The sequence below is a fragment of the Micropterus salmoides genome, unplaced genomic scaffold (genome assembly GCF_014851395.1).
Source record: "Micropterus salmoides isolate LMB-PRFRI ecotype aquatic unplaced genomic scaffold, ASM1485139v1 Ms_hic_scaffold_15, whole genome shotgun sequence".
Lineage (NCBI taxonomy): Eukaryota > Metazoa > Chordata > Actinopteri > Centrarchiformes > Centrarchidae > Micropterus > Micropterus salmoides.
The window spans coordinates 28,992,414-29,064,502 of NW_024040596.1; the positions used below are offsets into that span (position 1 = coordinate 28,992,414).

Consider the following 72,089-nt stretch of genomic DNA (forward strand, 5'->3'; position numbering starts at 1 on the left):
AAATCCTCACGCTGAAGGTGTCAGTTATAATGCATTGAGATGAAATGTGTTGTATATACATACTAACCTTGCGCATACATAAATACTGACTTCGCAGATACATACTTACAAATGACAGTATGTATGTATGTGCAAGTGAATATGTATGTATGTGCATGACAGTATGTATGTGCATGACTGTATGTATGTGCAAGCGAAGTATTCAATATTGGCCTAGGCAGCTTCTCATACGGATGTCTTCACTTACATGGTCGAAGGTTATCCCTCAGTAGGACGGGTTCAAAAAACAGTAAAAGCTAAATATTTATTTCTTTAGATTGTATTATTTTAAAAAGTTGGATACAAATCACATACACCTTTATGTTTGGCTAGATGTTTAACTTTGAGTTTTGCATTCCTTCAATGGGAAAAAATTTTTTCTCGAAAGTCATCCAAAAGCAAATATTCTAGCAGGTAAGTTTAGTGACCCATTAGAGCATTGGCCACTTTAACTTATGCTAGGTTTAAAATCACCTTTGATTATTCATTCACAGTCCCCTACAAAATAAATAATTCATTACATGAACACATTTACATTACTGATAGGATTAGCAGTGCAGCACAACTATAATTTTAACATCTGTTAAAGTCAGAGCCTGCATTAAGGACTTTTTAGAAAAAAGCAGTGTACTTCATTTTTGAGATTCTTTACTGTATACATAAATCATACACTTAGGAAATATAAGGTGATTTCGAACACAGCTCTGGCATTTTGCAGTAATTAAATGGCTTTTCTTGGAGAGTCCCAACAACATCTTGCTTTACTAGTTATTTGATATTATCCCCACCCATAGATCATCTGATCAATTGATTATTCAGATTTCTGAATGTTTGAACAGTCATTGATTGAGCTTTTTGCTCTTTAGAATAAATCATAAAATGTAAGATTCAAAAATGTTGTGAGTGATTCATTTGAGCTTACTGATGTGTATATAAGTGTATATAAACAACAGTTTATATTCATATTAAATGTGTGTGTAGCACAAAGTATTGATCATTGGCAAGTGGATCTAAAATTTACATGGATTTTGATACAAGTCATTTTGTACATGAATACTGTTCCATTTTCTCCTCCTACAGGCTTTACCCACCTCCCCGGTCACATTTACAGGGATAGGAAATAGGAATTATAATCCCATTGTTTAGTTTTCAGATTCGACCAACTAGTAATTATTTACATATATTGTTTATATACTATTTAAAGAGAGAGTATAAAGACATTTCCATTCACTTGGATTTTGAATTAATTGAAAACCTTTTGTAGAGCAGATCTAATCTCAGTCCCACCACCGCTTCTCTACAGTATGTTGGTCTCACAGGAGCCAGACTGCAGAATCTGAAGAGTAACAATGAGTTTAACAGATTTTCTATACCAGGGATAGAACATGGCATAAATCACAGGGTTTAGACATGAATTAAAATAAAACAGATAGATAGCAAAGGTTAAAAAATAAGTACTGAGCAAGCTGTCCTCTGCAAGAGTCACACCATAATATGGGAAGAAACATATTAGAAACACAACTACAAGAACACCAAGAGTCCTGGCTGCTTTCAGCTCTGATTTCTTTGTTGTTAGTGTCACTGAACTTTGGAGTGTGACAGCTGTAATGTGAGAGCGCATGGCACGAGCCTGAGACACAGCCACTACAAACACTCTCATATACAGAACGATGATGACAGTAACTGTAACAACAAAGGTCAAAGCAAGGTCAGCTGCTTCTGCGATATGGTCAACTAAAACAACACACTCTCCGTAGCAGGAATTATACCTGTCTGGTTGAGTCACACCATATTTTACAAAGAGACTGCTGTAGAAAACCGAACAGAACCAACACAGACAAACACAGAGTTTAACTCTTCTCTCAGTGATTCTGGTGGTATAATGCAGAGGGTGACAAATAGCAACATATCGGTCAACTGATATGAGCACCATGACTCCTACTGAGGCACAGGGAATGATGTATGATACATACATAAACAGAGAACACACGCCATCACCAAGAAACCAGCAGGATGTTATTCTGAGGATTACTAACGGCATCAACAGGAGGCCCACAATCAAGTCTGAGACAGCCAGAGAGAAGAGGAGGATGTTGGTGGGTGTGTGGAGCTGCCTGGAGGGAAAGAGGAAAGTACAAATTACCACAGAAACACTAGCTAAAAGTACATGTCTCATATTTTCTAAAACTTTGCTGAGAAACTGATCTCTGCCTGAAGTGGGAGACTGAGATGATGACAAGCAGGTTGAGAGCCACAGTGAGCAGAGAGATGGAGGACAGAAGAGTGTTCAGAAATACAGCTTCGGACCGAGGAAGTGTCGGCTTCCTGCAGGAGGTGTTGAGGAGTTGTGGAAAGCAGAGTTCTGCTCCGTCATCAACCTCCATCAGACAGTGAGAGGAGGAAAGGAGGAGCTGCAGCTCTGACCAGAACACTTTATCATACAGTTGATTTATCTCTTTCTGACATTCAGTTTGTCCCTCCTCTCCTCTTGCTCGGTCTCTGTTGGACACTTATGTCCCTCCTCACTTCTTCACATTACAATGTCATCATCTTCATCACTTTCTCTCCAATCCGCCACGTGTTCGACTCCCCTTCTGTTCACAATATAGTAGTTTAGGTTTGGTCAAATATAAAATATATATATTAATAAATACTAAAGTTATTAATAATACTAAAAGTATTAGTAAAGATGAATAAAAAGGGGATCAGGAACAATAACCAAAATGTGAAAGTCTTAAAAGTTTATCCACAGAGAAATGTCAATACGACAATAATATTATCATACATTAATAAGGTGGAAAATGATGGGTGAATCTGAACATGGACTGTAACAACCAGCTGTTTTTACAGCACATACACAAATAACCAAAGGCAACTGCTCTTTAAGGTACAATAGGGCTGGAACTCATTTTGGCACTCGGTATACCTCCTGGATAACCAAAATGGGCAAAAAAGTGGGGCGTAGGTGGAGCTAAGGTGCCTGCTTGCTGAAACATTGCCCACTTTGTTCAACACTACCAAGCTAGCTAAGTCTAACATTTTGGTTGGTACCCAGTTGTCATCCCAGCTTTGCATTTGCCGTAAGTTAACCTATTCAACAAAACTAGATATAATGAATCATCTGTTATTGAGATTATACACAAGGTTTAAAATGCTTCAGCGTTTTTAAAAATGATATAATTGTGGTAATTTGCAACACTGGATTTTTTCAGGACTTGCAGATGTGTGGCCAGTGTTACCATGAATCAGCGTAACATTTATTAATACATGTCTAAAGAACTATTTTAAGCAAATCACTTAACCTGAATATTAATATATATAATATTAAAATTATTACATAATTTTAGTTTAGTTAATTATAATGTTACTTCTAATACGTTAATGTTACTAAGCTACAAGACATGATCGTGTTAGCTTGCATTAGCTTTATTAGTCCATTAAGGAATTAAGAAGCGTTACATCGCCTACAGCCTTTCTACTAACAAGTGTTATGTCGTCAAACACATCGGTAGAATCAATTAATTGAAAGTTAATAAGTTAAAGTTCCGCCTGTTGACATTTTGTTTTTGTAAAACACTACCAGGTGGAACAGTAAAAGTTAAGACAGCTTAACAGTTATCTTAAAGTTAAGAGAGTTGCACTACCCATGCTGTCTGATCAGCATCTTGATATGCCACACCTGTGAGGTGGATGGATTACCTCGGCAAAGGAGAAGTGCTCACTAACACAGATTTTGACAGATTTGTGAACAATATTTGAGAGAAATAGGCCTTTTGTGCACATAGAGAAAGTCTTAGATCTTTGACTTCAGCTCATGATGAATGGGGGCAAAAACAAAAGTGTTGCGTTTAGAATTTTGTTCAGTGTATATTCGTAAACAGTCCAACATACAGCCAATAACAATATGCCATGTCATCATACAAACTTACAGCCAATCACGTTATGTCACGTTACCAGCAGGCGCAGGCCCCTGAACACATCTGACCATCCGAGCACATCTGGTACCTACACTGTGACAAGCAGAGCGCATAAGCCCGTCCCCACCACAGTAGAGGTACCACACGATCGTCATCTGCCACTGGTCCATCAGCCGCTGAGAGTCCACTTTCCGCTGCCAAAATCCTTAAATCAACAGCGAAATCAGCTACTGACTGAATACCCTGATGAAGAGAGAGTAATCTATCTCCTGCCTCTCTTCCCCTAACTGGAAGATCGAATACTTTCTTTAATCTCATCCACAAAAGAGGGTAAATGGTGGCAAATGGGAGAATTACTTGAACATAATGCTGTGGCCCATTGAGCCGCTCTACAAGGCGTGAGCTTATCATGAAGGCTAACGCCGGTCATCTGTATCCTCCAGCCCATTTGAGCAAATTATTCTGTTATGATTTGTGTGTGGCAGACTCAAAGTGCGGACACAGAACACTCAAGACATCAAGTAAACAAAACAATTATCCAAAAGGTGAGTAGTGTGGGAGCAAGTGGCAGGCAGGTGGTTCATTTACACATAGCTTACCTTTCTTCATAAGTTCTTTTTAATTGGTAGTAAAAGGTTAACATGGTCCAAGGCAGCTCTATAAGCTTTGTACTGCAGTATTTAGAAATAGCTGTGTCTTTTTATATGAAAGTTGTTTTTACAGATTTATTATGTATATGGTTTAGGCTGCCAAATTTTACATAGAATTATTAAGATTTTGCTGATGAATTCTCCTGTTTCCAGACAGCCCCAGCTTCTCCTGTTTCCCCCATTCACTTTCTTTGAGTGCCTGTGAAGCGGTGCGAGGCAATTTATTTTATTTTAATAACCACACAATCAACCTGGTGGTTTTACGTGTAAAGCATGTGAGAGTACGGTTACAACAGCCACCATGTATACAACTGTAGATGGTCTTCTACTTAGTATAGGCTTTGTCCTCTATGGCTATTGTTGGGTTTGCCATTATGCACGCATGAGAAAAGCTTGTCCACACCCACCAGCAGCGTGGGCCGCTCCTACGTCCGTACCTTGTATATATGCAACAGTGAGACCTAGCCATCAGCTCACATTTTTCTTCAGCACTGAGCTGTCTAAAGAGCAGAAGATTATCAGCAAGAAGAGAAGACACATGTACGACAACACTGTCTTCTCCAGCCCTCTTCCCTTGACGATCGAGTGGTGCGGCGATGAGCCCACTGTTGAGAATTATTGTGAGCCAGCTGTCAGGTGTGAAGAAGTTTCGGAGACTGATGAAGACTTAACATAGCCTGGTGCCAGCATACAACATGTGAACACGTCAAATGCCAACACCAAATCTGAAGGATAACATCTTGTGGTCCCTTTTATGTTTCTGTCTTCTCCCTAGTGCCTGTAGGTTTCTCTATTAGGTCACCTTCACCTAGAACACCTAATCTATCTGATGTTTAGTTTCCAATGCTTCGTCATTTTGGAATCTCTCACTATCCAAGAGTTGTACTCTAATCTGTGGAGCCAGTTAGTTCTTGTAAACATTCTTGTATGGCTCAACCTTGTAAGATTCGCTGATAAGCGCTGTGAGATAACTGTTGTTGTGATTTGGCGCTATATAAATAAAATTGAATTGAATTGAAGATTCCCAGAGAACACAGATATCTGCTAGCCTGACGTCTGAGCTACTAGCTCTCTAGCTAATCAGTCTATTGTTGTCTTTTTGACGAGGACAAGTACGTGTGAGAAATACCTAAAGCTATAATGTCAAACACTTATGGGGTCAGCTAAATTACTCTAAGCTAGACCTGTCTTACCTTTCCCTGTTACATCAATTAAGACATCTAAGAATTACTCTCACACCCATGAGTGTGGCTACGCTACCTCGTATGTACCCCCTGGCAACACTGTCTGCCCCTGGCCCCCTCCCCTCACCAGGGGAGCGACACGGTAATGAGACCACGGGTGTGGACCCCCTGGCGACTGTGTCTACCTCTGTCTCCTTCCCCGTACTAGGGGATCAGCATAACACGGACTGGCTGCAGCTGGCCGGATGGCCTTCATGCAGCCTGGCTCCGATGTCACAAACTGAGCATTTCCTCCTCAGCCTATCTGGTGGGGGGTACGGAGGCTTTGCACCCCCCTGACTGTTTGAGAAGGTCTTTCACAATGTGGCCTGTGCCCCCCTAAGCGGCGGAGCACAGAGTATTGACTCATCTCCTCTAGTGGCCATGCCTTGCCATTGGCTGTTTTCCTGCTCGATGGGCAGATGGATGCACAGCTTAAACCACCGGGGTCACAGGCTGCAGTTCACATCCCCCCTTCACCGGGATAGTGAAGTCCGTGCTCTCCCCAGCTCAGAACGCCTCCCTCCAGGCGGAGCTTGAGGAGCTCCTGGAAAACCATGCTATCTCCAGGGTTCCTCTGGGGCAGGAGAATCAGGGGTTCTATTCCTGTTACTTCCTGGTCAAGAAGAAGATGGGGCATGAGGCCCATCCTTGATCTGTCACTGTTCAACAAAGTGATTATAGAGAGACCTTTTCGAATGCTTACAGTAAAACAGGTGTTGAAGGGTGTATCTCTGGCTCCCCTCCATTGACCTTAAGGACACGTACTTTCACGTTCATGTCATCCCAGAACAAAGAAAGTTCTTGTAGTTCTCTTTGCGATGGGCCCAGTACAAGTACAAGTGCCTGCCATTCCGTTACTCTCTGTAACCGAACGGCCATCCCGACACTTTCTCCAAGCGTGTCGAGATGGGTCTGGAGCTGGTGCAGCAAGTGGGCATCAGGGTCCTGTTTTATCTGGACGACCTGCTGCTGCTGGCACTGTCTCTGTGCAGCTGTCCCACCTGGGTTTTGCGGTGAACTGGAAGAAGATTGATCATCTCCCCTCCTAGAGGCTCACCTACCTGGGTGTGGTGTTGTACTCCTCTTACTCGAGAGTGTGGCTCTTTCAGGAGAGGGAAAACGCTCTGATGGAGCTGCTCTGCTGTGTTGTTCCATGGGCGGTGGTGACGGCTCTGACGATGATGAGGCTTCTGGGTCCCATGTCAGTGGGTCACGAGGTGGTCCCCCTGGCCCTCCTGCACATGAGGAGGTTACAGTGGGGGTTCATCCGGTGAGACAGAGGCAGCGCCTGATCTGGGCCACCAGATCAGGGTGGAGGCACCTCTCGTCCGGGCGAGGGCCCCCACTCGACATGTTGTCCGCATCTCTGATCAACACGCCAGGGATATACTCCGCTCTGATGGAGAGCAGATGAGTGTGCGCCTACAGGAGAAGCCTCCTGGCTAAGCACAGCAGCTGCGCCAAGCGCACCCCACCTTGGCGGTTTATGTAGGCCCCTGCAGCCTTGTTGTCGTGGGGCTCACTGGACCTTGGTTCTCAGAGCTGAAGAAAAGGCACTATGGGAGTCGATGGCTAAGTCTCACCATTGTGTATATTTACAAGGTACAGACATAGGAGAGGCCCAGGTTGTGATTGGGCGTTACCAAGCTTTTGTCAGTGGCGCATGCGCGCGTAGGGTTAAATCCAATAGCGATAGCCTTAAACCTCGAATATACTCAGGAGCGGAAGTGGACATGGAAAGCTGCGGACCCCGTGGACGCGGATCACTTCTGATAATACTACTTCAGTCAGCTTGGCAGACATGTTCCACACATGCGCAGTAGATTGGTTGATGCCCTGGTAGCGCTAGTCGCTGTGCTGTCACAAAAAACAGGAGGCACGCGTACCCCCTCTGATGACGATTTTTTCGGCACACGGACCCTAGCGGACCCTCGCAGACGCGGAAACTATAATCCTTGCCTTAAAGGGCTGCGCCTATACTCATAGAATCTGGAGTTACAGTGCATAACTACCGATCTTCCTTGTGATACAGGTAACGTGACTTGTTGGCCACCACTGCCTCACCTCCACGCCAGGCAAAGCAGACGCAGCGTGAAGGCTCAGGTAACAAGTAACTTCAACAAGATTTGCTAGCGGACATCTCAGTGATTCTGGAGGAGGACAAAGATTATGTTAAGTGCTCTGCATGTATGTTACAACTTGTTTGGGCAATCAGTGCAAAGATCTCTCTCAGCATGTAGAAGTAGAGCAGAATTGAATTAAAGCAGAAATGGAAAGTTTGTTAGCAGGTTTGTGATTTGTATTGTGGCATACACCATTTTCTCATCTCTAAATGTGCACATAATGTGGATTCACAACCTGCACCAGTTAAACAGGCCAAAATTGTACATGTCTGTTGTATTTATAGTGCTCTCTGTAATCTGGTGTCTCTACGCAGCCAAAGATTGTGAGTCTGTTAGTGAGGGAGGAAGCTCCACTGTAGACACCACATTACAACCCGAGTGTTTCCATAGTTCCCACAACTTCAACTACCAGATCGCTAGCAGACTGCATGTCTACTTCAGTTGTCACATTCTCCCAGTGTACTATATGAATAATTTAAGCTTATAAACGTAATATTTTTGAATCAGGACTTTAATTATATGGGTGAAATAACTTATGAAAAATAAGGTGTGTTAGATGAAGAAGGTTACAGCTGTTATTTCAATGTGTCAGATAGACAGTTAATCAACATGTAAGTAAAAAAAAGTATCAGATAAGTCTCAAATATTAGGATCAGGGCCAACAAAAACTTGATTGATACCATAGTAGCTAGGTGTTGATTTTACTAGCTTGCTAATAAGCTTTTATATGTTAATGACAATACCAGATGTCTTTACTTGGAAGGATGCAAACCAGTTGGAGGAGTAAAATATTTTCTTTAAATATTTGTACTGTCCCCTCCAAAAGTATGTTTTTTTGTTGTTGTTCACTTAAAACATTTATGTTTAGGATCAAAAGATGAGTATGAAACAAGAGTTCAGAATTTCTGCTCTCATTTCCTGGTATTCACATCTAGATGTGCTAAACAACTCAGTACATATCACTCTTTGTGTGAACCCACCCATTTTTCAAGTGAGCAAAACTAATGGAACATGTGACTGACCAATGTTTCTTGTTGCCCAGGTGTTGCCTTTTAGGTTGATTGTCCAAATATTAAATAGCTCTGCATGACTAGTCTAAGTTTTCATCCTTGGTTCAAACCTATAAAGACTGCATTTCCTGTTGAACCAACATGAAGACCAGAGAGCTCTCTATGGGAGAAAAGCAAGCCATTGTCAAGCAACTCAGAGAGCAGAAATATAGAGGCCACACCACAAGATGCAAACCACTCATCAGCAGTAAGAATCGGAAGGCCACATTGAAATTTGCAATGAAGTAAAGATGAGAGTAGATGAGACACAAAAGTTCTGGAACCCAATCTTATGGACTGATGAGACCAAGATTAATCTCTAGCAAAGTGATGGAAAGGCCAAAGTGTGGAGAAAGAAAGGAACTGCTTATGATCCGAAGCATACAAGCTCATATGTGAAGCACGGTGGAGGTAATGTCATGGCTTGGGCGTGCATGGCTGCTTCTGGATCAGGCTCATTAATATTTATTGATGAAGTAACTGATGATGGTAGCAGCAGAATGAATTCAGAAGTGGACAGAAACATTTTGTCTGCCAATTTACGGATGGAAGGAAGTTTAGGGGAGGAAATTTATCATGCAGCAGCACAATGAGCCAAAGCACACTGCCAACAAGACAAAGGACTTCATCAGGGGAAAAAAGTGGAAGGTTTTAGACTGGCCAAGTCAATCAGCTGACGTTAACCCAACAGAGTGTGCATTTCACCTCCTTAAGAGGAGACTGAAGGGAGAAACACCCCGAAACAAACAAGAACTGAAAGAAGCTGCGGTAAAAGCCTGGAATAGCATCACAAATGAAGAATGTAACAGTTTGGTGATGTCGATGGGTCGCAGGCTTGAGGCAGTTATTGCAAGCAAGGGTTATGGCACCAAATATTAAATGTTATTTACTTTAAGATCATTTCTTCCATTACTTTAGCTCAGCTAAGAATGCTGTGTTCTAATACAAACGGTGATATCTCCTAAGTTGTTTAACACATCTAGATGTGAATACCAGGAAATAAAAGCTGAAATTCTGAACTCTTGTGTCATACTCATCTTTTGATCTCAAACCCAAATGTCTTCAGTGAACAACAAAAACCTTACCGTTCCAATACTTTTGGAGTGGACTGTATTACCTTTAAGTAAAACATACAGTCATGTTTAAATTGTGGTTTTGAAGACAAATCACATTCATTTATGTTTTATATTTCAGTTAGATTGATTTTTGTATTTCTTCAATGGGAAAAATCTTCTTGATGGTCAGCCAACAGCAAATATGCTAGCAGGTAAGCTTATTGCTTCTCATTAGCACATTGGCCACTTTAACCTATGCTAAACTAAATCACCTTTGATCGTCATTCACCATCCCCTACAAAATAAATGTTTACTATAACTATAAAAATATACTATTTATATATTATTTAAAAAGACAGAAGAAAGAAATTTTACTTCCACTTTTCGGATTTTGAATTCAGTGAAAACATTTGTAGAGCAGATCTCATTTCAGTCATGCCACCTCCTCTCTACAGTATGTTGGCCTCACAGGAGCCAGGCTGCAGAATCTGCAGAGTAACAATGAGTTTAACTGATTTTCTAAACCAGGGGTAGAACATGGCATAAATCACAGGGTTTAGACACGAGTTCAAACTAAACAGATAAATCACAAAGGTTCCAGAAGAAGTATTGAGCAAACTGTCATCTGCAAGAGACACACAGTAATATGGGCAGAAACATATTAGGAACACAACTACAAGAACACCAAGAGTCCTGGCTGCTTTCAGCTCAGATTTCTTTGTTGTTAGAGTCACTGAAAGCTGGAGTGTGACAGCTGTAATGTGAGAGCGCATGGCACGAGCCTGAGACACAGCCACTACAAACACTCTCATATACAGAACTATGATGACAGTAACTGGAACAATAAAGGTCAAAACAAGGTTAACAGCTTCTGTGATACGGTCAACTACAATCACACACTCTCCGTAGCAGGAATAATACCTTTCTGGTTGAGTCAGGTCATCTTTTACAAAGAGACTGCAGTAGAAAACAGAACAGAACCAACACAGACAAACACAGAGTTTAACTCTTCTCTCAGTGATTCTAGTGGTATAATGCAGAGGGTGACAAATAGCAACATATCGGTCAACTGATATGAGCACCATGTCTCCTACAGAAACAGAGGGAATGATGTACGCTACATACTTAAATAGAGAACACATGAGGTCACCAAGAAACCAGCATGATGTTTTTCTAAGGATTTCTACTGGCATCAGCAGGAGGCCCATGAGAAAGTCTGAGACAGCCAGAGAGAGGAGGAGGATGTTGGTGGGTGTGTGGAGCTGCCTGGAGGGAAAGAGAAAAGTATCATTACACATAGCATCAGACAATAGTGGAAATGGAAAAAGTAGTATCACATTTCTCATATTTCTAAAACTTATTAAGTGAAGGCTCTGCTGAGAAATTGATCTCTGCCTGAAGTGGGAGACTGAGATGATGACAAGCAGGTTGAGAGCCACAGTGAGCAGAGAGATGGACGACAGAAGAGTGTTCAGAAATACATCTTTAGACCCAGGAAGTGTCGGCTTCCTGCAGGAGGTGTTGAGGAGTTGTGGAAAGCAGAGCTCTGCTCCGTCATCAACCTCCATCAGACAGTGAGAGGAGGAAAAGAGGAGCTGCAGCTCTGGCAGCTTCTGACCAGAACTTTATCATACAGTTGATTTATCTCTTTCTGACACTGAGTTTGGCCCTCCTCTCCTCTCTCTCTCTCAGTCTCTGTTGGACACTGATGCTCATCCCCTCTTGTTCTTGTTCATATCATACCATTCAGCGGCGTAGTTAGCCCTATAGCCCCGGATGTTTTTTGAAAAGCCCCGGATCTCAGAGGGGTTTTTAAAAATCAAACAACAAAAGGCCGAAAATTGAACTTTACTCGCTTAACTAACGTTACGTGCACGGGAGCCAGCGAGAGAGAGATAGATTATTGTTATAATTCATTCTCCTGTAAATTAGCGAGAATAAGATGATCCAGCTGTAGCTCTGTGTCTGTCCTGCTCCACCTGAAGCTGTGAGCTGCACTTTTGCAGAGGCGCTGAAATTAACTGTAGATTTGTGGTGAGGTTAATCACCTGATAGGCAGAGGAGGCATTATACATATTTCATTTCAAAATCTATGTCTTGCCCCCCCCTCTTTTCCTAATGTAAGCCTTCCTGGCTCCGGTGATTTTGGAGCTGGCTCATATAGGAGGTGGTTTACTAAGTGACCAGTCAATCACTCACACGCTCCACTCAGTCGCAGACAAAATGTATAGAAATGTTGAGGGAGAACAAAAAAGTTGCTCAAGGTCGGTGCAGCTTCTTCTTTTGTGTTGCTGTTACTTCTAGCTGAAGGCAGCAGTGATGATGTCTTCAGCAGGGGTGGGTACATCTAATGTAGGACTACTCTTAATTTCGCTACATTTTCCATTCATACCTTTTATAACTTAATCAGTCTGTAATCTGCATTTTGCTTCATTAAAAGAAATGAGCTGTCATCCAGGCTGTGCGCGCAGTTACGCAGTAAATCGCTGGTCGGGCACTTGTCACAGTCACAGAGCTGGGCGGATGCAAACATTTAGAAAATCAGGCAAATATCTTTTCAGTTAAGGCTTTATTGTTCTACTAATACAACTGAAATCTAGTGAGCGCACACCATGGCACTGGTGGCCTGTTGGAAAGCAGCCTGCGTCGCTCTTTCACGAGCCGGCAAGTGAAATACTTTCACTTTCCATAAACGGCGCATTAAAAGCCTTTAGTCTCTGCAGAGCAAATGTAGACTTCACACTGTAACATCTATGTCAAACAATCACTGGATTGATTCAGATATATTAAAAGTGTCCTGTTGTTGATCAGAGCATTGCTTTGGACATAAGCCTGTTTCTTTTCTTTAATACACATTGGTTACTATTTGTTTTATAGTGATGTCAAGCAGGGAGTCCATAAACAGAATGTCACCGGTGAAACTAATCTTTCACTCAGCAGCTACCAGCTGTTATTTATTTTTCAGATGCACAGAGAGAGAGAGAGAGAGAGAGAGAGAGAGAGAGAGAGAGAGAGAGAAAAGAATATGGTGGATAAAACAGTCCTGTTTTACTCATGACGCACAGCTTCCTCTGTATGTAGGTTTACCTGCTTCAACAAGGAGCTGCTCTGGTGTTTCCGCCACAATTATTCCTTGCATTGTTGTAACATTATTTAGATCCTTCAGGAATAATGAGTGTATTGGGAGCCTGTGCTACTGCAAAACAAGTGGTTTGGTTGCCTACATCTCCCTAATAAAAGGCACAGTTAACAAAAGTTGGCTCGGCAGCAAAAGTTATATTTTAAAGTGATCTTATAAACACCTTCATGGAGATTTATAAAGGAAAATAATTGTAGAAATAGCTAAATTACAGATAATCAGCTTCTTCACTGCATTTGAAGGAATATTTTAATGGGCTACTTAAAAAAACAAACTCATCAAGTTGCCTAGTCTATTGCAATAGACAGTCCATTTTAACTCTGATAGCCTATCTTGACCTTTCCTCATGTGGAAACATAGGGGCTGTGATCCTGCACAACAAAACATCCCCACACTACCATGGAGAGTAGTGGTGCAAGGGGTTGCAGAATCCGTGGTATGGATCCCTTCCCCACGGTGCGGCACGCAGGTGGACCGCGATTGATTGCAAAGTTTATGATTTATGCTGTTTGACCTCTCAAAATTTGACATTTGACACCCCTGGACAACCTGAAGCTCCATTTTCCCATTGAAGGAAAAAGCACCCCAAATCACGATGGAGCCTCCTCCACTGTGCCGCGTAGAAAACATCTCCGGTGGGATCTCCTTGTCATGCCAGTAACGTTGGAAGCCATCAGGACCGTCCAGGTAAAAATTTTTCTCGTCAGAGAATAAAACTTTCTTCCAACTTTAAATGTCCCATGTTTGGTGCTCCCTTGCAAATTCCAAACAGGCAAGTTTGTGGCGTGGGAGGAGACGCGGCCTTTGAAGACGTTTTTTGTTCTTGAAGCCCTTCTCTCGCAGATGATGTCTTATGGTTATTGGGCTACAGTCAGCATCAGTAAGTGCCTTAATTTGGGTTGAGGATCGACCTGTGTCTTCACAGACAACCCGTCGGATCCTGTGGCTCAGTGCAGGTGAACTTTTTTTGGGTCTACCACTTGACTTTTTTATCCCATAACTCAGGATCTTTTAAGAAATGTAAAATTACTGTCTTACTGCGTCCAACCTTGGCAGCGATGGCGCGTTGCGAGAGGCCTTGCTTGTGCAGCTCAACAATCCTGCCACATTCAATGAGAGAAAGCCTTTTTGCCTTTGCTATCAGGAGATCATGACAGTGTGACTGCCTGAAGATCAATGACACGAAAGCCATATTTTTGTGCAGATTTTACCTTTTTATGCCTATGGTCTTAAACTTTTGATCAGCTGATGAACAGCCTGTTTGAGTTTAAATGCAGTTTTCAATAAATTGCCTACTCTCTATTTTTTTGTCTCTTGCTCCTGTTTCTTCTTTTGGCATTTTGAAGCAGAACTTACAACCTGGTTATGATCCACCAGCGCAAAATACGAGTACTTGCAATGTTTCTCCTGGTCTTAAGATTTTGTTCAAGAGTGTATTATTATTATTAGACACATGACATTACAATTTAGCAACATCAAAATGAGACAGTTAATAGTGTTGTTCTGAGTTTAGTTGTGCCGTATAAGTAGAGGATGTTTACTGTTGCTTTACTGCTTTACAGACTTAATTTTGGGGTGGGGTGGAGGTCAATTATTATGTGAAGGTATTAAGTTTTATGGGCTGGGCTAAGCCCCCAATGTTTCAAGATCCTAAAAACACCCCTGCATACCATCATCATCTTCATGACTTTCTCTCCACTCCAATTTCAATTGATGAAATTGTATCTGTCGTGATGGAGAATTGAACAAACAAATAAATTACAACCATAGACTGTATATAAGCATATAATTAGAATATCATCAAAAAGTTGATTTATTTCAGTAACTCCATTCAAAAAGTGAAACTTGTATAATGTATACATTCGTTCCACACAGACTGATAAATTTCAAGTGTTCATTCCTTTTAATTTTGATGATTATAACTGACAACTAATGAAAACCCCAAAATCAGTATCTCAGAAAATTACAATATTGTGAAAAGGTTCAATATTGAAGACACCTGGTGCCACACTCTAATCAGCTAATTAACTCAAAACACCTGCAAAGGCCTTTAAATGGTCTCTCAGTCTAGTTCTGTAGGCTACACAATCATGGGGAAGACTGCTGACTTGACAGCTGTCCAAAAGACGACCATTGACACCTTGCACAAGGAGGGCAAGACACAAAAGGTCATTGCTAAAGAGGCTGGCTGTTCACAGAGCTCTGTGTCCAAGCACATTAATAGAGAGGTGAAGGGAAGGAAAAGATGTGGTAGAAAAAAAGTGTACAAGCAATAGGGATAACCACACCCTGGAGAGGATTGTGAAACAAAACCAATTCAAAAATGTGGGGGAGATTCACAAAGAGTGGACTGCAGCTGGAGTCAAGAACCACCACGCACAGACGTATGCAAGACATGGGTTTCAGCTGTCGCATTCCTTGTGTCAAGTGTGTTCTTGAACAAGACAAAGCCTCAGAAGCATCTCGCCTGGGCTAAAGACAAAAAGGACTGGACTGCTGCTGAGTGGTCCAAAGTTATGTTCTCTGATGAAAGTAAATTTTGCATTTCCTTTGGAAATCAAGGTCTCAGAGTCTGGAGGAAGAGAGGAGAGGCACAGAATCCACATTGCTTGAAGTTTCCACAGTCAGTGATGGTTTGGGGTGCCATGTCATCTGCTGGTGTTGGTCCACTGTGTTTTCTGAGGTCCAAGGTCAACGCAGCCGTCTACCAGGAAGTTTTAGAGCACTTCATGCTTCCTGCTGCTGACCAACTTTATGGAGATGCAGATTTCATTTTCCAACAGGCTACCAGTACCTGGTTTAAGGACAACGGTATCCGTGTTCTTAATTGGCCAGCAAACTGGCCTGACCTTAACCCTATAGAAAATCTATGGGGTATTGTGAAGAGGAAGATGCGATACGCCAGACCCAACAATGCAGAAGAGCTGAAGGCCACTATCAGAGCAACCTGGGCTCTCATAACACCCGAGCAGTGCCACAGACTGATCGACTCCATGCCACGCCGCAAGTATTGAGCGCTGTACATGCTCATACTTTTCATGTACATACTTTTCAGTTGGCCAACATTTCTAAAAATCCTTTTTTTGTATTGGTCTTAAGTAATATTCTAATTTTCGGAGACACTGAATTTGGGTCAGTTGTCAGTTTTAATCATCACAATTAAATGAAATAAACATTTGAAATGTATCAGTCTGTGTGTAATGTTTCACTTTTTGAATGGAATTACTGAAATAAATCAACTTTGATGATATTCTAATTAAATAACCAGCACCTGTACTAATATCGGTGACAATGCTGCAGCTCTATTACAGGTCCAGTGGAATAAATATAGGAATGCTGCTTTTCTGCTGCATTCATGTAGACTGGCAATGCAGTATAAACAACGAGTCTCACTTACTTATAAATGAGCTTTTGGTATGTCACAACTCCATTTACAGCTAAAGCCAAATGCTCTGTGTAATTTATTTCCCTCTTCACTTAATAAAAATTATCCAATTGTTTTGCACTTTTTGTAGCCATTGCTACAAGATGAACCAGCTTGTTAGCTCTGCTAGGATGTTGTTAATTGGCTAACTTGAGCAGCAAGAGACATGTATGGAACTGTAAATAGATATCTTTTATTGCGCAATAGTGTTTCCTTTATGGTGCAGAATGTGGCAAGGTGCAGTGTAAATATGTAAATGCCAGTGTTTGTAGCATATGGACAACAATAAGTGAGTGTTTGTGTAAAGCAGGACTCTTAAGCTTATTTTACATGGGTCAGAGCTAATGCTGCAAAAGCATAATAAGCATTGCTGACCATTGTTTAACACAGTTAACCCCTCTGTAAATACGTGTTGCAGCAGTTTGGACCCAATACTACAGTCTAACTGCCTAGAAATGAAATACATAGTTTTATATAACAAGATAGATTCAAGAGTAACTACTGTGGGTGGGTCATGAAATGTTGTTCTGTCATTTTGGAATCACCTTGACATTAGTTCTGTGATCACCACATACACACTGTTAAATACATGCTTCTCCTAATTCAAGACTAAATGTATCTGTAGGTAAACATGACTGACCCAATGAAACATAACAGTATAATGTTCAAATAACAGTGACTGCCATGTTTTACAGATCATCTAAGTGACATGGTGAAGCCCGTGTTTCATGAGATGTTCCTGGACCTCCCACACTCAGGAGGACTCAGGAGGACGATATTACTGGGCAGACATCATGCTTCCGTCAAGCACCTGAAGTGAAGACAACACAGCGACCAGCAGCAGTAGAAAGTCTTTGTATCCGCAGGAAATCGCCTCAGGATGACCACTGTGACCTGAGAGCTCCGTTACCAGCCATCACATCTTCAGAATACAAGAAACCCTCGATTTGTGTTTCCATTTCATTGGCTATGAATAAAGTGATATTTTTATAGGGTTTTGGTCTTTTTAAATTTAGTATTAAGGGAGCTGGGGTTTTAGAAAAATAATTCTTCACAAACCTTTTCTGGATAACATTTAAATTCATGCATATAAAAGGCTTGAAAAACCTGGTCCATCTCACATCTTTACCAAGTTTTAAATAGTGACTCATTAAGCCAGACATCTCTCTCATTTCACAAACTTTATTATGGTTGATAAAGTATTTAAAACATGGCAATGATTGTCTGATGGTTCAGTAGCTGCAGATACTTTGATTACTGACCTACTTTTCAAGTAAATAGTACACAGTAGCACATTACTTTGTAAGATCAGTAATTCAGTTATGTCAGTTCCATGCATGTTTCTGCCTCATGGTAAGTGTAACTGGTGTAAAGTAACAAATGTGTACATAGAGGAACAGATATTGGGTTGTTACAGTAATCATTACTCTATCACTTTGTTAACTTTGCTCATTTATGGGGTATCTTTTTACTGAAAATATCACATCTATAAATTTCATATTGGACATCCTACTCTGACAATTACTGTCAGCCTCAGTGTTGACATTACACAAACTACTGTGATACATGTAAGATTACATGCACACAACACATTACCTCTGTCTCTTCCAAACAAATGCTTTCTACTCTACTCTCTGGAGGTCAATGCTCACAAAATCAGGCTACCTGTAAAGACAAATGTAAGACAGAGTGTATGTTGGTTTAGAGAGTTTATGCATAAATACTAAGCTAACATTATGTGACAGTGACATTTCAATAGTAATATATACCCAAAGTTAATAGCTAGAAATAGTTTGAAGTAGTCCTCATATATTATACTCGAAACGAGGGGTGGGAATCTCTGGGCACCTCACAATTCAATTACGATTCAGAGGGCTGCGATGCGATTATAAAACTATTATTGATGCATCTTGATACATAATTCTTTTCTATACAGGATTTCTGGATAATTACTAAGCATTTAATTTGTGCATTAAAATGTAAAAGAAACATCTCATAATTAGCTTAAAATTAATAGTTTGCATCCCTACTTTACTTCATTAACCTCATCTCCACGGCCCTTCATTTCTTCAACATCCAGTTGTCAGACTTCTCTAAAATTTGAAATATAATTATCAGGATGTACAGTATGTGTACAGGACAGAGCTGTACACCAGTTTAGTCTAAGCTTGTGCCTGATGTTCTCAACCCTTGACAAGTATCAGGAGGAAATTCATAATCTTGCTGAGTTGTGTACAGAGAACAACCTACTGCTCAACGTCAGCAAAACCAAGGAGCTGATCATTGATTTCAGGAAGAAGGAGATAAAGACACACACTCCTGTCTACATCAGTGGTGCTGAGGTGGAGCAGGTGTTTCAAGTTCCTGGGAATCAGCATCACAGAGAACCTGACATAGTCGTCTCACATCTCTACGCTGGTGAAGAAAGCTCAGAAACGACTGTATTTAATGAGGAAGCTAAGAAGGCCAGAGGGCTCGGCAGCAGGTGATTAAAACCCCTAAGATCATTGGTACCCATCTCCCGAGCATCAGTGATATCGGTGAGGTGAGGTGCCTGTGCAGAGCCCTAAGGATACTAAAGGACACTACCCACCCAGCCACAGCCCGTTCACCCTGCTGCCTTCTGGGAAGAGATATAGAAGTTTCTGCTGCCGCACCACCAGACTGCAGAGCAGCTTTTTCCCTCAAGCTATCGGACTTTTAAACTCTAATTCATCCTCAGCACTGCTCCAGTGATGATAGTTTATTTCTGTTACCATTTTTCATAATTGATTCTGTCGGGAGTTACAAAACTCAATTTCACTCTACAACTTCACGTATTGTGACAATAAAACCTACCTACCTAATGTTAGTACTAATACCTGAACGTTATAAATGGCCATAAAACGTGCTGGAAAGATACAGTTGGGGAAACTACAGACTTTAATTAACAGACACAGTGACCTACACTGCACGTTCACTACCAGGCTGAAACTTACTGCTAATATTTTTCTCTGCTAACTTTCACCGTGATGTTCTCATTCGCTCGACCACATTTACATTTCCAATTATTCATTTAGCTGACCAAAGCGACTTACATGTCAGCCTCTGGAGAAATGATGGGTTAAGTGTCTTGCTCTTGCCCAAGTGTCTTGGGAGATTGAACCTGGGTCTCTCACACCAAAGACATGTGTCTTATCCATTGCACCATCACCACCCTACAGGATACAGGATACGCAAGGAGCTCGCCAAGCGTTGAGTGAGCATCTTCCACTGCTATCCTGGTGGTATGTCTCTGTCTGGTATGGCAACAGCTACAAAAAGTCCAAAACAATTAGAAGTAAGTTAATGTATCATGCTACAAACACTGGCATTTACATATTTACACTGCACCTTGCCACATTCTGCACCATAAAGGAAACACTATTGCGCAATAAAAGATATCTATTTACAGTTCCATACATGTCTCTTGCTGCTCAGTTAGTCAATTAATAACATCCTAGCAGAGCTAACAAGCTGGTTCATCTTGTAGCAATGGCTACAAAAAGTGCAAAACAATTGTATAATTTTTATCAAGTGAAGAGGGAAATAAATTACACAGAGCATTTGGCTTTAGCTGTAAATGGAGTTGTGACGTACCAAGAGCTAATTTATAAGTAAGTGAGACTCAGACTGTTTATACTGCATTGCTACATGAATGCAGCAGAAGAGCAGCATTCCTATATTTATTACACTAGTCCTATTATTGTTATTATAATCATTAACATTACGATTGTTATCATTAACACAACAATAAATATCTGTACCATTTTTCATTTAGTCTATAGCAACATCACCTTTACTGTCTTTGTCTGTTACCTCTGTGTCTATATTGTGTAGGCTGCCTCCCTCCCCCCTCTCTCTCTCCTTCCATCCCTCACTTTTCTCTCTCTCTCTCTCTCTCCCTCTCTCTCTCCTTCACCCCCATCCGGTCGAGGCAGATGGCCGCCCACCCTGAGCCATGGTTGTGCTCGAGGTTTCTGCCTCTTAAAAGGAAGTTTTTCCTTGCCTCTGTCGCCTATTGCTGCTCTTGGTGGGAATTGTTGGGCTTCTGTAAATAGCATCATAGAGTACGGTCTAGACCTGCTCTTTTATGAAAAGCACTGTGAGATAACTGTTGTTGTGATTTGGCGCTATATAAATAGAATTGAATTGAATTGAACTGTAACAGAGCTGCAGCATTGTCACCGATACTATTATAGCAGCAAGTTAACGTTATAAGTAAATCTGAATTATAATATTTTAGTCTCTGCCTGACTTTAAACACACTGCCCAAAGATTCTCTAACATAAAAGCTTTTGGGTATGAGCAAGTTTGCAGCTTGATGTTACAGTTAAACCAAAAAAAGTAACCATTTGTTTTTCACATGTGTACCACAGGGTCTATCAGGTACATATGCATATCACAACAACAGCAGACCCACGTAACTTTACCAGCGAACATCAAGAGCAGAACACAGCTTAATAAGCAGAGATAACATTAGCGTTACAGTAGTTACACAAAAAGTAACTCACCACATGCCACCGATTACTGTGCTGTTTTCATGGTCTTCAGGCTTAATGCTAACGTTAGCCGCGGAGCTAACGTTAGCTTTGCAGTAGAGTCCCACTAAAGCAACTTAATACCTGCTACTGTGTTTATTTACTGTCTCTCAGTATGAAATGACGTTACTCCACTAACACTGCTCAGTGTGTGGAACAGACGCTAGCCACATTAGCCACGCAGCATGCTAGTGGCAAGTTCACCCGGTTAACATACTGTATAACAGTAAAACTACACATACAGTATAGTCCACAACTTACATGTTCCAAGTTTGAAGTACAGAACTTCAAGGGTTAATTTAAACAGGTGGGTTCACCCCCCAAAATTCACCCCCCTCACAGTTGTCAAGAAGGGCAAAATTAGCAATATACACAAATTTTGTACCAGGGCATTTTAACATCATGGATCAATGGGGATTGACTCCCTTTTGGAGCCAGCCTCAAGCCGACACTCAATGAATTGCAGGTTTTCGGTCTTCCGGGAAAGCTTCAGCTCGGAGACCGGAAGGTTGCCACTTGATTGCAACAAACAGTTGACTTTTGGTATTTATTAAAGGAAGAAAGAAACAAGGAAATACTCAAGGCCGGGAGAGGATCTTCTTTTCCCAAAACAATAGAAACCTAGACTGTGTAAATGATTATGCATCCCTTTGCTCGGGGCCAGACGTTAGTTACTGCCCTAGGAGACAGAACCTCTGGCCCAGCTAATTAACATACTTCTCTGTCAATCTCTTTTTATTATTACATTCTTCAAAGACAATGGTTGGTTCTTACTTAGTTATTTGCTTATTCTCTTACCAGCAACAATTTCCACGATTGCACAAGCTTTGTGGTGTGCTGCTCAACACTTAAATTACAGCCCAACCAGACATTAAGATTTTTAGCAACAGGCTTGATGTGATTCACCAGGGAACCAGCGGATCTGCTTTGCCATTTGCTGGGATCCAATGACCAGGATCTCTGTTTTGTCTGTGTTCTGCTGGAGGAAATTATTTGTCATTGAATTTTTGACATCACAGAGGCGAACTGAGCATTCCAGGGTCTGTGGCTCTGACGAAGTACATCTGTGTGTCATCAGCATAAACATGAAAAGAGACACCATGTTTGTGGATAATGTGTCCAAGGGGAGGCAAATACAAGGAAAATAAAATGGATCCTTAGAACGAACCCTGAGGCACACCATATTTAACCGAACAGAATGAAGAGACATAGTTATTCACAGAGACGCAGAACCTTCTGTTTGACAGTACGATGAAAACCATTCTAAAGCAGTATCAGATATCTCCTCCCAGTGCGTCTAACATGATATTGTGATCAATGGTGTCAAATGCAGCGCTAATGCAGGTCTAGGAGTACTAGGACTGAGCACACGCCATGGGGAGAGGGTCAAAAAGAGACAAAGGCAAGCTGGTGTGTTTTCAGTAGTGATCGAAAAAATTATTATTTTTGCTGAATTGGGTCTTTAAATCTTGCTCAGTAAAATTAACTAATCTTTTCCGAGTCATATCATTCATTTCGTTCATTTGAACTAGGCCGGTTATTGCGGCGCTGCAGCCCTCTAATGGGTGATGTAATAAACAGCGCATTTCTCAAACACAAGAGGGTACCTGGTTTGCTTCAGTTGACAAAGTATAATGCACAAATTCACTTCTTGATCATTCCCTTTCATCTTTCTATAAAGCCCCATGAGGCCACAACCAAATTCCAACCATGTAAAAACCACAGAATAATGTTGTCAATATTCAATCGCCACTGCTCCAGCTAAATCTGTCCATTTTCACAATCTGCTCATATTTAAAATTAGGAAATCATGAGTATACAACCTGACCAGTCATATATATATAATTATAATTACTATTATTTTATCTCTAAAGTGTTCATTTATATAGTTGCCTAACATCTCTATCCATGAGTAAAATCTATATAACATCACATTTGCTGTGAATATATTGAAGCTTGACACACTACATGAATAAAACTCAACCAATTTAATAACAATCTGGATAAAGCCATCAAGTTTTTAAAAAAACTAAAGCACTGAAAAAAAAACAAAGAAAAAAACACACTATATAAATGCAGCAGTTTGGCAGGTCTGGACGCAGAATGTGCCTCATCTGATCCGGATCTGCAGACAGAGAGAAACAAACATGAGCACATCACTCTCAAACCAGGTTGTTCACCAGTCAGGAGCTGTGAAACAACAGCAGGACTCTGTTGATAAACAAAAAGGAAAAGTTACGTTGCGTTCTCTGGCAGACCCGGACCTGGATCAGCTATTAGCTGTAAACATACAACAGGGCTAACACCGCACGTGTTTCAATGTTTTAATTACTGGGTCTGTTTTGTTTTGGACAGTAGACAACCTCAGAGATAATTTGGCTCCCAGGTTCTGAAGTGGAGTGGACTCAGAATAACCCTAACCCCCTGCCTTTGTTATACCACTGCCACATCCTGTGCCTATTGAAACGCAGCCGTCACCGGCCACAGAACATGGATCTCTTGTGTCCCCGCACAACCTCTTGACTCTGCTGAGTTGCAACTGCCCCTGTCTTGGAACTAAAGCAGTTGTTGCCCAGCCACTGGCCTCCTGCCTATGCTCTGCAGGCCTGGCCTCTGACCATAAACTTTAAAGACTGTTTCTGTCTTCCTTAGGTAATGGGCAAGAGAGTGTATTAGATCAAGTGTAGACAGTTATGTTCATGTGTAGGGCCAGTAACAAACTGAGTTAGATTAAATGAGTTCTATAAATCTAACGCAGCTGGATAGAAGGTGAGTGGTGCCATAGATTGTGGATGGGGTGGCTGGGTTTTATGATCAGTTTTGGTAGCAGCTGGAGACAGGGAGGGCCCAGGCACTTACACGCGGGGGCTCTGTCCTGGAGCCCACAGCGTTGATATGGTTTTAGCAGAGGTGATCCACAGACAGGACATTAAACATTACATAGTAAAACACCTACCATGCCTTACAGGTACGGGTACAGCAAGTGGGCCTGCTGTGGAGATAAGGTGACCATGAGCTGTAGGGTATTCAGTCAGTTTAGCTGTTACTTTAAATTGTACAGTGTCATACCAGGAACATTCAAACTCAGCTAACAAGGTGAGGTTGCAGAAGACAGTTTACTGTAAAAAGTCATACACCATGGCAAGACTGAGCACAGTAACAAGACACAAGGTAGTTATACTGGATCAGCTAGGTCCCTTCCAGGTAGACATTTTAAAAGCAGAAGCACAAAGAAATGTGCAACATTGATGACCAGCTGATGATGCTAACCTTGCAACCCCCCTCAGATGGGGGGGGGGGGGGGGGCATGGCCACAAATCAAGCTTCACTCCGGCTGGCTCACTCTCTCCCAGACAACTCCCTTATGTAATTATAATAAGTAGAACAATTTTGCAAAACCTTTAATTTTAATAGTTCAGATTTTCTTACTTTCAGCTACGTCACCAGAACCTCCCAATTTCCTCAAATCCCACCTCCAAGCGGTATAGACTTAATTCTTGGGGCTAACTCTCTTATTTAAGGGCCAGGACTCTAATTTTTACAAGCCGCTCTTTCCATATATTCACTCTCTTCTTAGCAAAATAATTCAGTTCAATTCAATTTTATTTATATAGCTGTAGTGAACAACAGTGTGGATTTGTGCATTTTACATTGAATAAATTTGGAGCTACCCTAAATTCCTTTCCGCTCCCCAGAGAAGAAGGGGAGGGGTCAAAGTTGCTTTCTCTAAGTGCTATCCCTGACCATAAAACTGGCACCTTTTTGATTCCGAAGCTGATAACGCGGGGCCTGACTGTTAAACTGACAAAGGGACACGAACCAGCCATTGGCATCTCCCTGAACAGCTTATCAAAACTGGCCCCCCACACACGTTTCCGTGGCAACTGACCTTATTCTTTGTTTTATTACCACATCAAAAGGAAAACCCCTGTCTCACCCAAGTGTGACATGGTCCAGACGCCAAACTTTGGATGACAAAGGACTGCAGTCTCCAAAGACTCAAAGCATTTAATTAAGTTTAATTAAATCTTTAGTTACCCAATTACGTTTGCCTCTATTTGAGTAGTTATGTTAACTGTTGTTGCTATCTGTTGTTGATATTAGTGCTGAAAAGAAGTTACTTGTGCAGTGTTTTTATTTTCAGCAAGACACTCCTTCATCTGATGTAATCAATGCTTGTTCATAATACTTTCCTACAAACCTCCTTTAGAAATGATGACAAAGGAATGTTTTACTATACTCTTAACCGCCAGCTTGAATTTAAGGATGAATCAACAAATTCCCCAGTTCCTAAGGAGAGACGATCTTTGATTTAATCCAAGCTTTCCTCATGTAACCTGAGCTCCCCCAAGTGGGCGAAATAAGTATTACATGCCCTCATCGGAAAATAATGTGACAATTGTTTCCTGTTACCAAATGCCTAGAACAGTATAACCGTTTGACCATTGAGGTTCGATTGTGGAAAATATTTGATTATAATACGCGCAAATAGATTTCTTTTAGACATTAAGTTTAGAAAGGCAGTCCCTTGGGAAACCTGAGACGCCCCCTGGGGAACCACGCCCCAGGCAACAAAAGAGCAACACGCGACCTCGCTTCAGCTCTTCTCTTCGCTGTTGGCTCTCTGCTCCGCTCTCTGGACGCTTCGACACGTGTTTGGCGTGCCTCGCCAGGCAACGCCCAGACTCGGCCAGCGAAACAAACAAGCCTTTTGTTCGCCTGAAGCTACACACCTGAAGTGCCGCAACATCGATCTGCCTTCAGTTTGTTTTATTTTCTTTATTTCTTTTGTTTGTTAAAGTTATCAGTCCGTTAAGTTACACTGGACTAATTCAGGAACGACCAAGTTCCATTTTAAGCCTTTTTCGTCGAGCCAACTTCACCGAGGTCAGACCAAGCCACGTGGTCTCGCCAGCAGCAACGAAGGAAACCTGAATGTTTATGTTCCCTGTATCCAACCATCTTTTTATCACCTTAGTTAGAGAATAAATTCACTGTAATATAATCAAGAGCTGTGTGTGTTGCCTATTTCTAGTTCCTGCCAAGAGAATTGACCCTTTAGATATGAGACTGACTGACTGATTTAAGATAATTGAGCGATTATTAACTAACTGATCACTAGTAATAATTGTATAATTATTCAAAACTACCTAGAGGTCCGGAGACTCTAGGATTATAACAACTCCGGTGGTGCCCTTAACGAGGAAAATTTTGATTTTATGAATCTTCAATTATGAATTCATAATTAGGTATCAATTCTCATAAATTTATTAAAATGCATAACTAAAAATGTTTAGGTCTGCTACATAGCGCCAAATCACAACAACAGTTATCTCACAGCGCTTTTCATGAAAGAGCAGGTCTAGACCGTACTCTGTGATGTTATTTACAGAAGCCCAACAGTTCCCACCAAGAGCAGCACTAGCCGACAGAGCCAAGGAAAAACTTCCTTTTAAGAGGCAGAAACCTCGAGCAGAACCATGGCTCAGGGTGGGCAGCCATCTGCCTCGACCGGTTGGGGTGAAGGAGAGAGAGAGAGCGAGAGAGAGAGAGGGCAGGAGAGGAACAGAGAGAAAAAGAGAGGGATAGAAGGAGAGAGAGAGGGGAGGGAGGCAGCCAACACAATATACACACACAGAGGTACAGACAGTAAAGGTGATGTTGCTATAGACTAAATGAAAAATGGTACAGATATTTATAGTAGTGTTAATGGTAACAGTCGTAATGTTAAAAAATAAGGGCCACTTAGGAGAATGAATTGCAGATTACCCTGTCAGATGACTTTTGAGAAAAAGTGCTGCAAGCAGTGAATTCTTTCTTCGGCTGCATATCACATAGGATTCACTATGATAAAGTCAGGCTTGCCAAGATCTATCTGGGTAGATCGGAAGAGGGATGCAGTAGATGTTCCCAGACCCCTTGTAACTTGACCCACATGTTGTGGTCAGGCCCCAAACTCTCCAACGTCTGGCAGCTATTCTTTGATACAATCTCAAAGTTTTTGGAGATCTGTCTGAAATTATGGCCATGTTGACTCAAGTCAATGTGATTGCGTTACCTCTGTTCACCTGTCAGAAGATCTTGAGTCTTTCGAAGTCACCCTCACTACCATAATTTATAGCTAATTAAAATATATACATTTATGTCTTATTGTATAATTTAATTACTGCCAATTTATGTTTTTGCTGTATTTCTTTATTGAGCATTTATTTATTTCTGAATATATAAATCTGCCAGAATCTTTCCTCCTAAGGAGGGCACGGGGATGTAATAGGATATTTGTTTGGGGATACTGTTCCTTATGAATTTAAAAATGGAAATGGAGACAGTTACTGTGTTACTGTATTTGGATTGTAAGCTGACCACTCTGTTCAATAAAAATATGACAAAGTGAAAAATAAAGAATGACCTGCACACTGAGTAGTTATTATGCCCCTAAGCAGTATCACAGGTACTGTAAGGCTTATGATGTGAGGCAAAATGAAACAATCAGCTGATTGAATGCACCTGTGACAAATAGGTGCACTCTATCAGCCGAATGTGTGTTTTCTTTCCTTTTGCCTCGCTAAATTCCCATAAGACCTTCTCAGATATCACAGAAAATGGCACCTCCTAGGGTCTTCAAAAAGTGTGCAGATGTTTTTTGTTCGAAATAGAGGATAACTTCTCAGTGAATGTTCTACATTTCACCGGCCTTTTCTGTGCTGCAATAGATGTCTGTGCCTGAAATGCAACATTCCTAACTCCCCAAGCTACAGCTAACCCCTGTTTGTGTTGAGCAGCTGTCCTGTCCTGTTCTTGTTGAGCTGCAACCTTGTGACTCTGCTGGGCTACAACAGTCCCCTGCCTGAGTTGAACTGTCGCAGTCCGCTAAACCTGCTGAGTTACAGTTAAGTTTGTCCCTGCTTAACAACTATTGACTTCGGCTGCTATGGTGCAGCAATGTTTCTTTCTAGAATAACTGCATTTCCTACTCACAGAGCTGCAATTATCTCTGGTATCCCTCCAGGCTGCTGCAACAACCTCCTGACTCTGCTGAGTTGTTCCCCAGTCTCACAGAGAATAAGTTGTCCAGAGTTCCAGAGACTCTGCTGATCTGGGCTCCTGAAACTCTATCAGGACCCCAGTGACTTTGATATCTAGCTCACAAGAAACTCTGCTGATTAGCAGTCCTTTGACTTTTCACATTAAGTAGACTATGTAGATTTGTCTTTGAATTTTGTTAATTAATAAATATTATCTATTAATATGTCTAGTTTTGAAAGCATTCTTGCATAGAATTTTTCCATGCCCGCCTAAAAGTTACAGTACTTCATACATTGTATACTGTGAAGTATTACTTGACTTTCTATATTATATACTGGATATTGTACTGTATATCACTGTGTGAAATTTAATGAAAAACATCAAAATAATGTGTCCAAAAATCATTTCATGATGCTTATTTGATTAAATCTGGTGGAATTGAATATATGTAAAGCAGCGAGTTTCAAAATACAGCCACATTTAACTAGCAAAACACTCAAACTCTAACTCAATATTGATTACAATCATCTTGACATAAACACAATGAACACATTCTTTCCAGGTTATGTGAAGCTGAAATTGAGCAGAGTTACACATAAGATGCGTGCATAGTACACATGAGGTCACCAAGAACCCGGCAGGCTGTTTTTTGGAGGATTTCTACCTGCATCAGCAGGAGGCCCACGAGACAGTCAGGGATAGGAGGAGGATGTTGTCTTAAACTCTGAACTCTCTTTAACATTTGGCCTATTCTATGTGACCTCCTTCTGATAACTAATGTAATATATTTTTTACTTACATTCACTGAGCCTCCCCTCAGTCTGCAACAGACAATTCTAGATTCTAGGCTTAGGCAAAAACGTCTTAGGCCACAAGTCCAACTCAAACTTGAAAAGCTTCTTTCCTCTGGCCATCAGGATGGTTAACTCTGCCTGTTCACTCACGTTGCCTTTGGGTATTTAATAATAATATATCTTTTAACATGTCTATTAAGCATTACAGCATTTTTCAACACCAGCTTAAGACTTTTTTGCAGTACAGGACATTTATATACTATTTAAAGAGAGAGAAGACAGACATTTCACTTCCACTTTTGGATTTTGAATTCAGTGAAAAGCACCTTTGTAAAGCTAAAAAGCTGTAAATCTAATTTCAGTCACTTCACAGCCTCCTACAGCATGTTGGCCTCACAGGAGCCAGGCTGCAGAATCTGAAGAGTAACAATAAGTTTAACTGATTTTCTAAACCAGGGGTAGAACATGGCATAAATCACAGGGTTTAGACACGAGTTAAAATAATACAGATAGAGCCCAATGATAACAGGAGAAGTATCAAGCAAGCTGTCTCCTGCAAGAGACACACAGTAATATGGGCAGAAACATATTAGGAACACAACTACAAGAACACCAAGAGTCCTGGCTGCTTTCAGCTCAGATTTCTTTGCTGTTAGAGTCACTGAACGTTGGAGTGTGACAGCTGTAATGTGAGAGCGCATGGCACGAGCCTGAGACACAGCCACTACAAACACTCTCATATACAGAACGATGATGAGAGAAACTGGAACAATAAAGGTCAAAACAAGGTTAATAGTATCTGTGATATGGTCAACTACAATCACACACTCTCCGTAGCAGGAATTATACCTCCCTGGTTGAGTCAGGTCATCTTTTACAAAGAGACTACTGTAGAAAACAGAACAGAACCAACACAGACAAACACAGAGTTTAACTCTTCTCTCAGTGATTCTGGTGGTATAATGTAGAGGGTCACAAATAGCAACATATCGGTCAACTGATATGAGCACCATGACTCCTACTGAGGAAACAGGAATAATGTACCCTACATAAATATACAGAGAACACATGAGGTCACCAAGAAACCAGCAGGTTATGTTTCTAAGGATTTCTCCCGGCATCAGCAGGAGGCCCACGAGAAAGTCTGAGACAGCCAGAGAGAGGAGGAGGATGTTGGTGGGTGTGTGGAGCTGCCTGGAGGGAAAGAGGAAAGTATCATCACACATAGCATCACACAATAGTGGAAAATGGAAAAAGTACTAGTTAGAAGTACATTTCTCATGTAAAACATAATAGGTGAAGGTTCTGCTGAGAAATTGATCTCTGCCTGAAGTGGGAGACTGAGATGATGACAAGCAGGTTGAGAGCCACAGTGAGCAGAGAGATGGAGGACAGAAGAGTGTTCAGAAATACATCTTTAGACCCAGGAAGTGTCGACTTCCTGCAGGAGGTGTTGAGAAATTGTGGAAAGCAGAGCTCTGCTCCGTCATCAGCCTCCATCAGACAGTGAGATGAGGAAAAGAGGAGCTGCAGCTCTGGCAGCTTCTGACCAGAACGCTTTATCATACAGTTGATTTATCTCTTTCTGACACTCAGTTTGTCCCTCCTCTCCTCTCTCTCTCAGTTTCTGTTGGACACCAATGTCCCACCATCATCATCTTTATCACTTTCTCTACAATACATGTGTATAACTCTCTTGCTGTTGGCAATCTGGGACCAATAACCAAAACATGATAACACACATTACATTATTGAAGTGGACAGTGAAGGGTGAATCTCAGCACTGACCATCACAACCAGCTGTTTCTACAAAACATACATAAATAACTCAGCCACCGACCAACAATAAACAATATTATCTACTCTAATAACACCCTAAAACAATTGGCAAGCATGTGGTGCTGGCTTGTATGTGGGCGATCATAGACTGTATATAAAAAACTATGTATGGTTGGCAGTCTAATGTTTTGGTTGGCCCTAGTCGTCATCCCAGCTTTGCAGTTAACTATGAAACTATAAAACAAAACTTACGGTGTAATAAATAATGGTGTATCTCTTACTGAGACTATACTACACATGATTTTAAATGCTTCAACATTTCTTTAAAATATATAATTGTGCTAATTTATAAATGAGTAACATTTACTTAATACTTGTCTAAAGAACTCAAATACCCTGAACTTTGATTTTCACTATCCATAATCTCATTCATTCATTTATTCTTTTCTTCATGACACTTAGGTACATTGTCCATAACACAGCTGATGTTCAACAAAACCACCTATTGATCCATCTCATACAATTACATCCATTTCACCTCCACTTGTAAATAAGACTGTCAGATACTTGAACTCTTTCACTTAATTCAAAACGTCATTTCCAACCCAAAGGTCACATGCCAATGAAGCCAGCAGAAACACAGTAGCAGTAGAGAAACAATCCTCACCAAACTAGACTCTCTCCACTTCTTGGAAACAGCTTGAGATTCTATCCAGGAAAATCACAACATTGGCAACATAGCCCTCTCCAGACTCCCCTGTTTATCCAGAATGCTGCGGCATGTGTACTTTAAGAGATCATATTTCTCCTGTATTAGCTTGTTTGCATTGGCTCCCGAACAAAAATTAGAATGCTTCAGCTCACCTACAAAGCCGTTTATGGTCAGCCACCATCACATCTTAAAAAAGCTCAAAGTTTAGCTCTTGCATACAAACATGAAAGAGATGAGGGATGTGTCTTTGTATCGGGGGCAGTTAGTATAGGTTTCTGTGCAACATGCATGAATTTAAGGACATGTGTTTAGTCTGATTTTTGTTATTGTAGGAAACAAAAATTTAGGCATCAATGAGACAGTGTGGGAAATGTGCAATCAGGCATTAAAGGGGATTGTGCTCTTTGTTACTTGACTAAGTGAATGTGCAATCAGGCATTAAAGGGGATTGTGCTCTTTGTTACTTGACTAAGTGAATGTGCAATCTGTAAATATAGTATCATGCGATATCTACCATTTTGGCTGTTCAATTCAATTTTCAATTCAATTTTATTTATATAGCGCCAAATCACAACAACAGTTATCTCACAGCGCTTTTCATAAAAGAGCAGGTCTAGACCGTACTCTGTGATGTTATTTACAGAAGCCCAACAGTTCCCACCAAGAGCAAGCACTAGGCGACAGAGGCAAGGAAAAACTTCCTTTTAAGAGGCAGAAACCTCGAGCAGAACCATGGCTCAGGGTGGGCGGCCATCTGCCTCGACCGGTTGGAGAGAGAGAGAGAGAGAGAGAGAGAGAGAGAGAGAGACAGCCTACACAATATACACACAGAGGTACAGACAGTGAAGGTAATGTTGCTATAGACTAAATGAAAAATGGTACAGATATTTATAATAGTGTTAATGGTAACCATCGTAATGTTAATGATTATAATAACAATAATAACAATAAGACTAGCAACAATAGTCGTTGCAGCAGAGGTTGTCGAGCAGGAACACGGGGGCAGCAGGTGACCCGCAGCCACAGCTCCAGACTCCACAGCTCCAGAGCCAGAAAACCTGCAGGAAGTGATAGGAGAGAGACGAGAAAGCACAAGACTACCAGAAAGGGGAGAAGTTGTGTTAGTAACATGCAATAATGGGATAAGATTGCATACAGAGGGAGAGAAAGTAGAGGAGAGAGGAGCTCAGTGCATCATGGGAAATCCCCCGGCAGTCTAGGCCTATAGCAGCATAACTAAGGGATGGTTCAGGACTACCTGAGCCAGCCCTAACTATAAGCTTTATCAAAGAGGAAAGTCTTAAGCCTACTCTTAAATGTGGAGATGGTGTCTGCCTCCTGAACCCAAACTGGAACCTGGTTCCACAGGAGAGGAGCTTGATAGCTGAACGCTCTGGCTCCTAGTCTACTTTTGGAGACTCTAGGAACCACAAGTAACCCTGCATTCTGGGAGCGCAGTGCTCTGGTGGGTAGTAAGGTACTATGAGCTCTTTAAGATAAGATGGTGACCTGACCATTAAGAGCTTTGTAGGTAAGAAGAATGATTTTAAATTCTATTCTGGATTTTACTGGAAGCCAATGCAAAGAAGCTAAAACAGGAGAAATGTGATCTCTTTTCCTGGTTCCTGTCAGAACACATGCTGCAGCATTCTGGATCAGCTGAAGAGTCTTAATGGACTTTTTCGAGCAGCCTGATAATAAGGAATTGCAGTAATCCAGCCTAGAAGTAACAAATGCATGAACTAGTTTTTCTGCATCATTTTTAGACAGGATGTTCCTGATTTTCGCAATATTACGTAGGTGAAAAAAGGCGCTCCTTGAAATTTGCTTAATGTGAGACTTAAACGACATGTCCTGATCAAAGATAACTCCAAGATTCCTCACAGTGGTGCTGGAGGCCAAGGCGATGCCATCCAGGGAAACTATATCTTTAGATAATGCGTCACGGAGGTGCTTACGCCCCAGAGCAATAACTTCAGTTTTATCTGAGTTTAACATGAGAAAATTACAGGTCATCCAGGTTTTAACATCCTGAAGGCACATTTGAAGTTTAGCTAACTGATGAGTTTCATCTGGCTTGATCGATAGATATAACTGAGTATCATCTGCATAACAATGAAAGCTTATGGAATGTTTCCTGATAATATTGCCTAAAGGAAGCATATATAAAGTGAAGAGGATTGGTCCAAGGACAGATCCTTGAGGAACTCCATGAGTAACTTTGGCGTGCATGGAGGACTCATCGTTAACATGTACAAACTGAAATCGATCTGATAAATAGGACTTAAACCAGCTTAGAGCGGTTCCTTTAATGCCAATGAAATATTCCAGTCTCTGCAATAGGATCTGATGGTCAATGGTATCAAATGCAGCACTAAGATCTATTGTGGGTGAATGTGTAATCGCTGGGTATTGTAAGTGTTAAAGTGATCCCACTATGATTGTATGTACAGATGGATTTTAAATGTTATTACTCTGGTATGTGTTGTGTGACTGTATTGTAATCTGTTAAATGTTAGCGTTAGTGCAGTTGTTGTGATGGCTGAGTGATAGCTGAGTGATGGCTGAGGGATGGCAGACGCTGCGGTCTCATGAATGCCAAGACAAATTTCTCCCAAGGGAGACAATAAGGGCTAATCTTATCTTATCTTATGTAGGAACCAGAACAATATGCAGGGATACTTGTGGTTCCTAGAGTCTCCACATTTGAGAATAGGCTTAAGACTTTCTTCTTTTATAAAGTTTTATGGTTAGGGCTGGCTCAGGTGAGTCCGCAACCATCCCTTAGTTATGTTGCTATAGACTGCGCATGATACACTCAGCTCCTCTCTCCTCTTAGAATCAGAAGGAACTTTATTGCCAAGTAGTGTTTTACACATCCGAGGCATCACATGCTTTGGTGATGATTTGCTACATGTAGACAAACATACAGTTGACATAAATAAATGTAGAAATATATAAATATGAAATAGATAATGCAAGTTATATAAGAATAATAAAAAAAAATAGAGAAAAAATACAACTATTTGCAGAGAAAGAACAACGTCGCAGATATTTACATGTGCATTATTCTGGGTTTGTGTTGTCCAGACGTATTGCAACGGAAGAGAATATTGTGTACATAAATATATAAACTGACAATATAAAAACATACAACAAAGATTAACAATTAACAACAAATATGCAATGTACCAGGTTTGTGCATGATATGAAATGAAATATTATTTACATGTGCAGAGACATTTGTATTGTTTGTAAGGGGGGAGTGTCAGTGGGGGGCCCGGGCCTTGTTAATGAGGCTAGCTGCAGACTGAAAAGAAGCTGTTTTTGTGGTGAGAGGTTTTGGTCCTGATTGACCGCAGTCTCTTGCCAGAGGGGAGAGTCTGAAACAGTTTGTGACCGGGATGGGAGGCGTCAGCTGCAATCTCTTCCTCTCCTTCCCCATATGTATGTAATATAATTCCATTAATGCATGTATCAAATTGTACATCTTCCCTCTCCTGTAGTTTTGTGCTTTCTCGTCACTCTTCTCTCTCCTTCTGGTCCTTTTCTGCAAGTGTTTCTGGCTCAGGAGCTACAGAGTCTGGATCTGTGATTGCAGGCTTCTTGCTGCTCCCTGTGGCTGTTGAAGACAACTTGAAACAAGCGATTAGACCATTAACTCACTATGAAATTGTTAACTGAGTGAGGAAATCAGTTGAGAAGTACGGTCATTTTGCCATTATTTCTTCTTTTTTTTGATCAAGGTCTCTTTTATTTTCAAATATAACAAACAAAGGGAATACAATTCACACACGAGATAGTCAAATCTAGTTCCTGTCCATACGAACAAACCACCCCAGTACCCCCCACCCAAAAGCACTGGACCCCCAGTAAACTTCCATACATCCCGGCAGATTCATACATATACATTAAAATAAGTAGGTAAACAAAAGAAAGAGACAACATCAGTAAGTAGCAACAAACGCACAAACCAACTGACAAGAGAAGGAAAAAAAATAAATAAATAAATAAAATAAAAATAATAAAAAAAATATGCACACATAGTTGGGTTACATAGATATGTTAGTAGCTGCCATGCCTTCTACGAAGGAAATAAATGGCTGCCAAATGACAAAGAATTTTCTAGTGGACCCTCTTACGTGAACATAGCTCATGACCTCCCTAATCCATTGGCCATATGTTGGGGGGAAAGCATCTTTCCATTTAAACAGGATAAGCCTCCTAGCCAACAAAGAGCAGAAGGCCATCATGCTCAATTGACACCCAGAAAAGGTGGCATCCACCGGAGCCACGCCAAACAGTGAAATCAGAGGAGATGGGTGTATTATTCTCCCACATATTCCAGAGAATGCCTTAAAGATGGACTGCCAAAAATTGTGTAGCTTAGGGCACAGCCAAAACATGTGCAGCTGTGTGGCCGGAGCCTGCCTACACCGATCACAAGTAGGGTCAATACCTGTCTTAATCTTAGACAATCTATCCTTGGTCCAATGGAGACGGTGATGACACAGCGTGTCTGAGGCATATAGAGGAAGAGTAGATTCGCTGTATAATTTTCTGCCATATTTCTTCCGGAATCGTTTCATCTAGGTCTGTTTCCCATTTGGTTCTAAGGCTATCGAGACTATTCATGTTATGTGTATTGAGCAATGTGTAAATTCTGCCTATTACCTGTTTTATGTCAACTTTACATTTCAAAATTGTTTCAAGCAGGGTTTCAGAAGGACTCCACAGGAAACAGTCAGAATTAGAAGCCACAAAACCTCTAAGCTGTAAATACCTGAAGAAATGTGATTTCTGAAGACCATATTTCTGTTGCAATTGTGTAAAAGAGGCAAACCTATTATCAATGTAGAGGTCAGATAGTGTACCTATTCTGTTTCTTGCCCAAACATTAAAAGCTTCATCCATCATTGATGGAACAAACGATGATATGATTCTTTATCAATGGTGTAACAAGCGAGAGATCAGTGAGATTAAATGTCCTTCTAAACTGGTTCCAGATTTTGATTGAATGGATAACAACTGGATTAGTGGTGAAGGCTGAAATAGGCTGTTTGAAAGGCAATTTGGAACATAATAAAGTCGCAGGAGAGGTAGATCCAATGGATGCCCTCTCTAACACCATCCATTCAGTACTATTGACATCCGTGTAGTCATTTCTCAACCAATACAGTAGTGCTCTTATATTTGCGGCCCAGTGGTAATACATAAAATTGGGAAGTGCCATACCTCCCATTTCGCGGGGCCTCTGTAATATATTTTTATTAATCCTGAGCTGCCTTTTATGCCATATAAAGTATGAAATCTGACTGTTAAATTTGGAAAAAAAGGATTTTGTTAGATAGATAGGAAGACATTGAAATAAATAGAAATTTAGGGAGAATATTCATCTTAATTGTATTGATCCTCCCTCCTAAGGAGAGAGGCAGAGGGTCCCAGCGCTCCAGGTCTTGTTTAAGGTTGCTTAAGAGGGGATAATAATTAGCCTTAAAAAGGTCCTTGTGGTTACGTGTGACCCATATACCCAAATATTTAATTTTTTTAGGACTAAATTTAAAAGGGATTGACCCAAAATATGATCTGTCTACAGGAGAGATAGGCATAAGTTCACTTTTCTGAAAGTTAACTTTATAACCAGATATTCTTCCGAACTTTGTGAGTAGAATAGATAATTCAGGAAGACTTGAGAGGGGGTCAGATATAAATAATAACATGTCATCCGCATAAAGTGACACTTTATGTTCCGAACCCGCCCGGTGTATCCCTTTAATGGTGGGGCACTGCTTCAGGGCTAATGCTAGTGGTTCAAGTGCAACGGCAAACAAAAGTGGCGAAAGAGGACACCCCTGCCTTGTACCCCGCCTCAGCTCAAAGTAGGAGGATAAGTTATTGTTGGTGCGTACCGCAGCTACTGGGAGCGTGTATAGGAGTCTGATCCAGGAGATGAATTTAGGGCCGAAATTAAACGCTTCTAATGTCTTGAAAAGATAGTCCCACTCCACCCTGTCAAACGCTTTTTCAGCGTCGAGTGACAGCATCACCTCGATATTTCCAGGATCGGGCGGTGTAGAACAATAAAGGATATTAAGTAGACGCCTGATATTGAAAAATGAATAACGATTTTTTATAAATCCTGTCTGGTCAGATGAAATAATAGAGGGGATAATATTTTCAAGACGACGCGCCAAAATCTTGGCTAGAATCTTTGCATCTGTATTCAGCAATGAAATAGGGCGGTAAGAACTGCAATTAAGGGGTTTTTTATCTCTTTTAAGTAATAAAGAGACGACTGCTTGACGCATGGTTGGGGGCAAAGAATTGGTGACTAGAGATTCTTCAAATACTAACAATAATAAAGGAGATAACTGGTCAGAAAACTTTTTGAAAAATTCGGTTGAGAAGCCATCTGGCCCTGGGGATTTGCCACTTTGCATGGCATCAATTGCTGACACTATCTCCTTAACTGAGAAATCCCTTTCCAGTTCAGCCGAGAGTTCTACCCCTACGGAAGGCATTGTCAGGGATTTAAAAAAGTCATCTAGGACAGCAGGGTTGGTGGGCCCATCTGAAGTATATAATAGCTGGTAGAATTTCTTGAAACAAGAATTGATTTTCTCATTGTCAGTGCATTTTAAACCACATTCATCGTTAATTTCAGGGATGGTTTGATTAGCAGTTCTTTGGCGCAGCTGGTGAGCAAGCGCACGGCCAGACTTTTCCCCATGTTCATAATGACCATGTTTTGATTTGGAAATAAGGTATTCAGCATGTCGGGTGGACAGGAGATGAAACTCTGTCTGTAACAACAAGCGCTTCTTAACTACATCTACTGATGGGAGCGGCCATGCAGCCTATCCAACTCTAATATCTCATCTGCTAATTTGCTAATACGCTCAGCACTGGCCCTTTTTTTATTTGCACAGTATGAAATAATTTGACCCCTTAAATATGCCTTTAGCGACTCCCAAACAGTAGATGGCGACATCCCTGGGGTTTGATTGATGTCGAGAAACATTGTAATTTCAGACGATATGAACTTGAAGAATTGGTGAAGAATGTAGAGTCATCCCAGTTCGGGGCATAAACACAGGCTAAAATAACTGGGAGCGTGTACAATTTCCCTACCACAATGACATATCGCCCAGTAGAGTCAGTTTGCACGTGAGATGGTGTGAACTGTACATTTTTGCATCTCATAATAGCGACACCCCTAGCCTTTGAGCAGAAATTGGATTGATACACCTGGCCAGGCCATCCCCTGACCAGGCGAGAGCTATCACAAGAACGTATACGGGTCTCTTGTAAGAATGCAATATCTGCACTGAGCTGCTTTAGGTGCGAGAATACTTTTTTAAATTTCGCTGGATGATTTAGTGATTTAACATTCCAACTTATGAAGTTAGCAGGGCAACCGTCATAACCTCTAGTATTATTTATATTGGCCATATTGTGTATACAGAGAGGCGAGCACCATGAATGAAACCCAAAGACACAAAAACCCCAAAAAACAAACAAATATAAATAAAGTGAGTCTGGCAGAGTAGTATCAGTTCGTAGATAGGTCCAGTAATTACCCACCCCCTATCACCCATATGAACAAGGTGATTACAACAACCCTCGGAAAAAAATCCACACATGAAGTGTTTGTGGTTGGGAATTATAAAGCCAAGCACTCGGGCTCCCGTCGAGCCTCCAACAGAAAATAAGGATTAGTAAAGTGTAAAGTAATACAATTCTAGATATGATGCACAGTAAACTTAAGTTATAATTCTTGGGAGAAAATACATTGATTGTGCCAAGTATCAAGACTATATAGCATTGACTTCCTCCACATTGTGTCAAGTGTAAGGGCTCTTACAAATAGCCAATTCTTGCCGACCCAGTCAACCCATAATGATTAATCAGGAACTGAAACGGCGTTACTTTGATTTTAACTCAGGATATCCTTCAAGCAAAAACAGCAAACCAATACTTTAGTAGTAACTGTAGGCTGGACATGAAATAGTATGTCAGCCTATATACACATAGTTCAAGCTGGTCATCCTGATCAATAAGAAAGTGGAACAGTTATAGTATATAGAAAATGTAAACATTGTGCTATGAATTTGTACCTGATGTCAACTGGCACAATGATATACACACGCTCACCATACCCGTAGGTCGACAGAGGTATTGTGTTCAGTTGAGATGATCAGTCTCATGTACATTCTGCGGCCTCCGTTGATGTGAGAATATTGTTCTTGACATAGGTCATAGCTTTGTCCGGGTCAGTGAAGTCCCTGTCCTCCCCTCTGTACGTGACCCGAAAACGCGCTGGAAACAGAATCCCGTACCGGACTCCCTGTCGGTCGCGGAGCAGCTTCCTCACCTCTGTGAATGCAGCCCGAGCTTTAGCCACAGTTGCCGTGTAGTCCGGGAAGATGGTAATTGGTTCCCCGTTGAAACGGAGCGGACCACGAGTGCGGGCGCGTCGCAGTATCTGGACGCAATCTTGGTAATAATGAAGCTTAGCAACGATGGCGCAAGGTTTTCCGCCCGGCTTCTTTGGTCCAAGGCTCCGGTGCGAGCGGTCGATCAACGGCTCTTCAGAGGTTGTAGTGCTGGAGTCGGGAGTCTCGGGTACTCCAATGATTCTTATGTTACATCTCCTCATCCGCCCTTCCATATCCTCACACTTCGTTTTAAGTTCTGCCATTTCTGCCTTCATCTCACTCACAGTTTTTTGTAACGTAGCCACTTCATCTGACCATGCCGATAGCCCCCCCTCAACCTCTTTGATGTTAACTTTCACCTGGTCAATCTCGGACTTCAGCGCCGCGGTGTTGTTTGTGATCTCTGTTTTCACCGCCTTCAGCTCGTTCTTGAGCATTTCGAAGTCATCAGCGAGGGCATTTTTCAGCTCTGACTTTATCACCGATGAGATGTCCGCTTTCAAAGAAAGAAGGATTTCTGATTTCAAGCCCACCACGTCCATCTCTCCCGAAGCAGGTGAGGGCGGGGTCGCTTTAGCTGGGCTCTTGGCAGTACTCTGGTCCGAGGAGGTATTGGGCCTTGTTTTGGAGGATCCAGTGTACTTAAATTTCTTCAGCCTTGTGTCCATCAGGGCACCACCGTGGACTTGTCCCACTATCCGACGAAGTTTAGCAATAGTTTACTGTTGCATGGAAAGTATTACACTTTACGCTTTTCGGTTGAAATAGAGGCTTACCGGGAGCACATGTCGAACACAGCTTACTCCATTGCCAAGCTCCTCCCCCTCAGCGTTTTGCCATTATTTCTAATGGAACTGGACTTCTTTTGGCAACCAGAGGAGACACTCCCCGCTGTTCATTAGAAAGAAGGCAGGTTTAAGTTAGGGGAAACCATGGTTGTAACATGAGGAGAGTTGTAACAACACCAATTTGTCCAATTAGAGATAAGATTCGAGTCATGTGATAATTTCAGTATTTGCCGTCTTCCTTCCGATCAGGCGTGGTGGTTATCGGGCACATTTACAATATACTGAGAAAAAACTGATAAATGTAAGAAAGTACATTTTTTGACCAAGACTATATTTTGTTTAGTATGTATACTATTGCAGATAAAATTGTATGACTTACATTAAATTAAAATGTAGTTTCTTAGGCCACATGTATTGCATTTTCCCTGCTAATTTCAAACCACTATGCTAATAAAGCTAGCTAAACAATGGCTGACAGGTGTCTGGTGGATTTTGACACTTAATTCAAATTTGTTACAGCCATCATCCAAACATACAACTAGGGACTCTTTTAAAATTTTTTGAGCGCACTGTGCAGTCTCTCGGCCCACCAAGCCTTATCTCCATGGTTACCAGCATTCATTTGTCACCACTGTGACCAGTACCCCCCATAGATATGTTGTTCACATGTTGGTGTATGTATCGCCCGCCTTGCAGGCAGAAAAGAGTATGGGCAGTATAATAGGTATAATGAAGAAGTACCAGTCTTGTGGCCCTCTTTAAGCACTAACTGTGACTCTGATTAAGAATATACACAAATTGACACACAGATGTTTTTTTTGTAAGACCTTAGGATGCACAAAGATTTTCTTTAATTAGGTACACTGTAGTAGTGTTTATTAAGAATACAGTTAACTAAGTACGTTCTGGTAGACAAATTTACACACATACACACAATTTATCAGACACAGTCGTTACAGAGTGAGAGAAACATTGTTCTTTTACTTCACTATACCTGTTTTTGAAAGAAAACATCTGTTTTTGCTTCTTTGGTCTAACCTTAACAACTCACCCCAGCATATGTTACAACGGGGTCGGTTGTAACAGAGAACACCATGTATTTGACATTAACTCATGAGGACGGAATTCGTGCCATTTGTAGTTAACAAATGTGGGTACTTTGTATAAAAGTTTTAGAAGTCTAGCTAAAAAAAATCAGTGAGTTATACTTGCCGAAGCAAAAATTTCTAACCGTACCCGGTCTCCCCTACTTCTGCATTGACTTCACAAGTGAGAGCCGGAGGTTGCCGCTCAACTGCACGCTAGTATTTTTGTAACTAAAGCCTAAAAGGTAACCCTGCATTTCACTACATGAGATTGTATGTGAGTGTAATAAAACTTCTGAACCAGTAAAATTCATTGTATTTCAGAGTTTCTGATTAGTTTGCGCTGTTTTGTTGAGCTTACCTTATCAGTGTGTGTTATGTATTTTTTGTTTTCCCCTGTCTAAAGTCTAAATAATGTTTTAAATGATTGATTAAAGGACATATACAGTGTATAAAGTATTATTTGACTTTATATATTCTATAGAGCATATTCTAGTGTATATCACTGTGAAATTTAATGAATAACATCAAAATAATGTGCCCCTAAACAATTTCATAATGCTTATTTAATTCAGTGTCCTTCATTTTAATAATCTCACAGTCAGCCTGGTGGAATTTCATACATGTAAAGCTTGTGAGTTTTGTTACAACAGCCACAATAAAAATAACAGTAGACCTGCTGTTGCTGTGTTGCACTGTAGTGTTTGTTTAGTGTTACAAAAAAAAAAGTTTTCCTGAGAGAAAAGTCTATTAATATGTGCATCATGTTTGTCTATTCAAAGATTACTACATGAAACTGGATGACCTGAACAGAGAAACAGTGCATGGTGCTTATGATATAGTTAATATCATTCTTTCCTATAGATAAAGAGCATGATCCACAATGTGATTATTAAGATTTCTGAATGTTTGAATTTGAATGGTTGTTGACAGTCAACCAGTCAACAGCGCTTAATGCTTTTCTATTTTCTTCTCCTAGCCACCTCTACTCTCACATTTGTGAGATATATGGTATAGGAAGTATAGTCCCATTGTTTTCTGTTTCTACCAACTAGTAATACTGTTTATATACTATTTAAAGACAGAGAAGAAATAAATTTTACTTCCATTCTGGATTTTGAATTCAGTGAAAGTGCAGTAGAGCAGATCTCATTTCAGTCACACCACCGCCTCTCTACAGTATGTTGGCCTCACAGGAGCCAGGCTGCAGAATCCGAAGAGTAACAATGAGTTTAACTGCTCTTCGAAACCAGGGGTAGAACATGGCATAAATCACAGGGTTTAGACACGAGTTAAAATAAAACAAAAACAGCACAAAGGATGCAGATGAAGTATTGAGCAAGCTGTCCCCTGCAAGAGACGCACAGTAATATGGGCAGAAACATATTAGGAACACAAAAATAAGAACACCAAGAGTCCTGGCTGCTTTCAGCTCTGATTTCTTTGCTGTTAGAGTCACTGAACGTTGGAGTGTGACAGCTGTAATGTGAGAGCGCATGGCACGAGCCTGAGACACAGCCACTACAAACACTCTCATATACAGAAGTATGATGAGAGAAACTGGAACAACAAAGGTCAAAACAAGGTCAATTGCTCCTGTGATATAGTCAACTACAATCACACACTCTCCAAAACAGGATTTATACCTTTCTGCTTGAGTCAGTTCATCTTTTACAAAGAGACAGTTGTAGAAAACAGAACATAACCAACACAGACAAACACAGAGTTTAACTCTTCTCACAGTGATTCTGGTGGTATAATGCAGAGGGTGACAAATAGTAACATATCGGTCAACTGATATGAGCACCATGTCTCCTACTGAGGCGGAGGCAATAATGTACGATACATACATAAACAGAGAACACATAAGGTCACCAAGAAACCAGCAGGATGTTTTTCGGAGGATTTCTCCCGGCATCAGCAGGAGGCCCACGAGAAAGTCTGAGACAGCCAGAGAGAGGAGGAGGATATTGGTGGGTGTGTGGAGCTGCCTGGAGGGAAAGTGAGAACTATTACACATAGCATCACCAACTGTGGAAAATGGAAAAAGTACAAGTACATTTTCAAAAACTTATTAAGTGAAGGCTCTGCTGAGAAATTGATCTCTGCCTGAAGTGGGAGACTGAGATGATGACAAGCAGGTTGAGAGCCACAGTGAGCAGAGAGATGGAGAACACAAGACTGTTCAGAAATACAGCTTCGGACCGAGGAAGTGTCGGCTTCCTGCAGGAGGTGTTGAGGAGTTGTGGAAAGCAGAGCTCTGCTCCGTCATCAACCTCCATCAGACAGTGAGAGGAGGAAAAGAGGAGCTGCAGCTCTGGCAGCTTCTGACCAGAACGTTTTATCATACAGTTGATTTATCTCTTTCTGACACTCAGTTTGTCCCTCCTCTCCTCTCTCTCTCAGTCTCTGTTGGACACCAATGTCCCACCATCATCATCTTCATCACTTTCTCTCCAATCCAATTGGTAAAATTGTGTCTTTCTGGTTGAAGAACTGAACAAACAAATAAATTACATCCAACAGTTGTCTTTTGGTATTTTATAAATGAAGAAACAAACAAGAAGTACTCAGAAAGATTCAGCTGGTTTAGATGTCTTCCACTTAGGGCAGTATTACACATCCTGCACCAAGCTGAGGACGAATTTAACATTTAAAGCACGGAGACTGCTCCCTCACACAGTGGCCTTAAAAACTCTACTTCCAACGGGAAGACAAAACAATTTCACAGATGTTCATACACACACACAAACCCTGGCATGGCCTAGTGGACAGTATCATACCAGAGAAAGTGACTACAAGTACATAATGGTAGATATATGTGATTATTAGCATGCATATAAGATAGATAAATTTTCTGCCACTACATTTATCACCCTATTATGCTCCACTGTTGTTTATTTTACTTTGTCCCAGTTCAATCTCCTTCCTTCTTTTTCCTTTGACTGACTATATAAATTGTTTTCTACACGTCTGCCTCTTCTGCTAATTTAGGCCAGATGAGATACACAGTCCATTTGTTTACATCAGACAGTGTTCATGCAGAAAACAAGAGGGAATGTCCACTTACGTGAGCGCCAGAAGGGCTGCGTGATGCTTCCGCCCCTCAGACAGGGAACAGCCTACGATCACAAGTAACATCTCCTGTCTCTGCTTTTCCTGTACAAAACAGGTTAGGAATGTGTAATATTTTGCTGCAATATATTCTAAGGACTTTTAAAGCCTTCATCATGTTGTTCTGACAACGTTTTATGTGTAAAACAGGGGTTCCCCTTCGAGGGAACTCAAACTGCGTCGGTTACGACACTATGGGAACGCCTCTAGGCGAAGCAGGTCTGAACGTGAATGAAATCACTCCAATCCTATTGGCTTGTTGCTAGAACGGTAAGGTGTGACGGAATAACCGGAGGAGTATAAAGCACACCTGTACACACTCATCATTAGCTTTTTTTTATTCAGCAGGCGCTCTGTATGTTGTTTGAAGAAAGCTCCAGTCCTACAAGCAGTGTGTCTTACCTGAAGAAGAAGTCTACCAGCATGTCCGGCAACCAGATGTACAGAAGGTGTGTTTTTCTTGCCCTCGGTACATCACGGATGGAGATTCTCATGAGATGTGTGTCTCATGTTTGGGGATGGAGCACGCCCGGGCAGCTCTCGAGGAGGCTGCCTGCGCCCGTTGCGAAGCCCTTTCCGTGCGGGTACTGAGGTACAGCATGGCTCTCTTTCCGAGGATGGCCGGATGTGTTTTCCCTGTGGCGTGGGCCCTGCGGCCGCTAAGGCGGCCCGGCGGCTTCACTCATGGGTTCACAGCGTGATCTGTCGGAGGATTTCAGGACAGCTGAGGCTTTTTCCCGACCTTCATCCGCTGGCTCCGACGCTTCCTTTCCTCGTTCGGGAGCCCGTTCTCGGCTTCTCCCGCTCGCGGTTTGGATCCGGAGACGCAGCAGCAATCCGACTCCGAGGAGGCGGACGTGCTCAGCGCAGTGGACGATGACTTCCGGGTGTCGGGGCGGCGTCATCTGGCCGCGCCCGACTATGACGTGCTGCTGGAGGTGGTGACTAGAGCCGTGGCTAAGCTCAACATCAACTGGCCACGGGAGGAGCAGACACCACAGGCTAGTGGTAGCTTGATGAAAGGTTTCTTAAGCACCACACGCCACCTCCACGCCGGTCTCTGCCATTCTTTCCTGAAAAGAAAGTACATGATGAACTGAGTAATCATGGGGCAGACCCTTCTCTACATGGCTTTCCACACCCCGATCACTGAACTACAGTAATGTGATGGGGGTTAGGGACCGTGGTTATGAGAGGATGCCTCGGGTGGAGGATGAGCTTGCGAGCTATCTCTCCCCTCGACTTGCGTCCTCCCTGGAGAAGCCGGCGTTACCATCCAAACCATGTCGCACCACATCCACGCTCGTGGGGAAGGCGTACATGCCTTGGGCCAGGCAGGTGCGAGCTTGCACACCACGGTGCTTCAAGCCTACCAAGCCAACCTGCTACAGGAGATGGTTCAGAGGGGGGGTCCCTCCGAGGAAGATCTGGCGGAGCTTCGCAGAACCACGAAGCGTTAGACGCAGTGCGAAGCGTTCCGCCAGTACCTCCCTCGCCGGTCTGGACCCAAGGCAGCTGAGGCTGCCAGGCGTAGGTCCCTTCCCTCTACGAGCTCCTATGGAGAGGAGAGGAAGCAGAGTGTCGCTTCTCGGGGGCCCCCCCGAGGAGCTGGGGCAGCGAGACAGCGCTCTCACCCTCAGCCGTCTGAGAGACGCGATCTGAGGACCGTCATCCAGTCCCGACGGAGCTCAGGGAAGACCGGGGTAGGGGAGTCTTTCTCCCCTCCCGCACGGCGGCTCCCCCCTGCCGTTCTGGGGCTTCAGGGGTCCACCAGAAGATCACACGAGACACCGACCACCAGCCCCTGGTTCCGTTGGCAGACTTTGCAGACGCTTGGCGGAGCCTGACGAACATTTCTCCACGGGTCCTGCGCACTGCCATAGATGGGTATCGACTACAGTTCAAAACCCGCCCTCCAAATTCAACAGAAGAGAGGGGGTGGTTTGGACTGTGGTCCGCCCGGAGCAAGGTCCGGTGTTGGGACAGGAAGTTTGTACTCTGCTGAGGAAAGGCGCCGTGGAACGTGTCTCCCCCCCAGACAGAGACGCCGGCTCTACAGCCGGTACTTCATAGTCCCCAAGAAGGACGGAGGGCTGTGTGCCCTATTTTGGATCTGCGGGTTCTAACCGGTCTCTGAGGAGATTCAGGTTAAAGATGCTCATCATCCCCGCCACCGTGACGCACATCCAATCTGAGGATTGGTTCATCACGATAGATCTAAAGGATGCCTATTTCCAGGTCTCCATCCATCCTTCTCACAGGAAGTTCCTGAGGTTTGCCTTCGGGGGTGTGGCTTACCAGTATCGGGTTCTTCCATTCGGCCTGGCACTTTCCCCTCGCACATTCACCAAGTGTATGGGGCATCCGGATTTCAACTTCATCATAGCCCAGTCTCGAGAGTTGGCGGTTCGGCATCGAGATGTCGTTCTGGCTCGTCTGCGGCGTTTAGGGCTGAGGCTCAACGCAAAGAAGAGCGTGCTGGCGCCCACCCTACGGGCTACGTTCCTAGGGGTTGCATGGGATTCGACAACGATGCGGGCACAATTGTCTCCGGCACGTGTCGACACCATATTGGCTGCCGTGAAAGGGGTGAAGTTAGGCCATCACTATGAAACACTTTCAACGAGTGTTGGGTCTCCTGGCGGCTGCGTCCAGCGTAATACCATCTGGACTGCTGCACATGAGACCCCTGCAGTGGTGGCTAAGGAACGAGGGTTTTTCCCCAAGGGGAATCCTCTCCGTCTGGTTTGGTTTACGCGCAAGTGTCTTCGTTTGGAAGGAAACTTGGTTCTTGGGTCTTGTCGCCGGCTGGTTCTTTCGACAGACGCCTCCCTCACGGGCTGGGGCGCGGTCATGGACGGCCGCTTTGCAAGGGGATCCTGGCAGGTGCATCGATCCGAGTGGCATATCAACTGTCTCGAGATGTTGGTGGTGTTCCAGGCTCTAAGGAGTTTCCTGCCCGATCTCCAAGGCCACCACGTCCTGGTTCGTTCCGAGGAGAACAACACAGCGGTGGTGGCCTATCTGAATCACCAGGGCGGTCTGCGCTCGCGCCCTCTGGACAGACTGGCGCGTCAGATCCTCCTGTGGTCCCAGCAGAGGTTACTATCGCTCAGGGCGATGTATCTCCTGGGGACGCAGAATCAGGGAGCAGACCTGCTGTCGAGGCAGGGGCTGAGGCCCGGGGAATGGAGACTTCACCCCGAAGTGGTGGAGCTCTTGTGCGAAGAGTTCGGCCCCATAGACGTGGATCTGTTTGTGTCTCAAGAGACTACGCACTGCCCGCTATGGTTTCTCTCGTTCCTCCAGCCCCGTTGGGTCTGGACGCCATGGTACATTCGTGGCCGAGGCTACGTCTGTACGCTTTTCCCCCAGTCGCTCTGCTCCCGGGGTTCTGGAGCGGGTCCGCCAGGACTATGTCGGCCTACTGCTCGTAGCCCCGTTCTGGCCAACCCGGGTGTGGTTCTCGGACATCATGTCGCTCCTGGACGGCCCGCCGTGGCGGGTCCCTCTGAGGAGAGACCTGCTGTCCCAGGCGCAGGGCACCCACGACTGTGGGTCTGGCCCCTGAGGGGGCACAGTACCTAGAGGCGGGTCTAACAGCCGGAGCAGTCGAGACCCTCCTGAGCCCCGTCCACACGGAGGATGTACGGCCTGAAGTGGAGTGTTTTCTCCACTTGGTGTAGGGAGCGGTCGGTGGACCCTGTTACCTGCCCGGTGGTTCAGGTACTTGAGTTCCTCCAGGACCGGTTCTCTGCTGGTCTTTCCCCTTCCACCCTCAAGGTGTACGTGGCAGCTATTTCATCTTTCCACACCCCTCTGAGGGAGGGGTTCTTGGGGAAACTTCCCTTGGTTGTACGTTTCCTCCGTGGTGCCCGGAGGATGAGACCTGCGACTCGGTCCAAGGTTCCCACTTGGGATCTGGCAGTGGTTCTTGGGGCGTTGGCTGAGGCCCCCTTCAAACCCCTGGAGTCAGCTGAGGCTAAGCACTTGACCCTCAAGATGGCCTTTCTCCTTGCTATCACCTCTCTGAGGAGGGTGGGGGAGCTCCAAGCGCTTTTGGTCTTTCCCCGCAAAGCCTGGAGTTTTCCCCGGGGAATATTAGGGCTATCCTGCACCCTCGTTCAGGATACATCCCTAAAGTGCCTTCTTGTGCGGCAGGGTCCACAGTGCTGCAGGCATTTCATCCTCCACCTCATGTGACGGCGGAGGACGGGAGACTTCATCTGCTCTGCCCTGTCAGAGCACTGAGTATTTACACTCTGAGGTCCTCCCGTTGGAGGAAGGCTGACCAGCTGCTAGTGTGTTTTGGGTCTCCCAGGGCCGGGCTCCCTGCATCCAAACATACTATTAGCAACTGGATTGTTCAGACTATTTCCCTGGCCTATCAGGTGCGCGGTTTGCCTTCACCTGTGGCTGTGAGGGCTCATTCTACCAGAAGCAAGGCGGCCTCTCGAGCCTTCCTTTCCAGGGCCTCTTGCAGGATGTTGTTTAGCGGCTGGCTGGGCCACTCCGCACACATTCATTCGGTTTTACAGTCTTGACCTTCCTCCGGCACCTGGCACTCGTGCGCTCTCCTCTTAGTCGTGCCACTTTATTGCACACAGGGGCAGGCGGGGTTTTCGGCACGGTTTAGTGGGTATCTCGTTCCCATAGTGTCATAACCGACGCAGTTCGAGTTCCCTCGAAGGGGAACGAGAGACTGCGTCGGCCCGCCGCACCTCTCTCCCCGCCTGAAGCGCCTGCTTCATAGTTTAAGCTAATGATGAGTGTGTACAGGTGTGCTTTATACTCCTCCGGTTATTCCGTCACACCTTACCGTTCTAGCAACAAGCCAATAGGATTGGAGTGATTTCATTCACGTTCAGACCTGCTTCGCCTAGAGGCGTTCCCATAGTGTCGTAACCGACGCAGTCTCTCGTTCCCCTTCTCGGGGAACCAGGGTTACATACGTAACCCGAGACGTTTGTTCAGTTGAGAGACTCTGAATTAAAGTTTAGCTAGCTCCCGTGTATGTAACTATGTAAATGTAACTAACATGGCGACTTTCCGACGCTGATGTTTGTTTTATTTATGGTCATTGATCCTAAACATGTGCACCTTTCTTTGTATTTGCTAAAGCTAAAGTTTGAAGTACGGTTATTTAAAAGTTGTTGAGTTGAGAATGTGTCAAGTCATTCATCCAAGTCATGTCACTGTGATAATACTGAATATAGTATGGCATATATAACATGTTGGTAAGGTTGAAAAGACATGTATTTTGTATAATGTAGGCCTCTGTATTGTTTTCATATTTTGTATTTAAGAAAGTTGTAAAAGTAGGCTTAGCTAGTAAATAGCAGTAAGTCTGAGTCAATGGACATAAAGTTGTTACTGTGATGTAGAGACAGAGTTCAGTTAAAACTTTATGGACTAAAGATACATTTGTTACAGATTAATAACTCACCACTCTGAAACTCTTGCTCCAGTCTATGTTTCTAAATTGGTAAGGGGAACATATACACTGAACCGAAGCCCTGTTAATCGGCTTTTCAAGGCCTTCTGTGCTTCTGATTGGCTAGTAGTCATTAACTAGGAACTGTGCATGTGCTGTGCTGTGCGACTCCCAACAAAGATCTTTTACAAGCGAGAATCATTACTCCAAAGCTAAAAGGGTTCAATACACAGGGTGAAAGGTAAGCTGCAGCAATGTGCAGTGTGACAAATAATATGGTGTTTTTTGAAAATGAAACCATGTAAACCTGTTCTGGTACAACCCCTAAATAATGTTATGAACCTGTAAATGAGGATAATATGACCTCTATAACATTTCTGCCATAACACAAACATGTTTATACCAGCTTAGAAATATATCAAAAATACGATCAATGTTTACTTTGAAGGACACTGAAACCATCTTACATGCCTTCATATCATCATGCCTGGATTACTGCAACAGCCTTTTTACTTGCTTGACCAGGCTTTTAACCAGTACAAAGAAATATGACCACATCACCCCTGTTTTAGCTGCATTTAGAATAGACTTTAGAAATAATATATCATACATCATAATGATGTGCGGCACAGTGATTAGCACTGTCGCCTCGCAGCTAGAAGGTCATGGGTTCAAACCCCGGTTTCCCCAGCCTTTCTGTGTGGAGTTTGCATGTTCTCTGCGTGGGTTCTCTCTGGGTCCTCCGGCTTCCTCGCACCATCCAAAGATATGCAGGCTAGGTTAATTGGTGACCCTAAATTGAGGCAATTAATGTTATGTAAATGAGAGTATACAGACTGAGTGACATTATTACATCTAGTGGCCGTATTTGCTGGCTTGTTAAAGAGCGACGCAGGCTGCTTTCCAACGGGCCACCAGTGCCTTGTGTGCGCTGGATTTCAGTTATATTATTAGAACAATAAAGCCTTAAATTGAAAAACCATTTGCCTGATTTTCTAAATGTTTGTATCTGCCCAGCTCTGTGACTGCGATAAGCGCCCAACCAGCGCTTTCTTGTGTAACTGCGTGCACACAGCCTGGATCATTTCGGTTAATGAAGCAAATGCAGATTACAGAAGTTATGAAGGTATGAATGGAAAATGTAGTGTTCTAAAAAAAAGTAGATTAGTAGAAAAGGTATATTACTGGCCTACAGAAAATATTGGAGTAAAGTACAGTAAAAGTACAGTTTTAAAAAAGGAACGTGAAAATGTGCCAATTGCGTTTTTTGTATTTATTTTGCAAATTTGTATAACTTGTAACAAGTTCCTACCCACCCTGCAGCAGGAGTCCTCACTGCTGTCTTCAGGTAGGCTATAAGTAACAGCAGCACAAAAGACACGTTATATTGAGACACTTTGCTGCACATGCCTGGAGCGAACTCTTTTTTTTCCCCCCTTAACTTTTCAGCACCACCTTTACCTTGCCTACATGATTTTTGTCCGCGTTTCAACCGTTTGATCTTGTCTGATGCTTGATTGATTAATGATTCAAACCACCTCGGCTATGGGGCAACTCCGAAATCGCCAGGAAAAAGTGGGGGGAACAAAACATAGATTTTGAAATGTGGGGGGGACATGGCTCCTACGCGTATGGATTTCGTAAGATATGGCCAAGAGGAAGTAGATAGATGATGAACAGAAAGGGCCCAAGGACAGAGCCCTAGGGAACACCGGTAGTGACAGGAGAGAACGGTGATTTGAAATGTCTGAGTTGGACAAACTGAGTGCGGCCAGAGAGGTGACAGGTGAAGGCTCTGCTGAGAAATTGATCTCTGCCTGAAGTGGGAGACTGAGATGATGACAGTGGTCGTTCCCCTCTGGCTGGATAAAGTCTGATGTTCCTGATTTTACGCAAATTCCACATGTTACTACAGCTGGAGGCTCTCCGCAGCGCCACACAACTTTCTAATTTCTTCCATCTCAGAAAGAAAATAAAGGTCAAGTCAAAACAGTGTAGGGAGGCTGATCCAAAATTACCCACACATTTTAATCAGTGTATGATTCGTTAGTATACAGTTCGCCAAATTAATTAATAAGTTCATGTTTGCTGTGTACCATTGGATGTACTCACAACTATCACTGAATTAATTTTAAACAGAAGAATTCTGAAAAACCGGAGGATTCTCAGACAGCTTCTGAGGCGTTCCTGTTCCGGTCCCATTTGCTAGTGAGTTACGTACAAACTGAACGTTGAGCCTCCTGTTTTTCAAACTACACTGAACAAAATTATAAAGGCAACACTTTTGTTTTTGCCCCCCATTCATGATGAGCTTAACTCAAAGATCTATGACTTTCTCTATGCGCACAAAAGGCCCATTTCTCCCAAATATTGTTCACAGATCTGTGTTAGTGAGCACTTCTCCTTTACTGAGATAACAGCACCTGTGTTACTCCCACATGCTCGTTGTTAAAGGTTTGCTGTTTCTGTTCAGTCTTTGTCCAGTCATTGCAGTGTGTTGTATTGTGTAGCCTGACTTGCTCTGTCTCGTCGTGTCATCCTTTTTCTCTGCTTCCTGGATTATTTCCCCAGGGTGGAAAGTCAAGCATCTCCACTGGAGATGCTTAGGCGATAAACTGTGGTGGGAAACTGCACCCACCACAGCGACCTCCAGCATCCCCACTTCCCCTTTCACCTCGTCGAAAGACTTCTACATGTTAATATGACAGAGGTGAGTTTGGCGTCTGCAGTCTGGCGTACCAATGATGTAGTTTGTATAGGAAACCTTCCTTCCAACCATGTACGGACCAGAAAACCTAGCGGTCATGGCAGAACCGGGATTGGGTAGCAAAACTAACACATCGCCGGGCTGAAACTGCCGTTCCACCGCACTCAAAACATCTCTTCATATACCTTTGAGCTTGAGAAAGTGATTTCCTAGAGCACCTTGTGTTAAGGTTTGAGAAGCAGGGTATGATAACCACCTGAGGTAACTGTTATTTGACATTAATTACTTTTATAAACCTGTTGCTAGCATGTATGTGTTTTAAATTGTAGGTTGTCAGCTGCTGTTTTCCCTCGGTTAAAGTAGGATTTGAACAATTATTAATCGTAATTAGTACACTCTGGCTGCGGTGCCTCCACGTGGCATTCTCCCAGTTGGGTATGCTTGTATTTTAGATATAACCGACTGGTCTATCTGGTGTTTGATTTAGCTTGTTGTTTTTTTCCTTTTCAGTGGTCTGCTTGTGGTGGAGGTTAGACATGCAAGTGTGGGTCCCTTCACTGATTGTAGTGCTAACAGCATTGGGGTTTGCAGTGACTATCAATTGCATTGGGCACGTGCAGTGGGTAGGTTGGTGCACACCTGGAGCACACCCTTGGTTAGATTGCCTCTCCTCAGCTGGCTGTGGCCCACTGCTGCTTTTTGTTTCTTCAATAATATGCAGCAATAACTGGGAGTGTGTTTTGTTAAAAAAAATTGACAGATGTTTGCCTAAATTGTATTAAACTTCTATATTCTACTGTAATTTGATAAGTTATTTGCATAACTAATGACCATTTGCTTACAGTTGGCACTGTCACTGCTGTTGAATTTGGCCTTTAGGACTAATTTTGTTTTTGATCTTTCCATCTTTATGTTCATTATGGTTGTTAAAAAATAATATCTGCAGTATTAACAGCGTAATGTAATTCGTTACTTTCCACCTCTGTGATCAAATACATTATTATTGTTGCTATTACTATATTAAACTTACCGCACGCACACACACACACACACACACACACTGATGGTGACATGGACTTAGTTTCACATTTCACACCCATTCTCCATTCACTCCACTGGCTTCTGTTTCTCCTAGGACTGAATATAAGGTCTCCCATCTCACCCAACAGTGCATCTATGGAAATGCCCCCCCCCCCCCCCCTGAAAGAACTACTCTCCCCTGTAACTGCAACACAATCCCTCTGCTCATCAGACTCAAACCGCCTCCTTCTCCCCAGGACAAAGCTCAGGACCATGGGTGATCAGGCTTTCTGTTCTGCTGCTCCTCGGATCTCGAATGCCATCCCTGACTATCTAAGGGGATCCCCAGGGCACCTCAGACTACTGAGACTTTTAAAAAGGACTAAAAACATTTCGTATGAGAACGTATGAGGTAAGTTTAATTAACCCTGCAAGCTGTTGCATTATCTATTTGTATTTTATATTGATGTTTTTACCTTGCTTTTATGATCTTAACTGTAGCACTTTGAGATTTGCTTCAAGTGTAAAGTGCATTACAAATAAAATGTATTATTATTATTATTTGAGGGAGGGCTGTCTTTATCATGTAAAGATCTATCAGCATACAACAAACTAACAGAATGGATAGTTATTAGATGAGGAGCCTTCCATCAAAACTCTGAAGTTACTGTTTAAGGCAGGACACATTTTCATAGTGTTCAGTTTTGAGACTTATATTTTACTTCCATGTCTTCTTTTACTCTAATGGAAATAAAACTTCCAAGTATACACCTTTAGATGGTGTTGGGTTTAAAGCCTGTTACCCTCTGTCTGTTTGCATCTATAGATTTATTCTAAATGAACCAAAACAAGCTAATCTGCATATTTACACAGAACATTTCAGAGGAAAATATTCTTGAGCACCTGGAAGTGCTTTGATACAAAATGTAAATAAGGTATATATACTGGTGAGATGAGGATACTCTGTGAGGATTTCCAGTATGTCCTTGGAGCTATTATCCCGGATCCAGCTCTGCATAACACTGTGTCCTTCATGTAAGACTGCACCTGGGTGAAAGGCTCTGAATTGTGTTTCAGTCATTCGTTCTGTTGGAGGGCCCTTTCTTCTGGAACAGTTGATTCTCCAGAGAAACACAAGAGATTACAAATACGTTTATGAGTTATGAGTCAGGCAGGGACAGGGAAGCCCGAAGCTGGACGCCGGCGACGTTTTTCAATTAATTTCAGTGGGAGTCGTGCGTTTCCGCACCAGCAGCACCGCAACGCAGTGGTTGCCGCAAAAAAAAACGCCGCCGACATCCAACGAGAGAAGTTGAGCCAGATTCAACTTTTGGGAAACCGGAGCCCCACGTAACGCTCAGGCTGCCAATCAGACTCTCAGATTGATCAAACCTCCACAGACAGCATGAAATGTCTCTGAAACAGAGACTATCCAGGTGGACTCACGGACTAAACTCTGATAATCGTATGAATGCCCTTCGTGACAGTTTTGCAGTAGAGGTAACACACATCAGGTACAGATAAGGAACAATTAAGAGAAACAGGCTTTTTAATTAAAGAAAATGATACATGTACACATACACTATTGTAGTGAACAATAGTGTGGATTTGTGCATTTTACATTGAATAAATTTGGAGCTATCCTAAATTCCTTTCTCCTCCCCAGAGAAGAAGGGGAGGGGTCAAAGTTGCTTTCTCTAAGTGCTATCCTGACCATAAAACTGGCACCTTTTTGATTCCGAAGCTGATAACGCGGGGCCTGACTGTTAAACTGACAAAGGGACACGAACCAGCCATTGGCATCTCCCTGAACAGCTTATCAAAACTGGCCCCCCACACACGTTTCCGTGGCAACTGACCTTATTCTTTGTTTTATTACCACATCAAAAAGGAAAACCCCTGTCTCACCCAAGTGTGACATGGTCCAGACGCCAAACTTTGGATGACAAAGGACTGCAGTCTCCAAAGACTCAAAGCATTTAATTAAGTTTAATTAAATCTTTAGTTACCCAATTACGTTTGCCTCTATTTGAGTAGTTATGTTAACTGTTGTTGCTATCTGTTGTTGATATAAGTGCTGAAAAGAAGTTACTTGTGCAGTGTTTTTATTTTCAGCAAGACACTCCTTCATCTAATGTAATCAATGCTTGTTCATAATACTTTCCTACAAAATTCCTTTAGAAATGATGACAAAGAAATGTTTTACTATACTCTTAATCGCCATCTTGAATTTAAGGATGAATCAACAATATCCCTGGTTCCTAAGGAGAGACGATCTTTGATTTAATCCAAGCTTTCCTCATGTAACCTGAGCTCCCCCAAGTGGGCGAAATAAGTATTACATGCCCTCATCGGAAATGCCGTTAAATGTATAAATATCCTGACCAATAATGTGACAATTGTTTCCTGTTACCAAATGCCTAGAACAGTACAACCGTTCAACCATTGAGGTTCAATTGTGGAAAATATTTGATTATAATACATGCAAATAGATTTCTTTTTAGACATGAAGTTTAGAAAGGCAGTCCCATGGGAAACCTGAGACGCCCCCTGGGGAACTACGCCCCAGGCAACAAAAGAGCGACACGCGACCTCGCTTCAGCTCTTCTCTTTGCTGTTGGCTCTCTTCCACTCTGCTCGGCCCTCTGGACGCTTTGGCACGCGCGTGGCGTGCCTCGCCAGGCAACGCCCTCAGTCGGCCAGAGGGACAGGCATTTTGTTCGCCTGAAGCTACACACCTGAAGTGCTGCGACATCGATCTGCCCTTCAGTTTGTTTTATTTTCTTTATTTCTTTTGTTTGTTAAAGTTATCAGTCCATTAAGTTACACTGGACTAATTCAGGAACGACCAAGTTCCATTTTAAGCCTTTTTCGTCGAAGCCAACTTCACCGAGGTCAGACCAAGCCACGTGGTCTCGCCAGCTACAACGAAGGAAACCTGAAAACAGCCGAATTGCCAGACGGAGGAGGCGTTTTCAATCAGACACGGAGAACCCCGGAGAATCCCTAGCAAAAAGCCAGGATCGGGCAGCTAGCGTGGGACCCGTGCAACAGGCCAAAAGCAGGCTGTCGACAAGCAGTAAGACTTAACACACGTTCTGTGATCAGATATTCCCCTCTTAACTCCTAAAATCACAGCATTAGTTTACTTTCATTAGCTCTTCTATGTCGTATGAGTCAAATGCTTCCCACAACCGAACCTCCAGGCTCATTGCTCAGCAAATGTTGATGTTCCCTGTATCCAACCATCTTTTTATCACCTTAGTTAGAGAATAAATTCACTGTAATATAATCAAGAGCTGTGTGTGTTGCCTATTTCTAGTTCCTGCCAAGAGAATTGACCCTTTAGATATGAGACTGATTATTAACTAACTGATCACTAGTAATAATTGTATAATTATTCAAAACTACCTAGAGGTCCGGAGACTCTAGGATTATAACAACTCCGGTGGTGCCCTGAAACGAGGAAAATTTTGATTTTATGAATCTTCAATTATGAATTCATAATTGGGTATCTATTCTCATAAATTTATTAAAATGCATAACTAAAATTTTTTAGGTCTGCTACATTATGGAGCCTGCCGTGTGAGGCCTTGTGACATACTATAATAGACTATACACACAGCCCTGATGCAGAGAATTTTTCCCTCCAAAATCTTGCCACTGAAATAATTATCGCCCAATAAGTTGCTCCCTAGAAACTCTCCTGGCTTCCCTCTTAACTTAACGTTAGTGCTGAAAGTGTGTGTGAGTTTTGACCGTGTTCTTTGTTGTGAAATGAAATGCTTTGTGCAACTTGTTTGGCCGCCGCGCCATTGTTCTTTGTTGTTCAGTACAGAGCTGTAGTGAGCTAAGGTATGAGGGCCGAGCTAATGTTAAACTGAATGCATTCCTGTAACTTTACCATATGAGAAATCTGAGCTAAAGCTACACACAATCTCCGCTGACGAGTGGATGAAATGCCCTTTTGGTTGAGAGAAACTTAACCGATATTTTGAATTGATCATTTTAAGGCCTAATAAGAGGCAGATAGATTACAGTTGCGCTGTGCCAATGTGATTTGTTTGCGGCTATAAATAACAGTCTGACGCGCTGTGCCGTGGATTGTTATGTTATTCTACATTGAGAAATAGGCCGCGCCCGAGGTGGAGCCACAGCTCCCCTACTGACTGGCGGAATAAATTGCATGCTCTGCATTAAATCGACTTCAGCGGCATCAGTGACAGAGATGAGCGTTTGAATGGAGTGAATTAAACTAGACTTGAGACACATAAACCATTGTGTTGACTCTCAGATTAAATTAATAAGGAGTGTTACTCCTTACTTAAGTGTAGGATAGAGCACAGGCTCTCCTTTTTCCTTGAATAACTGCTAACTTTTAAAGATCTATTGGGTGTTTGCTTGTAACAAGGTACTTAGCCAATTTTGTACACTAACCTAGGATTACACTTAGTAGTTCTATTAATTTTGATGCAATCTTTTATTCAAAGATTCACTTATCTAATTTTGATCCAGCTGTATTTGAATAAAAATGCACATTTAGAAGCCTTTTCTGTAGTGCTATTTTTGATCCTTGCAGGAATAAGATAAATACAGAATAATATCTTGATTTGAATTTTGTTAACCTTTTGTTGTTTGGACTGATTGGAATTCTGAAACCTACATTAAGCTTGATAAGTTGAATTGATAGCTTTCCAACTAGGCTTTCTTTAATTCTTGTTCATTATAAATGTAATTTGGACTCTGACTTTTATAGCAATTGGAATTGTGATAACTTGATAATTACCAAAGGGTAATTAAAACCTTCAGTTTAATCAGCTTTGATTTTTTAAAAATTTAATCCACTTTAATCAGCCTGGGGTTTTTGTTAATGTAACTTTGAACTTTGAGTTTATTCTCATTGCCTTTGAACTTTGATTTTAGAAATTTAATTATTTTTAATCTCAAAAAGTTTAATTTTCCAATTTTGAACTTTGATTCTAAAATTTTATTTTTCTCAAACAATTATTTTTTCAACTTTGAGCTTTGATTGTCAAGCTAGTTGTAACATGAACTTTGATTTGATCTACAGCATTTAACTTTAATCCCAAGTGAGATTTAATTGCATTTCTCCTATTTTTGCTTTCATCCTAAATTTGAATTTTCAGTTTGGTCATTTAAGTCTGACTTGAAAGTCAGCTTTCTCCAACCTGACATTCCCTTTTTTCTCAACTAGTAAACACGCTAGCTGAAACTCTGTTTAACTGACTGGCTCAGGTCTGCTGTACCAGCTAACACCTGTAGTCCACTTCTGATTTTATTAAACCAAATTGTATAACTGAGTCCATAGATTTGATTTTGATCCTTCTTTTCTTCAGATTCCAACCTTCCAAATTAACTTAAAGGAACATCAACAGCTCCAGGAAGCTATAGAAGCAACACCCATTTATTTTTGTATTTTTAGGTATATCCTCTGAGTTGACACACTTGTTTGTTGTCTGATTTGGAATCACACCAATGAATTCATAATTGGGTATCAATTCTCATAAATTTATTAAAATGCATAACTAAAAATTTTTAGATCTGCTACACTATATTATGTCTTGTATGACCCCTTCATCTCATTAGACACCGTTGCTTATTAAGTGCATTCACATCTGTGCAAAAAAAAGTTTTTAAATCAGCATCAATTTACGAACCAAGATAATTAAACTCACATAGCCACTGTCTGATCCATCATTCAGTTCCAGGAATGACTGCACCAATGATAGCCCCAGGGCAACTTTTATGTTTGTGGATGGCCTGTAAATACTCAACCTAATACTTCTGCAAGCATCAACAGAGAACATGAACACAAAATAACAACACAAACACTAATGTTTAAGTCTGTTGCCTAGTTTTAAAGGGGACCTATTGTGTTTTTCCAGTTTTTCAAACTTATAAATATGTTTAAAATGTTGGATACTTTATCTGTTTGTAGTCTGTCTCCAGTCCTTTGAAAGGCTCGGCTGCATCTGAAAACTCTTGTCCGAGCTCTTCTACCTGTGGGCTCTGATCATGACCTAACTGACTAAACAGTGACATTGTCTTGGTTTTTAGTCTGCTCACAATGTCACCAATTAAACTTGAGGTGTGTTTAACCACATAGTTTATGTTAGTAAATGTCTGGGATGACCTGGATCTTAGATGAGCTAGAAAAAGGGCCACTCTGTCTGTAATTCCCTCTTGCTCCAATTCATCCCAATCTTGTACACCTTCAACTTGTTCTTGATTATCATATTCATCAACATTAAAAACATTAGCAGGCTGATGCAATACATTGGCAGGCTGGGGCAGGCCTTGTTCTCTTCGTGTTCCCTATGTAGGTGCCTTCTATAAGAACTAATGAAGGAAAATGTTCTGTTACAACTGTTTTCACAACGTTGAAAATATGTTGTTGAACTATTTACATTGTGAACTGTGCGTAAATGTGATAAGAGAGACTTGATATAACCAGGGATTAGCCTTTTGCACTTAAAGCATGTATACGCCATCTGCCTGTTGATCAGCAATAATGAAAGCCCTTAGCGCTCTAGTGGAGATAACTAACGCCTGGGGCCAACTTTGGGGACAAGATTTTTGATAGTGTCCTCATCTAAGAGAAGAAATGCCTCCTCATCTATGTCTTCATCTGACAAACAGAAAACAAGACAACATGAGTACTGTTAAGCCGAGACAATTGTGAACCACTCACCAGACACGCTAACAAATAATGACATTTGAGGGAATGCTGTGGCTTCTTCTACAGGGGTAGAGAGGGAAGGAGGCGTTTCTTTCAAAAGGGTCCAACTGCAGACCTCTACTGTCAGGCCACTTCCGCTGCAGACCTGCTCTGTCAGGCCACCTCCACTGTCAGGCCGGTCAGGAAAGGAAAAAAACTACAAAATAAATGAGCAAGATTTGACAGGAAACACATTAAAAAATTATAATCACGTAGACATAGGGGGAGGGTTTTGTCATTGATTTATATTTAATTATTTAGTCAACAATGTAACGGGAGGCGAGCTAAAGTTAATTCCTTGAATATAGTATATTAATGTGAGCCTATTCAACTTAGCACTTGCCGATGTAGCAACAAAGCCCACTGTATATCACTTCAACCATTCAACTAGTAACAGTATCTTTTTTTACAGGCACTATTTATTTATTCTGTCAAAATATGACGTTAACTCCGTCCATACAGCTAGCCACATCCATTCACAGAAAACAACTGTGGAAACTGGAATAAAATTTGAGCTTCGTGGGGGTCTGTAGTATAACGGACGTTCCCGGCTGGGATTAATAAATAAATAATATGTAAATGTATAGCGCCTTTCTAGTTTTTTCGACAACTCAAAGCACTTTTACACTACATCTGCATTCACCATTCATACACTGAGCCTAAGTGCTCAAACAGAAACGAACATACATTCGTACACTAGCGGAACAGCTGCCAGGGGCAATTCGGGGTTCAGACAAAAAGGGCACTTGAGGAAGAAAAAGGGAAGGTGCTGAACCCCCTTTTTCATGTCTGCCTTTTTCAATATATATATATATATATAATGTGGTGGGCATCCCCTGTGTAAATGACACCTATGGATTTAAGAATGGGGGTGATGTGTTCCCTTCTTTGAAGCTGATGATACACGGGGCAACTTTTTGAGCAATGCTGCCGGGCAATCTTGCTTGTGGCAAGCCCGACTATGTTTTGAATGGATAGCGGTGGGGTGGGGCGAGTGGCAGAGTGGTGGGGGAAGGGGATTATGGTAGTAATCTTTTCTCATTACCGTTGATGGCAACATTGCCCAGCACCATTGCTCTAAAAGTTGCTCCATGTATCATCAGCTTTACTCCAAGAGAATTCTCTCTAGAATCGTCAACGAGACAATTCAAGACCCCGGCAGCCTTCCTCTTACAGCAGACTTTCCGTCCGGTCTGCATCCACACCATCTGCACCAGTTATAGCATCCCTCACTTGACTTGAACCATAGCCGTCACATCCACGCTCACTCTCTTCAGTTTCATTTGCAATTGAGTCATTCCTCAAACAACACCGCTTTCTACCAAAGTGATCCGAAGTCCAAAGGGAAAAGGCAATACTCAGTGAAAGACACAGTAGTGGTAATAAAACATTTAGTTTCTTTATTAGAATATAATTTGGGGTGGCCAGGCTTCCTTTGACCTCCGACAGTATGTTCGCCACCTCTGACTGTGTGTGTCTGCCGTTTGGTGGTGGTTTTTTTTGCTGAAAACGGCTGCCTGTTGATGAGAATAGTGAGTGTAAACCAAAACAGTGAAGTTGGGGCCTTAAAACCAAAACTATTAATTAAAAGACATATCATAGAGTTGAGAGGAACTGCAGAGTCGGGTGATAATTGGATGAGTGGATTTGTGACTGTGATGACCCCTTTACACATCACACACTGTAATTTGGTCAATTGTTTTTATTATAAAAAGTATTTCTTCATTAAATAATGGAATCTAAACAAACACTAAAAGTCATGACAGACAAGAACAAGAACTCAACAAGAACCCCCCCCCCACACACACACACACACACACACACACACACAGTCAGCAATGATTGCATCACATGTTGGTGTGTGGCGGCTGCATTGTGTGTTTATGCTGAAGCTTGTTTTTCTTGACACCTCGGACACAAATCCATGCAGGTGAGAAACCAGGGGTTCGGCACACCACCGTTAGAAACAGCTAACAGGCTGCATAACGGTGTTCACAGAGAGGCAAATTAAATCTTGAGGGAATTAATGTGTGTGTGTGTGTGTTTGTTGGATCTTCTAATGGCCACAATACATGGGGGAAATTTCAGAGGTGTAGAGTAAATGATCGTTTCTACAAACAAACACTGATCTATAGAGAGATGAGTTTTTGCACTTCAGGTTAGCTCTGCTCATTAAGTCATTCACACTAACTTTGTTTAATTTTGCTGAAAACATTTTGAATCATGTATTTCCTTTTACTCCCTTAAGGTTGTATTCCCTAATAGCTTAAGTCTGGAGTTTCTGAAGTTGGGATACTTTGCTTCATGTGTTACCTCAGCCCTCCCTGTGTTTCTCTCTAATTCTAATTCTGGGCCTTTTCTGTGAAAAAAACCAAACAGAAAATAAACATTTAAAAATAGGTTATGTACAATAAATAAACTGAATTTGGTTTTCCAATTTAATTTGCTACAATACTATATGTGGATGAAAAAAAAGAATTCCGCTAATGATATAACATGCCTTTCTACACTGAACAAAATTATAAATGCAACACTTTTTTTTGCCCCCATTCATCATGAGCTGAACTCAAAGATCTAAGACTTTCTTTATGTGCACAAAAGACCTATTTCTCTCAAATATTGTTCTCAAATCTGTCAAAATCTGTGTCAGTGAGCACTTCCTTTGCTGAGATAATCCATCCACCTCACAGGTGTGGCATATCAAGATGCTGATCAAACAGCATGGGGATTGCACAGGTGTAGGCTCGAAAATGTGCAGTTTCACTGTATTGGGGGCTCCGGGGGGGGGGGGGGGGTCCGGAAACCAGTCAGTATCTAGTGTGACCACCATTTGCTTCACGCAGTGCAACACCTCTCCTTCGCATAGAGATGATCAGGTTGTTGATTGTGGCCTGTGGAGTGTTGGTCCACTGCTCTTCAATGGCTGTGGAAAGTTGCTGGATATTGGTAGGACCTGGAACACGCTGTTGTTCCTGACAGTTTGTGCAGAAATTCTTTGGTTATGCAAACCCATTGTTGCAGCAGCTGTCCGGGTGGCTGGTCTCAGATGATCTTGGAGGTGAAGATGTGGGATGTGGAAGTCATGGACTGGTGTGGTTACGTCTTTGGAGACGGCTTATGGTAGAGAAATGAGAGAAATTAAATTCACAGACAACAGCTGGTGGACATTCCTGCAGTCAGCACGCCAATTACACGCTCCCTCAAAACCTGCGACATCTGTGGTGTTGGGCTGTGTGATGGAACTACACATTTTCGAGTGGCCTTTTATTGTGGCCATCCTAAAGTGTTGCGTTTATAATTTTGTTCATTGTAACAAGGTGTTGTGACAGGCCATCAAAAACATCACAGGATACAAAAGCAGGAGCTCCCCCATCATGTGTGAGGCCACATTACCAGATGAACTAAACACCTTTTATGCTCGCTTTATCTCCTCAACAAAGAGTCAGCTGTAAAGTCTACTCCACCTCCAGAGGACCGGCCACTGTCAGTATCCACAGCAGATGTGAGGAGAGTCCCACTGAGAGTGAAATGAGTAAATCAGCTGGGCCTGATAACATTCCTGGCCGTGTACTAAAAATCTGTGCCAATCTGTATGTTTTTACTGACATTTAGAATAACAATACAGTACATTTAGCTGACACCTTTATCCAACGCGACTTACAATTGCTATACATGTCAGAGGTCGCACGCCTCTGGAACAGCTAGAGGTTATGTGTCTTGCTCGAGGATATATTGGTGGATGTGTCACAGTGGGGATTTCAGGACAAAGGAAATAAAGACACACACTCCTTTCTACATCAGTGTTGCTGAGGTGGAGCAGGTGAACAGTTTTAGGTTCCTGGGAATCAGCATCACAGAGAACCTGACATGTTTGTTGCACATCTTCACGCTGGTGAAGAACTGACTGAATTTCTAAAGGGAGCTTAAGAAGGCCAAAGTTCTGCCAAAGCATCCTGACTGCAAACATCTCAAACTGGCATGGGACGTGCACGGCCCAGGACCGGAGGCCTCTGCAGCGGGTGATTAAAACCGAGCATCAGTGATATCGGTGAGGTGAGGTGCCTGTGCAGAGCCCTAAAGATACTAAAGGACAGTACCCACCCAGCCACAGCCTGTTCACCCTGCTGCCTTCTGGGAAGAGATATAGAAGTTTCAGCTGCCGCACCACCAGACTGCAGAGCAGCTTTTTCCCTCAAGCTATCAGACTCTTAAACTCTTATTCATCCTCAGCACTGCTCCAGTGATGATAGTTTATTTCTGTTACCATTTTTATAATTGATTCTGTATTAATGTATATTGTCTGCTATGTAGCAGAAGAGAGTTACAAAGCTCAATTTCATTATATAACCTGTTATATTGTGACAAATGTACCTCCTACCTATGTTTCATGGAGCAGTGCTGATGAATTTGAGTCAGAGTTCAGAAGTCTCAAGGTGAAACCATTCATCTCACGGAAAAATAATGTCACATTGACCAACAATCAATCCAATCCAACAAATCAACAAATCAGATACACGCTTTGGATGCGTCACCTATGCTTCTACTATGATTAAGTAGGCTATGTAGTTATATTTCTTTTTTGTCTGTTTTTACTGTGTTTATTGTTGATAGATACGATCGGGGGTCTGCTCAGGGTATTTTATTGTTAAATTTTCTGTGTATTCTCTTCAGAGAGGAGTGGAGAGACACATCTGGTGTGAGCACAAGCATTGACTAGAGTGGCTGCGATCAGCTTCAGCACCTACGACGCCGACAGACTTTCGAAGTGAATCCGGGGTCATGTAAACTTGGCATAAATGACTTTGTAGCAGGTTGGCCCCGTGATGAAGCTCCACCCCCACTGTGCAGAGAGTCCAGCTCAGCCCCCGTCAACACGTATATACCTCGCCTCTAAATTAAACAGAAAATTAACAAAACTGTCCTTTAAACGGGTCAGTTCAAACCTTCAAAAGTCAACATGAAACATAAAAACAATCAGGAGAAATACATCTTGGAAAGCTATTAGAAAAACCCACAAACCCACGACCTTGTTGCTGTGAGGCAACTATGCTAACCACTGCACCACCACGCCGCCTGAATAATGACATTTGTTCCTCCAAATGAAATTAAATAAGATCTTATCTAATTCTTTGTATATTTTCAGTAATAAGGATACATAGATCTGGATATTCCCTCAGTAATAGATAGTAGAACTCTACCATTCAGTGAAAGATCCCTCATCCACCACATTTTGGAACATTTTCATTATTTGTTTAATCATAGGGCTGAAGTTTAGGTTTTTCATACTTATCACACCCAGGTATGTAACTGGGTTCTTCATTGGATACCATTAACTGATAATAGATCACATTCCTGAAGTGGTAGCCTAATAAACAAATTTGTTCGAGTTCATTATAATTGCTTTGATTCATTCCTCTTTATTAGAAAAAAAAAAGTATCATCTGCCAGTTGAGTTAGTTAGTTGATCACTTTAGGCCTACTTTGGAACCATAGACTGCATAAAAACTTGAAACTGACCTTTTTCTAATGTCACAATCATGGTCACAATTTGTGTGACAAGGAACAGAGAGGGGCCTTCCCTCAGAGACTGTGGTAGTGACCAGTGGTCTGTGTGGCAGCGACCAGTGATCAGTGTGACAGCGACCACTATCTTTAGCGGCCCTAGTGGTAGCGACCACTGGTCTGTGTGGCCGCCTGGAAGCAAGGCAGCGACCAGTGGTTGGTGTGGCAGCGACCACTATCTTTAGCGACCCTAGTGGTAGCGACCAGTGGTTGGTGTGGCAGTGACCACTATCTTTAGCGGCCCTAGTGGTAGCGACCAGTGGTCAGTGTGGCAACGACCACTATCTTTAGCGGCCCTAGTGGCAGCGACCAGTGGTCAGTGTGGCAGCGGCCACTATCTTTAGCGCCCTTAGTGGTACCAACCGCTGGTCTGTGTGGCAGCAACCACACCACAGAATTGGCTACAACCCCCGCTGCCCCTGCCCCTGGCCAAGTCCCATCCACACCGACTACCAAACCCGCACCTCACCACAGGCGGCTGAGAGCTCTGACACCTAACGGGTGGCTCGGGATCCCACCAGACAGCAAATCCAGTGGCTTTCCTCCTCAACCTCGATCTCCTCGCCTGGAACCCGGCTTCCAGCCCAGAGGCAACTGGCTGAACAGTTGCCCCCTGCCCACACAAGTCTGCAGTAACACCCGAGCCCTGCCGAACCGCGAGCTCCCTCATCATCTTTCCTCTCGTCCCTACCACTTTGATAGTGGGCGATAGCATTATCAGGAACATCCATTTCTTCAATGCCACTACACGTTGTCTTTCTGGAGCCACAGTCCCGACTCTGGTAGCAAACTACCTGAACTGCTGCTCTCACTCCCATCCTCCATAAACCGGGTGCTTGTCCATATTGGCTATAATGACACAGTTCGTTGGGAATCTGAGCAGACAAAAAAGGATTTTATTTTATACTATATTTTTGGGTCATTATATGAAAACGTGCCATTTTGTGTCCCTCAAAAAACCAAGGCTCCGTAAATCTTAATAAATATATAAATCTAATATAAGAATAAATTATTTTCTGTTTCTTTTGTTTTTAAAGGATTTTAATCACTTTTTTGTCTACTTTTTAATCTAATTCTACTTGCTATAGAGGCCAAAAAAGTCAAACTATCATACCAAAACTTAAGCCTCAAGTGTTGTTTCATTACTCATGAAGGGGTTTTATTCTTAATATGTGTAAAATACTGCAAAAAACAACAATTTAGTTGGGTCCCCATGAACATCACAACTTATGTTGTTGAGAACAAAAACGCTCTCAACAGTGCCCGGTGCATCTTTCACTCACACCTCATACATTCCATCTCCAGCAACCCCAAGTTTCTTTTCTCTACAATAAATAAACTCCTCAACCTCCCCTCCTGCCCCACCCCTCCACACTCACAGTCACTGTCTTGTTTCTCACCTCTGTCCTCTTTAGAACTGTTAAAATTCACCACAAAAATGAACAACTCCACCTGCAGCTTAGACCCCAACCCACCATCCCTTATCAAGACCTGCCTTCCATCCATCACCCCACTCATCATCAAAATCATTAATTCCTCCCTCACATCTGGATCAGTCCCAACAACACTCAAAGTTGCAGCTGTCACTCCCATCCTCAAGAAACCTGATCTCAACCCCGACATTATGTCCAATTTCCCCTTCCCCCCTTACTATCAAAAATCCTGGAACGTGTTGTTGCTGCTCAAATTCAAACCCACCTCACCACTAACAACCAGTTCGAACCATTTCAATCTAGATTCCTCTCACAACACAGCACTGAAACAGCCATCCTCAAAATAGCCAATGACCTCCTCGTCTCTGTCGACTCCGGTCACCTCACCATCCTAATCGTGCTCAACCTCACTGCAGCCTTTGACACCATCAACAACTCCACTCTTCTCTCCCGACTGGAAACCTACTCCAATATTTCTGGCACTGCACTCTCCTGGCTCCTCTCTTACCTCACCAACAGACAACAGTCCATTAACATCAATAACTGCACCTCCTCCACTGCTCCTTTGTCACATGGCGTCCCCCAAGGTTCGGTGCTTGGTCCTTTCCTGTTCATCATTGACATCCTGCCACTCTGTAATATCATACGTAGGTCTCCACTTCCACTGCTACGCCGATGACGTCCAGATCTACATCTCCACCAAATCCATCACGACAGTACCTCTGCAACTCTGACCAACTGCCTCACCAACTTACAAACCTGGATGCAAACCAACTTCTTAAAACTCAATTACAATCAATCTGACATGATCATCATCGGCCCCAAATCACAAAAAACACCAACAAGCCTTTCCATCAACAACCTTGGAGTCAACTTTGACAACAACCTCACTTTTGAACACCACATCAACCATATCACCAGGACTGCCTTCTTTCACCTCAAAAACATTGCCCGTCTCTGCATCACTCACCTTCTGTGCTGCTGAAACCCTGATCCACGCCTTCATTACATCCAGAATTGATTGCTAGAATAGCATCCTCTATGGTTCTCCTGCCGAAGCCCTAAATACACTTCAATATATCCTAAACTCTGCTGCCCGCCTCCTCACCCACACACGCACCTGTGACCACAACACCCCTGTCCTCCAGAATCTTCACTGGCTCCTTGTTCCCCAACGCATTCAGTACAAAATCCTCCTCCTCACACATAAAGCCCTCCATAACAAGGCCCCTTCCTACCACACAGACCTGTTTCCACCACCACAATCCCTCCCGCAACATCCGCTCCTCTGACACTAACCTCCTCTCACCTCAAATCAGGACCAAGCACCGTACCTGGGGCGACAGAGCTTTCACCATTGTAGCCCCCTCCCTATGGAACTCCTTACCCATACACATCTGAGATTGCAGCGACATGGACTCATGTTCATATATTTTATATGATGCTATTTATGTTATTAATCTGTTTAAAATGTACATGTCTACAGTAAAAGCAAAGTGTCTTAAAAAGAGAGAACATTTCACTTCATTTGTTGGATTTTTAATTAAGTGAAAATATGGTTGTAGAGCAGATCTCATTTCAGTCACTTCACAGCCTCTCTACAGTATGTTGGCCTCACAGGAGCCAGACTGCAGAATCTGCAGAGTAACAATGAGCTTAACTGCTCTTCTAAACCAGGGGTAGAACATGGCATAAATCACAGGGTTTAGACACGAGTTCAAACAAAACAGATAAATCACAAAGGTTCCAGAAGAAGTATTGAGCAAACTGTCCCCTGCAAGAGACACACAGTAATATGGGCAGAAACATATTAGGAACACAACTACAAGAACACCAAGAGTCCTGGCTGCTTTCAGCTCAGATTTCTTTGCTGTTAGAGTCACTGAACGTTGGAGTGTGACAGCTGTAATGTGAGTGCGCATGGCACGAGCCTGAGACACAGCCACTACAAACACTCTCATATACAGAACTATGATGACAGTAACTGGAACAACAAAGGTCAAAGCAAGGTCAACAGCTTCTGTGATGTGGTTAACTATAAGCAAACACTCTCCAAACAGGAATTATACCTACCTGGTTGAGTCAGGTCATCTTTTACAAAGAGACCGTTGTAGAAAACAGAACAGAACCAACACAGACAAACACAGAGTTTAACTCTTCTCACAGTGATTCTGGTGGTATAATGCAGAGGGTGACAAATAGCAACATAGCGGTCAACTGATATGAGCACCATGTCTCCTATTGAGGCAGCAGGAATGATGTACCCTACATAAATATACAGAGAACACACAAGGTCACCAAGAAACCAGCAGTGTATGTTTCTAAGGATTTCTCCCGGCATCAGCAGGAGGCCCACGAGAAAGTCTGAGACAGCCAGAGAGAGGAGGAGGATGTTGGTGGGTGTGTGGAGCTGCCTGGAGGGAAAGAGAAAAGTATCATTACACATAGTGAGCAACACAATAGTGAAAAAATGACAAAAGTACTAGCTAAAAGTACATTTCACAACTTAATAGTTGAAGGTTCTGCTGAGAAATTGATCTCTACCTGAAGTGGGAGACTGAGATGATGACAAGCAGGTTGAGAGCCACAGTGAGCAGAGAGATGGAGGACAGAAGAGTGTGCAGAAATACAGCTTCAGACTGAGGAAGTGTCGGCTTCCTGCAGGAGGTGTTGAGGAGTTGTGGAAAGCAGAGCTCTGCTCCGTCATCAACCTCCATCAGACAGTGAGAAGAGGAAAAGAGGAGCAGCAGCTTCTGACCAGAACACTTTATCATACAGTTGATTTATCTCTTTCTGACATTCAGTTTGTCCCTCCTCTCCTCTCTCTCTCAGTCTCTGTTGGACACTGATGTCCCTCCTCTCTTCGTCATATCACACCACCATTATCTTCATCACTTTCTCTCCAATCCTCCCTGTGTATACTGTTTGCAATCTGGTAGGGCAGGTTTGGTTATTTTCAAATGTATGTATTAATATCAATAAAGGTATTATCACTCAAATTATTAAAGATGAATAATTACGGAACACCACCCTGTGATCAGGGAGCAATAACCATAGCTTGAAAACACTCTCAAAAAGGGCTTTGTCCACTCAACTGGCTCTTTAAAGTTACAAAACAGATAAATCACTGTAATCACAATCAAAGCATACAACAATCAGTAAGCACACGCTGGTGTGTGTGTCTGTAGGACAATTTTGGGGAAGCGAAGTACACCGTATAGGTTAAAAATACAGAATAAATACATAAGATGAGACCTGGTGCATTCTTTACAATAACAATTAACAGCTGTTTTGTGTGTAGGTTTGTGTCATTTCACATTTTACGTGCGTTTTCTTTGCCAAAACGTGGTTTGGAGACCAGCATTGGGTAACACAGCCATTGTCACCTCGTGTAGTGTGTGACCCCCTGTCTACTATGAACGCCACAATGACTTCAAGACTCCGTCACAAGACGGCAAGTTGTGTATTATGAACAACATGATGATCGGCCGACCCTGAAAGTCATGTGTAAACTCACATAAAATCTGTCTTCCTGGACTAGGAGGCCGATAAATTAAAACATAGTAAAATGGCCATAGCCGAACAACTTTAGTCAGTTAAGGTTTAAAAGTTTTTGTGCTCACTAATTGGCATAAAACCAGATTCTTTCAAACAACAGCAAAACCTCCACTGTGGTCTGAGTGTTGGGCAGTAATGCGTTACTCAGTAACTGTAATATTATTACTTTTGCCAGTAACTAGTAGAGTAACTAATTACTTTTCTAAAACAGAAATATTATTACAGTTACTAATCCAAGTAACGCTGCATTACTCGTTACTGAACGCACCATCCTTGATGAATGTGTGACTACACTGCAGGTCAGCAGCACCGGGCCTTCTCTTGTTCATATCAGCAGTTAGACAAACACTAAAGGAAGAATGGAGAACGAGGGAGAGAGGCGTTCTTTCCAGCTGTAAGCAGCTACTGCCATTATTGTGTCACAGTCTAAGATGCAAAGAGCATTGTCGTCTATTGTAAACTCTGTGCGAGCAGCAAAAAGCTTTCAGGCTGGCACATCTGGAAACTGCACTTTTTCTCCATTCTTCCTTGCAAAACAGTTCAAGCTCTGTCAGGTTGCTCAGGGATCAGGCATGAACAGCTCTTTTCAAGTCCAGCCACAAATTCTCGATTGGACTGAAATCTGGGCTTTGACTTGGCCACTCCAGAACGTTCACCTTGTTGTCTTTGAACCATTCCTGTGTAGCTTTTGCTGTATGCTAGGGGTCATTGTCTTGCTG

The 72,089-nt window shown here is 42.4% G+C and overlaps 4 protein-coding genes and 1 pseudogene across 4 annotated transcripts; all 5 read right to left on the reverse strand.

Annotated features, from left to right (window-relative positions):
* Positions 1-1,336: 1,336 nt before the first annotated feature.
* Positions 1,337-2,423, reverse strand: LOC119904525 (trace amine-associated receptor 13c-like). Its single transcript, XM_038721286.1, has 2 exons — positions 2,251-2,423; positions 1,337-2,153 (listed from the first exon to the last, which is right to left on the reverse strand). Exons 1-2 carry the CDS (start codon positions 2,421-2,423, stop codon positions 1,337-1,339), a joined length of 990 nt encoding a protein of 329 aa, XP_038577214.1.
* Positions 2,424-10,508: 8,085 nt separating this feature from the next.
* On the reverse strand, positions 10,509-11,627 carry LOC119903473 (trace amine-associated receptor 13c-like). Its single transcript, XM_038719692.1, has 2 exons — positions 11,455-11,627; positions 10,509-11,325 (listed from the first exon to the last, which is right to left on the reverse strand). Exons 1-2 carry the CDS (start codon positions 11,625-11,627, stop codon positions 10,509-10,511), a joined length of 990 nt encoding a protein of 329 aa, XP_038575620.1.
* Positions 11,628-29,378: 17,751 nt separating this feature from the next.
* Positions 29,379-30,501, reverse strand: LOC119903970 (trace amine-associated receptor 13c-like). Its single transcript, XM_038720307.1, has 2 exons — positions 30,329-30,501; positions 29,379-30,195 (listed from the first exon to the last, which is right to left on the reverse strand). The coding sequence occupies exons 1-2, from the start codon at positions 30,499-30,501 to the stop codon at positions 29,379-29,381; spliced, it is 990 nt and encodes a 329-aa protein (XP_038576235.1).
* A 12,476-nt stretch (positions 30,502-42,977) lies between these two features.
* LOC119904197 (trace amine-associated receptor 13c-like) lies at positions 42,978-44,085 on the reverse strand. The gene is made up of 2 exons (XM_038720679.1): positions 43,913-44,085; positions 42,978-43,794 (listed from the first exon to the last, which is right to left on the reverse strand). The coding sequence occupies exons 1-2, from the start codon at positions 44,083-44,085 to the stop codon at positions 42,978-42,980; spliced, it is 990 nt and encodes a 329-aa protein (XP_038576607.1).
* A 25,325-nt stretch (positions 44,086-69,410) lies between these two features.
* On the reverse strand, positions 69,411-70,529 carry LOC119903840 (annotated as a pseudogene).
* Positions 70,530-72,089: the final 1,560 nt, after the last annotated feature.

Coding starts and splice junctions, on each gene's coding strand:
- LOC119904525 (XM_038721286.1), bottom strand. CDS start 2,423: ATGGAGGTTGATGACGGAGCAGAACTCTGCTTTCCACAACTCCTCAAC. Junction 2,154..2,250: donor ATCTCAGTCTCCCACTTCAG/GCAGAGATCAGT, acceptor CTTTCCCTCCAG/GCAGCTCCACACACCCACCA.
- LOC119903473 (XM_038719692.1), bottom strand. CDS start 11,627: ATGGAGGTTGATGACGGAGCAGAGCTCTGCTTTCCACAACTCCTCAAC. Junction 11,326..11,454: donor ATCTCAGTCTCCCACTTCAG/GCAGAGATCAAT, acceptor CTTTCCCTCCAG/GCAGCTCCACACACCCACCA.
- LOC119903970 (XM_038720307.1), bottom strand. CDS start 30,501: ATGGAGGCTGATGACGGAGCAGAGCTCTGCTTTCCACAATTTCTCAAC. Junction 30,196..30,328: donor ATCTCAGTCTCCCACTTCAG/GCAGAGATCAAT, acceptor CTTTCCCTCCAG/GCAGCTCCACACACCCACCA.
- LOC119904197 (XM_038720679.1), bottom strand. CDS start 44,085: ATGGAGGTTGATGACGGAGCAGAGCTCTGCTTTCCACAACTCCTCAAC. Junction 43,795..43,912: donor ATCTCAGTCTCCCACTTCAG/GCAGAGATCAAT, acceptor CTTTCCCTCCAG/GCAGCTCCACACACCCACCA.